The sequence below is a fragment of the Pistacia vera genome, unplaced genomic scaffold (genome assembly GCF_008641045.1).
Source record: "Pistacia vera cultivar Batoury unplaced genomic scaffold, PisVer_v2 Contig733, whole genome shotgun sequence".
In the NCBI taxonomy this organism is placed as follows: Eukaryota; Viridiplantae; Streptophyta; class Magnoliopsida; order Sapindales; family Anacardiaceae; genus Pistacia; species Pistacia vera.
In genome coordinates, this window is record NW_022196594.1 from 192,354 (window position 1) to 264,442 (window position 72,089).

Genomic DNA, 72,089 nt, shown 5'->3' on the forward strand with positions numbered 1-72,089 from the left:
TTTATACAGTTGCATATGAGAGTTGTCTCATTGTCATGTTACTGCAAGTCCTTGAGATATTTCATAGTCAACGTACAAAGGAGGTAGAAAACGTGGGAATAAAATCCATTAATAAAATTAAAGACACAATTGACAGAAATAGGTGAAACATAAGTAATATCTAAAGTACAGCCTTGCACATTAATAAGCAGTGCACAATGCTCCCCCTCATAACAATTACACATAAAAATCCACAACTATTTCTAGCTTCCGCAGGTACTGTGGTCTGTTTAAACAATAAAGAAGAGCCAACTACCAAGTAATGAATGGGACTGGGATCTTCAGACCCTCTCGTTCATCACAAAATTACAAACTTAGATCTAATTCCATCATTGGAATTAGAAGTCCCAACAACTTCCACCTAGTTTTCCATTAATTGAAATTTGACTGATCTTCCCAAAAAGCCCTGCAATTCAGACTATCAAAGGACGTATCTGATCACAGTAAAGAACCCATCAATGTTTCAGGAAAGTTCACATCCATTCTCAGGAAAGAGATTCCCTTCCAAGAATCTGGAGACAAAAAGAAAAAAAAGGGTTAACAGTGATACACAAGATTCCATTGTCCAATTGAAAAAGGCAATCCAAAACTAAGTAACCAAAATTGAATCTAACTTCACATAGCATAAAATGGCAACAGAAACTGCTTCCACTGCAGAGATAATGCCTTCTCATCCCGGCAAGACACTTTGTTATATCAGGTTTAACATGGGAATTGCAAGAATCATACAGCAGTAACAACACATCCAGAATTAGCATTGTAACAAGAAAAAGCACTTGATTCAGAGATTTCCTACAATTTGAATAATGAACCCTTTCAATTTGTATTGTCCATTCTACCCTTTTTGTATTATTTTACGGACACCAAAGAAAACAAAGAAAGAATAATACTGAAACATTGCCCAAAACAGATAGTATGATACATACTAATAGGAACCCACTCCAATAACTCAACAATTGGACTAGACCATAGGTCTTTATAGGCTTGGTAGAGCTCTCCTTGGAAAACCGGCTTGCTAAGGAGGGTGTCCAAGCTTTTATAACTCACATGCCACCCTTTTCCCTTTCAATGTGGGATCCTAACATTCTATCACGCTTTCGCAACCGACGTCAACGTCGGCCTCTTTACCTTGTGTGACTACGCGGATCCCCTTTCCCTCGAGCCTCCATGCCCTTTCTCGAGGTAGCAGCCTGGGCCCAAGGTTAGCCTGCCACGGGTCAGCTTGCCACACGTGCGCTACCACATAGGCGCAAGATCATGTTCTGATACCAATTGATAAGAACCCACTCTAATAACTCAACAATTTGGGTTGGGCCATGGGTCTTTCATGGGCTTGGGTAGAACAAATATGCAAATTGGTGAAAAATCAGCAAGTGGACCCTATATAAGAGCTTTGTGCATGAGTTATTACATGATATGCAAAGATACTAATGAAGTAAGTAGGAGACTCGTTCAAGATTTTATGACTTGAAAAAAAAAAAACATCTCAGGCCCAACAACCCCATGATAATATGAAATAGAAAGGCAAAAATATGATGTACAGGTTTTCGACAAAACCATCCAAAACATTCTTCAATCAAAACGTAACATAATTTCATCATCTGAAGCAATATCCTAATCATCAACAAGATTTCCCCCCTTTATGCATATTCAATAACTAGGAGTACAAATACCATGAAAACTGAATCATTGCTACCTTAGATGTAAAACAAAACAATCATATAATTAAAATTTGCTTCCATTTGACTAATATAGTGTATTACTATTGAAAATTTTTGTTAAGGGAAAATTATTAATAACAAGCTTGATACACATTTCACTTCCTATTGCACTTCAAAATACACACACAAGCAACAACAGTTGATATAATATGTTAGAAAATAATTATACAAACATATATATTTAGAGGAGTCTTCTTGTGCTTAGGTTTTTGAGACTGAAACCATGCCCATGTCTACGGACCCACAAAAAGTAGTAGCATGGAATGACTCTTAATTTCCACAGCTTATCAAGATAAGATTGTAATTTGTAAAAATATAACGCAAGTTTCCCTTAAAAAATTCAAACCATACAAATCCTGCTTTCTACATATTGTCACGGACAACATATATACTGCGTATGGCAATATATTAGAACAGCGAAACTGATCTGAAATATGGATCCCACTTTAAGCCTTAAAAACTCCAAAATTTAATTGTGAACATAACCTAGGATCCCAAAGTTAGATTTTGGACGACCATCTTCTAAAGCAACATTCAAGCTCGCTTTCAATCGGCTTACTAACTAAAACATATTAAGTATGTAAACAACATCACAAAGTATGTAAGTTTCTAGTACCCCATGAATAACAAGTTCAATAAAATTCCAACTAATGGGATATTGATAAGGATGAATGATAATATAATAATCAATAAATGCATCTGCAAGATGAAAATGTTAGCAACATTCAAAGATAAGCCAAGGAAAAGTAGTCTAGACTAAGACTATTCATAAATGCGCAACAGAGATCAATACTTTAACAAATACAAAATAAAACGACACATGAATGCCTAAAGATACAAAACCTACAAATTTATAAAGATCGTGTAGCATCTAATAAACCATTATCAATCACACACGAAAGCCCATATTATTCAACAACGAAGTAAAAGGTGAAATCTCAACAATAAAACATTAATGAAAAACGATATACAAATAAATAATATAATCCAAATGCAACACAAGCCAACCAAAAAAAAAAAAAAAAATACCATGGTTCAGTATAACTACGTCGATTCCCACTCGATGTGGGTCGATTCAGCAAACCCAGATCCGACTCGCCACCTCTCCTCGTCCTCTCATATCCACCTGACTTGGGCCGCCCATCATCAACATACCGACCTGGAGATCCAAAATGCTTTTGACCCGACTCCCTCGCCCGCACAACCTCCGGCGTGGGCCTCTCCTCCTTGCCCGCAAAACCCGGCCTAAGATGCGGTGGCACAAACTTGTTCGGTTTGGGTGATACAATAACCGAACTAGCTTCCTTCTCCTTCTCCGGAACAAGAACAGGCGTGAAAGACTCTGAACCCGTACCGGTTCGTCCTAGAGGTCGCAGCGAAATGGGGTCAGAACCTGAATCCGTCCGTGGTGGATCAGGAATTTGAGAAGGCGAAGTCTGTAGTTGTTGGTGCGACGAAGGAGGTGAAGGCAACAATGAGGTCACGGGTTTGGGAGTGGGTTTGGTAAGAACAAGCATGCGGCCATGGCTTCTGGAGGAAGGTAACAGAGCTTTGTTACAAGTGTTTGAAGAAGCGATCGAAGAATAAGAAGAGGAAGAGGAAGGTTGTCTAGTTGAGTTGGTGGCGGAGGTGGCGGGAGAGAGATTTTTTTCGAGAACGTGATTGAAGTTGATGGAGGTGTACTTGTTGGTTCTTGCCATCCACCACAACTCCAGGAACGAAGAGATTGAGATTGAGATTTTAGATGTGTTTGCATCAAGGAAACGGTGGGCGGTGGCTTTTGATTTTGGGGGAAATACAAAACAGCAGCAAAGGCTATAGGCAAAAGGCAAAACGATGGGCGAAGTTTCAGAATCGCAAAATTGGATGGTGGGGTCGGTTCCATGTGCCTACGTGGAGAGATCTCAACGGAGGGTTCACAACGACAAAAATTTTCTGCTTCTTTTAAGATCTTCCTTACATTTGTTATTATCATTCATTTTAATTGATTAATTAATATATTAAAAACAAATTCGACACACCCCACAACTTCAAATCTTTGAGTTAGATTTGGATACCTTATATCTTAAAACACTATATAAATTCATGATGTCTCTTTCTAATACAAAATTAAAACTTTAGATCAATAAAAAATAATGTAAATAAAATAAATGATAACTTCTCATTTACTACTCCTTACCGTATTAATTTAAATATATAATTAAAAGTTTATAATTTTAATATTAAAACTGAAGGTTTACTTTACTTTGGATTCAATAATATGTGAATGTCAGCTTCTATTATTTTTGACAGTGATATAGTATAGACAATGTTAAGTTCCATCTAAAATGATACATACGTAAATATATATTATCTTATAAATTTTGAGATTTCCAACAAAAAGTAAAACCTCCCAAAAGGATTGCTGAGTCATAACGTAAAGGCTTATGTAATGTAAAGTGTGTTTATGGCCCAAGAAGTATGGGCCCATCAACCCAAGAGCTGATTTTGACCAACATACTGGACTGGGCTGTGTGCCTTTTAAGACCTTCAGAACAAGCTTAAATATTGTATCAAATCCCTCGTTAGAATCATTTATCATAGCGTTAATTAAAAAATGATGAACGTTGTAGAAGGGGCGGATGATTTGATAGAGCAACAATAACAGATGACTTCATCTGGCCGTTAATTAGTCAATTTTATGATCAAAACTTGAATATGAAAACTCAGTGTCGGTGCTAAGAAAATTAAAGAAATAGAGGAATAAAATGTACAAAATGGGGCCCACAGAAGCATGATTGGTATTTGGTATTTCTTTTATAATTGATACTTGTAGGTGTTATCCAATTCATTCCAACATGACATGTCATGCCAGCCTGCCAAACTCACACTACTAGTACATTATTCCTTTTGTTCATCATTCAAAACTCTAATTAAATTATAACACAATGGCCTTGTAATGAAAACAAGGGGAAATGTCTACTGTTACATCTCTAATTAATTGAAGCAGGAAATTATTAATTGAAATATGTCTTTTATTCACATTTGGCAATTAGCTAATAATATTGGGTTACCTTTTGCTTAACAAAAATTACCAACACTCTAAAAAATTAGAAATTGGGCAATACGTTACTTCAAATGTTTATTTAATCCACGTTATATGGCATTATTCAATTCTAGTATTGCCAGATGAGGACGGCTAGCCACCAGTATAAAAAAAAAAAAAATGGATTATTCAAGGAAGAAAAAACCATAGAAATAAACTTGCTAACTTCGTTTTCTTTTTTCTTGAAGTAAGCTCTTGCATTAATCATATATATTATTAAAAAAAGTTTTGTCTTGACTTAAGACTATAGACTATAGCCAGCTCATTCCAGCAACGAAGTCTCACCCCCACATCTTAACTTATCCCATAAAATCCCACTCCATTCTCCACTGCACACAACAATCATCAACACTTCCTTCACTTCACCATGGCATTCTCTGCTCCTCTCCTAACCCTAACACCTCTCATTCTCCTCCTTCTCTCTCCTCTAATCCAAGCTCAATCTGCCCCCGCCCCCGCCCCCGCTGGCCCCATCAACATCACTGGTATTCTCGACAAAGGTGGCCAATTCACCACTTTCATTAAACTCTTAACCTCAACCCAAGCTGCAAACCAAATTGAAAATCAAATAAACAACTCCAACCAAGGCATGACCGTCTTCGCCCCTACCGATAACGCCTTCAACAACCTCAAAGCCGGTAGCCTCAACCAACTCAATGACCAGGAACAAGTACAGCTTGTTCAATATCATATACTACCGGTATTTTACAAGTTGAACGATCTTTTATTGGTAAGCAACCCGGTTAGGACTCAGGCCTCTAGCTCAGACGGTGGATCCTGGGGGCTAAACTTCACCGGGCGGGCGAACCAAGTGAATGTGTCAACTGGGCTTGTTGAGACACAGGTTAACAATGCTTTAAGGCAAGAGTCTCCATTGGCCGTTTACCAAGTGGACCAGGTTTTGTTGCCTAATGCACTGTTTGGAGTTAAGCCTCCATCTGCAGCTCCAGTCCCGTCTTCAAAAACACCTTCAAGCAGCTCAAACACGACGAGGGCAGCAGCCGATGGACCTACATCTGAAGACAATAGTGGTTCTAGCGGGAGAATTAATATGGGATTAGGGTTGGTTGCTGGTCTGGCATTATTTTGCGTGGGTGTTGTATCCTGAGCATAAGTGAGAGACTGAAGATAAGGCTTTGAAATTGTTGCCGACGTTTTAATATTTTCATTCGTTATTTATTTTTTTTTTTAAAGATTATGGGCTGTAGCTACCTATGTTATTATTTGTATTTCTGTTTTGTTTTAAATTGTATGATTTTTATAATATGAGTTTCATAATTCATATTATGTATTTTCAGCGCCTTGGATCATCTCTTGCTATAATATGAATACGATCCAAATATAGTTGATTATTAACTTATTTAGGAAATATAAAACCCTCTCGAATGCATCTCGTTCTCGTGTCAAGTAATTAGATTATAGATGGAGAAATAATTTTTTTTCTAGGCTATACCGTAACCTTAATTTATTTTCTTTTTCAAATTTATCATATTATAAAAAAAAAATTGTCTTATTTCCGATCATCAACCTCATTGATATGGAGTTAAAAATTAAAATCGTGGGGCCAAAAACACAATATTCATCCCATTATCATTTCTTTTTCTAGTTTCTTCATAATTTTGGCCCCGATAAAGAATCTCAGGAGTAGTTGCAACTGCTCACGTGCTAGATAGATCAGAATTATTAGTAACACTGTCAATCCTCATTCGTATTATTCATTATTTGTGTTATAGAAAACTAATTCCGTGCTCTTTATTAATTTTGTTGATGTTTGATTTTGACATCAACGACTCGCACGTGCAAAGTACTAAAAGAGTTTTAGAAATTACACGTGATGGATTCAATCGATTTGAATATGGTGTTGAGATTATATATGTTTGCAAAAACAAAAATAATAGATAGACAAGAAGCATTTTTATAGTGGTTCAGATGCTTAAAGCGAATCCTACATCCACTGTTATTTGATTATTCCCTGACTATTTCCATGATATTGCCTATAAGGCGTATAAAAATGAAGAAATATTTTGTTTACAGAGAAAAATAAGCTCCCAAATGCCTAACTCTCATATGCCCGACCTTCTCTTTTACGGAGAGAGGTGCTTATTTATACACCTTTGAGATTAATATAATGAGTGCTTTTGCAAGTTGCCTTGACACATGGAGAGCTCTCGGTCATCCTTATTTTAAAATGTGATAGGGTTGGTATAAAATATCTTTGAGGCGATATGGGCTTAACAGCTAGCACACTTTGTCTTTTAGGCACTTGTTGAGCTGACATCGGTGTGACCTTTAAGCACAACAGAAACCCCCCCCCCCCCCCCCCCCCCCCCCCTCTCCCCTGTTTTTAGAGTGCGTAATCACGCTTCAAAAACTCATGTCTTAGATCTGAATAGCTGTCGCACTATAGGCTATAGTCTCAAACTGAAGAGCTCAAATTATGTCTGGCGCGATCGGGTACTAAGAGCTAGGACTACGATTTGAGTGCTGCGACCTGAGCGCTTGGAGCGATCCGAAGCTATGCGCGATCTGATAATTGACATGAAATGTCCAATAAATGAATTCCTGGAGAGAGCTGACGTCAAAAGCCTAAATTCACGACTTAGAGGCCTTAAACGGAGAAGCCAACTTAAAACAACCATAACTTTTGATTCGGAAGGATTTTTGGAGCCCATAAGATATCCACAAAAAGCTCATTCCGAGCTCTATGTCATCATAACGGGAAAACCTAGCTGGGACCATTTTCGGGGCCAAAATCCATCGTTTCGACATGTTTTTGTGCTATTTTCAGTTTTCTAGGCATTTTTTCTAACGCTTGCAGCTGGTCGCAATCCAAGAACTAAGAACTGATCGTGATCTGAGAGCTGAGAACTGACCTGAGGCTATTTGCAATCTCATAACTAAGAGCTGACGATTTGAGAGCTAGAAGCTGATTGCGATATGATAGGGGCTCGACCTGAGAGTCTGAGGCCTGCGATCTAAACGATTTGATGCACACGATCTTAAGCAAACGAGTGAGCTTATGAGCCCAATCAGAGAGTTTAAGGAGCTCGATCAGATAGCATAAAGAGCTCAATTTGAGATCATAAAGAGCTCGATCAGAGAGCATAAAGAGTTCGATTTGAGAACACAAGAAGTTCTATCAAAAAGCATGGAGCTTGATCTGAGAACATAAGAAGTTCAATTAGAAAGCACAGAGCTTGATCTGAGAACAGAAAAAGTTCTATCAGAAAGCTTGAAACTTGATATGAGAACAGAAGGAGTTCGATTAGAAAGCGCAAAGCTTGAACACAATGAGTTCGATCAGAAAGCGCGAAGCTTGATCTGAGAACTCGAGATCAGCGATCTAAGCACTCGAAAGTGCAATCTAGCCACTCAGAAGCGCGATCTAAATTATTTGAACGCGTGATCTCAATGATCTTGAACGCGCGATCTGGATGATATGAGCGTGCGATCTGCAATCTGGCCATGCGATACAAGAGCTCTAATGCGTGCAATCTAATCATGCCATCAGAGAGCTAGAGATCTGAGCGATCTGAGCGCGTGATCTTAACGATCTTGAACAAGCGACTTGCAATCTAGCCACGCGATCCGAGTACACTGATGCGTGTAATCTGATCACATCATCTGAGAGCTCTAATGTGTGCGATTTGCGATCTGGCCACGCGATCTGAAAGCTCTAATGCGTGCGATCCGATCACACCATCTGAGAGCTAGAGATCTGAGTGCGTGATCTCAGCGATCTTGAACACGAGATCTGAGCGTGTGATCTACGAACTGGCGACACGATCTGAGAGCCCTGATGTTTGCGATCTGATCACCATCTGATGGCTTTGATGTGTGCGATCTATGATCTGGTCGATCTGGCCACACCATCTGAGAGCTTTGATACGTGCGGTCAGAGCTCTGACCATACAATCTGAGAGCTCTGATGCATGCGATCTGCGATCTGACCAAGCCATCTAAGAGCTCTGATGCGTGCAATCTGTGATCTGGCCACGCGATCTGAGAGTTTTGATACGCGCGATCTACGATCTGACCACTCCATTTGAGAGCTCTAATGCGTGCGATCTATGATCTAACCACGCCATCTAAGAGCTAGAGATCTGAGTGCTCAAGGTACATGATCTCAATGATCTTGAACGCGCGATCTGCGATCTAGCCAAGCAATCTGAGAGCTCTGATGTGTGAGATCTAATCATGCCATCTAAGAGCTTTAATGCGTGTGATCTAATCATGCCATCTGAGAGTTAGAGATCTGAGCGTGTGATCTTAATGATCTTGAACGCGCGATCTGAGCGTGAAATCTGCGAACTGGTCACGCGATCCAAGAGCTCTGATGCCTGCGATCTGATCATGCCATCTAAGAGCTCTGATGAGTGCGATATGGATCTGGACACGCGATTTGAGAGCTCTAATACACGCGATCTAAGAAATCTGATGCTTGTGATCTGTGATCTAGCCACGCCATCTGAGAGCTCTGACCACGCGATCTAAGAGCTCTGATGCGTGTGATCTGACCACACCATCTGAGAGCTTTGATGCGTGCGATCTACGATCTGGCCGAGCGATCTGAGAGCTCTGATACATGCGATTTGAGAGCTCTGATGCGTGTGATCTACGATCTGACCACACCATCTGAGAGCTCTGATGCGTGCGATCTATGATCTGACACGCCATCTAAGAGTTAGAGATCTGAGTGATCTTAGCACATGATTTCAACGATCTTGAACGCGCGATCTGAGCATGAGATCTGCGATCTGGCCACACAATCCGAGAGCTCTGATGTGTGAGATTTGATCACGCTATCTAAGAGCTCTGTTGTGTGAGATTTGATCACGCCATCTAAGAGCTCTGATGCGTGCGATCTAATCACGCCATCTAAAAGCTAGAGATCTGAGCTATCTAAGCGCATGATCTCAGCGATCTTGAACTTACGATCTGAGCGTGTGATCTACGATCTGGTCACGCGATTCGAGAGCTCTGATGCGTGTAATCTGATCATGCCATCTGAGAGCTCTGATGCGTGCGATCTGTGGTCTGGCCACGCGATCCAATAGCTCTAATGTGTGCGATCTGATCATGCCATTTGAGAGCTAGAGATCTGAGCAATCTGAGCACGTGATCTTTTCGATCTTGAACGCGCGATCTGAGTGTGTGATCTGCGAACTGGCCACGCAATCCTAGAGCTCTGAAGCCTGCGATCTGATCATGCTATCAGAGAGCGTTGATGCGTGCGATCTGCGATATGGCCACGCTATCTGAGAGCTCTAATGCGTGCGATCTGTGATCTAACCACGCCATCTGAGAGCTCTGATGCATGTGAGTCTGAGAGCTCTGATGTGTGTGATATGCGATCTAACCACACCACCTGAGAGCTTTTATGCGTGCGATCTGCTATCTAGCCACGCGATCCGAGAACTTTGATGCGTGCGATCTGATCACGCCATCTGAGAGCTTTGATGTGTGCGATCTGCGATCTGGCCACGCGATCTGAGAGTTCTATTGCGTGCGATCTGCGATTTGGCCATGCTATCTAAGAGCTCTAATGTGTGGGATCTGCGATCTGATAGCTCTGATGCGTGCGATCTGACCTTGCCATCTGAGAGGCCTGATGTGTACGATCTGGCCACGCGATCTGAGAGCTCTTATGTGTGCGATCTGCGATTTGGTCACATGATATAAGAGCTCTAATGCGTGCAATCTGCGATCTGACCACGTCATCTAAGAGCTCTAATGCGTGCAATCTGTAATGTAACCACGCCATCTGAGAGCTCTGATGTGTGCGATCTGTGATCTGGCCACGGAATTTGAAGCTAAAGATCAGCGATCTTAAGCTGAAAATTTGAGAGCTCTAATGCGTGCGATTTGCGATCTAGCCGCGTGATTTCAGATCTCTGATACATGCGATCTACGATTTGGCCACACAATCGGAAAGCTTTGATGCGTGCGATCTGTGGTCTGGCCACACGATCAGGGAGCTTGGATGCAGGTTCGAGACCTGTATGGGCCACCAAACTATTGATGCTTGATTGTAATACTAACGACTCGCACGTGCAAAGTGCTAAGAGAGTTTTAAAAATTACACATGATAGATTCATGAGATTTAAATATGGTGCTGAGATTATATATGTTTGCAGAAACATAAATAATAGATAGACAAGAGTGATTTTTATAGTAGTTCGGATGCTTAAAGCGAATCCTACATCCATTGTTATTTTATTATTCCCTGACTATTTCCATGATATTGCCTGTAAGATATACAAAGATGGAGAAATACTTTGTTTATAGAGAAAAATAAGCTCTCATGTGCCTAACTCTCGTATGCCTAGCCTCTTTTTTTATGAAGAGAGGTGCCCATTTATACACCTTTGAGGTTAATGTAATGAGTGCTTTTGCAAGTTGCCTTGACACATGGAGAGCTTTCATTTATTCTTATCTGAAAATGAGATAAAGTTGGTATAAAATATCTTTGAGGCGGTATGGGCTTGATAGGTAGTACACTTTGTCTTTTAGGCACTTATTAAGCTGACATCAGTGTGACTTTTTAGGTACAACAAATTTAATCAAGTGAAAACCAATAAATAACAATTTTATGAAGCTGAATTGCTCCAACACAAATACAACAACAATTTAATCGCAAAGTGAAGCATTATACATATACGCTAATGCGTAAATATCACACCTCTCCATTAAAGTTAGTTGGACTGGATCTTCTTTCTTCGAAATGTTAATATTTGATATAAGATAAGAATTACTATCACAAGCTCACAGCTCTCCATTGAAACATGCATTAATTTTTAAAAGAGTAAACCATGTTCCCGCCCAAGGTTTTAGTGAATCTACAAGTTCCCACCCCTAGTTTCATAAATTTCAGATTCTCACCCTTAAATTAATAATTTTGTTTTTAATATACTGGTGATAGAGTAAAGTGGTCATTTGTGTTGGATTAAATTTGAAATATAAATAAAAATTTCAAAATAATCCTCCACATCTCAAATTTCTCTCACAAGCACCCTCTCTCAACTCACCACCATTGTTGTCGCTGTTGCTGATGGTATTTTGTGGATCCCTATCAGATTTCTCACCCAAATCAACAAAATTCATCACCCTTAACCAAACAATCAGACTTCCTCATAGAACCAAACAATCAATCAACAAATCAAAAGAAAAAACCTAGAAAAAAACAATCAAACGAAATGAATCGTCGTTGTGTAGCCGGTGAACAGCGGGATACCGTGGTCGGGGATGATGAGAGTTTTGGAGAGGGGATGCCGGTGAGCCAAGGGTGGTGGTGGGAGGGGTTAAGGCCGTCGAAATCAAACGAAATTTGGCTTGGGACAATCACTTGTTGTACGAAAGAAAACTGGCAGTGGCCAGCGAATGGCGGATGAGTTCGTAGGGGAAGAGGGTGAGGTTCTGGTGGTGGATGGACAACGGTGTTGTGGGTGGTGTTGGGGAAGGTTGCAGGCTCCAAAAAAGGGCCAAATCGACTGAAAAGGAAGTCGCGCATGGCGTGGAAATGGTTGCGGGAATGGCCAAAATCCAGTCAAATGGACAGTCGGCTTGAGGCTTGTGAGGATGGGCTAAGGGTGGTGACTCCAGTCGTTTCCGGTGAGAATACTGGTTGGAATCTGCTCTAAACTATGCCAAGGGTGTTATTGAAATACATTTGAAAATAATATGGGTTATTTTCTAATTCTACTAATGTGGGGGTTAAAAAGTAATTTATTAATTTATTAGTCAAGGGTAGTTTGGTAATAGCATTCACTATACTGTATCAGAGCCCAAAATTCACTAAAAGTACTGATTTAAGAATGAAAATCTGGAATTTATGAAACCAGGGGTGAGAACTTGTAGATTCGTGAAACCTTAGGTGGGACATGTCATTTACTCTATTTAAAAAGTGATATTAATAGCAAAATCTCATAATTTCCAATCAATTCATTCAATATTTCCTTTTTTTGGAGGACAAATTCTCACATTTAAATTATGTCTTAGATGTACTAATACCCCACCCCATTCGCTCAGAAATCTTGGTTCAAATTCTCCGATACTGGGTAAAAGATGCCTCTTCTTTACATTTATTATGGTTCTTTCTGCACGAGTATTTTAATTTGAATTGGAATAGTCTTAGTAATTCAAAGAAATCTATTTCCATTTTTTCAAAAAGTAATTCAAGATTATTCTTGTTCCTATATAATTCTCATGTATGTGAATATGAATCCATCTTCTTTTTTCTCCGTAACCAATCTTCTCATTTACGATCAACATCTTTTGGAGTCCTTCTTGAGCGTTGAATCACTAAGGCTGACTTTCGTCCCTGCTTGACAGGTGGGTCTTGCAGTCAAGCTCCCTTATGCCTTTGCACTCGAGGGCCAATCTCCGTCCGGCTTGAGGAAACCTTTGCACGCCTCCGTTACCTTTTGGGAGGCCTACGCCCCATAAGTGCAAGAGTTTTAACCTTCCATGGATATGTTCACAGCGTCACTCTTCACACTAGAACATCTACTTAGAAGTTCTCATTAGTTCCTAATTCTTTATAGTGTGACATAAATGTGAAATTAATTTCCTTTGTTTTAGGCATCGAGCAAACTCTATTCTGAAACGACCAAACAGGGGTTGCAATCTGCAAGAGTACCGGACACAAAGCATCCTATTTTTTTCAATTATCACTAATAATATTATGTGGTTGGTAATCAGCAGTATACAATTACTGTAAAAATTAACGATGAAGTTAAAATTTCCGCATCACTTGTGAATATTGAACGTAATTTCGTCCGAATATTCTTTTAACTAAAAATTAATGAACAATATTATTGAACAGTGTTGCGGGCTGAGCCTTAATCCAAAAGGCATGTCTATCGTCGCAGGATTGAATGGAAGAGAATGTGAAGGATCTCACATTTTCAAGAACCCCCTTCCTGTCTAATGTAAGATTTTTGGAGTGGAGCACCCTGGCTACCTCTCTTTTGGGCGTCGGGTTGAGGATACGTTGGTTTGATACCACTTGTAACAGGGGTTCCGAACCCTTTATAAGCTCGATGTGGGATTTTTGGAGTGAAGCGCCATGCCTACCTCTCCCTCGGCGCTCAGGCGCGTCACTTTATAGCCTTCTTAAAATTTGCAAAAGATACAAATGACTTTTTGTGCAAAATTTTCATTCTTGTTTTAATGGGCATGATAATAGCAGAGAATGACGTGCTGACGTCGCCTTGCTATAGATGTAACGTGTTTTAATTTCNCCACCAAAACTATGATTTCACGTTCAGTTTTTGCTGCTTCTAAGAAACTTCATCAATCAATCTTTCGTAAACCAACTCTTCATCTTCTTCCTTCTTCTTTTTCTTCTTTCTCTTCAACACCCCATCAAGATTCTCACAATCTCTACAAACTCAACCACAAAGACTGGTTATCACCAAACGAAGTCTTGAAAATTTTCTCCAATCTCAAAGAACCCACCTCCATAATCTCAGTCCTAAACCAGTACTCTCAGAGAAAAGACTATAAACCCAATGAAGCTCTTTTCACTCTCGTCATCAACCACCTCGCTCAAGCCAAAAGCTTTGATGCCATTGAACACATTATGCAAAGAATCAAAGTTGAACGCAGCTGTCGTTTATCCGATGAGTTTTTCTATAATGTCGTCAAGATTTATGGGAATCAAGCTGGGAGAATTAAGAAAGCTATTGACACCCTATTTGACATGCCAAATGGTTATAAGTGTTGGCCGAGTGTTAAAACTTTTAATTTTGTGCTGAATTTGCTTGTTGCAAACAAACTGTTTGATGAAATTCATGAGATTTATTTGAGTGCAAATAGGCTTGGTATTGAGATTGATGAATGTTGTCTTAATATTCTTGTTAAAGGGTTGTGTGAAAATGGGAATTTGGAGGCCGCGTTTTATGTGCTTGATGAATTTCCTAAGCAGAATTGTAGGCCGAATGTGAGGACATTTTCGACTTTGATGCATGGTTTATGTGAGAAGGGGAAGCTTGAGGAGGCATTTGGGTTGCTTGAAAGGATGGAAAGAGAGGGAATTGATGCGGATACGATCACGTTTAACATATTGATTTCGGGGCTTAGGAAGCAAGGCAAGGTTGAGGAGGGGATGAAGCTTTTGGAGAGAATGAAGGTTAAGGGGTGTTATCCAAATGCAGGCTCTTATCAAGAGGTTTTGTATGGATTGCTTGATAAGGAGAGGTTTATGGAGGCGAAAGAAATTTTGGGTCGAATGATTTGTGCGCATATGAGTCCTAGTTTTGTTTCATACAAGAAGCTGATTCATGGACTTTGCAGTGAGAAGTTAGTGGAGGATGTGGATTTGGTTTTGAAGCAGATGGTGCAACAAGGTTTTGTTCCGAGAATGGGGATGTGGAGGGCGATTGTTCGATGTGTGTTGTCAGGGAATAATGCTAATATTTGTCTAGATGAAATTGTTGATAGCTAGGTGATTGAGTTGAGTAGATATTTATGGTTCTTGTTTTCTGTGGTCCTTGAAAGTGGACAGGAAATGATGTTGGTGGAAAATCAATGGTATGCTGAAACAGGTTTGAAACTCGTCAACTGGATTGGACTGAATGGAGGAAGCTGAAGATGCTTCAGCCTGTATTATTATCTTCAAGTTGACACTTTTAGCCTGGAACTGACATCACACATTTAAACTGATAATTGTGATCCTTTAACCGTTTATTCATCAAACAAAGATTTCAAGCAGAGCTTCTGGCCTTGACTACCCATTTCACATTTTAGGCATAGCTGGTGTATTTGGCGGCTTCTTATCCAGTACTATGCATGGTTCCTTGATAACCTCTAGTTGGATCAGGGAAACCACAGAAAACGAATCCGCTAATGAAGGTTAATGATTCAGTCAAGAGGAAGAAACTTATAATATCGTAGCTGGTCATGGTTATTTTGGCTGATTGATCTTTCAATACTGTAATGTGCATATGTATTCCTAGTTCTTAATCTCGTTATTGCTAAATCAATTTGAGGGATCAGTTGCCCTTGGATCTTTATCCTGGTCTCTTGTAACCCCTGGCAATGGTGGTGATATCAAAAGTCTACCTATATGTTCAAGCCATATTGTTGTTTAGGATCTAAAACGATTCTCGCATAAACAATTGTTTCTTTAAATCCTGCTACACGCGCATTCATTCAATAAACAGTTGTTTGATTTAATATTTTTATGCACAATGTCCCTTTTATGCAAAATGTCCGCGGAAACTAAAGAGATAAAGCAAAATTAGTCCAAAATTCGTCCTGTAATTGTATTCTGTAAACTGCTATACAGAAATGCTGACATGAAATACAAGCATACCCACAAGAACACATTACACCTGAAGCTGCAGCAGGACTTTCCAAAGCTAGTACCGACCATCCTATTTGGATGCTATACAGAGTAAGAAAATCAACAAATGAACAGAATAGAGCAAAATTTTAATGTTCACCCTGTTATTTACTCGGCATTTGACAACACTAACAACTATGAGATAATATTTTCAGCTGAGCGAGATTTTTTATTTTCTGTGTGTTTCATATCCTCCTCAGAAAGCTTTGGAGTTACAGACACGATGAGTTCATTACCACTCCCATCCAATTTGCTTATCTCGTTATCCCATTTCTTCTCATCAGCCTCAACACTCATTTTCTCCCTTTGGTCCTCAGCATCCATCTCAGGATCACTTGAACCAGTCTGAACAATACGCTCCTTGGTATTACAAGACTCATCATCGTTTCCCCACTCAGGTATTTTTTCAACTATGGAGGGTGATTGAAAAGAATCATCATGAGAAGAGTCAGATTCCGGATAAATTTCTCGTTCAGTCCCTGTAGTTGAATCACCTGGAGATTTTCTAGACCCTTTTCGGGAAAGTACATGCTTTATGTTGCGTGCTCGCTTCTCTGCCTGTTTCAGAATGCTCTTTGCCGTAACTTTCATATGCTTCCTTTCAGGGCTTTCTTGATTACTTGTCTTTTCAGGGCTTTCTGGATTACTTCCATCTGAATTAATACATACTTCTTTCAGAACGCTACCAGAAATGGGCCCTGGAAGGTCTTCTACAATGAACTTCACACCAACATCCCTAGAATTGGCTGCTTTAAGGTTAGCATGTGGAGATGTAACAGGCTCTGAAATGCTGCCTGAATAATCCCCCCTTTTAGGACTCCTTTGAAACATAGAACCAATCTTTCGTAAGCCCCGCCGAACTGAATTTATAGGATTTTTACCCTCAGAAATTTCATCAGTACTGCTGCTGTCATTGTTCAAGGATCCAAATGCTGCTGAATTGTTGCTGTGAGAGGAATCATTATGCACTCTCTCGATCTGGGTATCAATGCGCCTGCTCTTCCCTTTTCTAGGCTCCCAAGTCTGTGCTACTTCACTTCCTGGGTGATGAACCCATATCCCACACTCCTCTTGCCCCTCAATGTTTATAGGTTCAAAATTATCAGCCATCTTTGGTGACTTATCTGACGTTACAGATGAAAAGGAACCTCCACGAGTCTCATTGGCAAAGGAGTTCTGTATGTCTTCCTTGCTTCTTAGCTCCTCTTCATCTTGAACTCCTTCCTTGTTTAATGTTTCCTCATCCCAAGGATGTTGCCCAGGATTCTCCCCCTGCTAAAATTTATGCCAGAAATTCATGTCAAACTTACTGCACATTTCAGCGATCCATGTAAGTATTCCACCATAAGGTAGTGCAACATCTTATTTTCAGTAGTAGTTCAGTCAAACCTTATAGGAAAATACCTTTGCACTCTCTTCAGTTACTGTTATTGCGAGATGCAGCCTGCCCATTTTAATGTTCTTAAGAGGTATCCACATGTCGTGTCTCTGACCATCCCTAAGATCACTGATATTTATGGTACAGTCACTGCAGCAGATAGCAGAAGAATCAATCATTTAAAACATTTGAATTCTAATTTTCCGTGGTTTAGAGTGAATGACTACATCAGAAGCGTGAAAACAAAGCCAAAACAGAAAACTAGGATAGCAGCATAACATCGACAGCCAAAATGGAAAACCAGGATAGGAGCATGGAAAACCAGGATAGGAGCATAACATCAACGGCCAAAACATAAAACAAGAATCAAATCACAGAATCAATATCAACATCCATTTCTAAGGTGAATCAAATAGAAGATAATGATAACTGTTGCCAGGAACCTGAAAGTTATTAAATGATTGAAACCAAAACCGTAAGAGTACAGGCATGCCAAAGTACAATAAATTTGCATCGCTAAGTTTTGGGACAAACTAAAATCTCAAAGAACACTTCCGGGTATGCATCAATTGTTCCGACTGGGACAACAACTCTTCCTTTCATTCCTATACATGTATTAGAGTATAATCCGTGCTTTGCCATCTAGGAGAAGGGTTTTCTAGGAGCAGTTGCTCCAACAGAAAAAGAAGATGAGTAACTATTAATAGTGTTATTCTGAGGTGCAAACATGAGAAGCAGTTGGCACTTACAGCATGAGGATTACTCATATTAGCTATTCACTTTGTTAAGATGGTATGTTTTATTAATACACAAAAACCTGGAAATATAACTGCATTGCACTTTTTCCAACAATGGATGCAACTGTTGTGAGGAGGCATGACAACTAGGAAGTTTAGAGAATTACCCAAGGGTATCATCCACAAAATGGTCTTTGTCACGAACTTCAATAGATAGCACATTAGGTGAATCCCATGAACATATGGGGACCTTAAATTCCTCTTGCCATTTTGGAGTCAAAGTTTTCTTTTGTGTCTTAGTCCTGAATCTGTACTGTCCAAGTTGCCCCTTCACATAGGGATCAGCCAAACCTGAAAAATTCATTCCAATCATTAACAAATCACGACGATTTGAATACTATGTGATGGGAAATGACTCATAAAATATTAAAGCCCAACCATTTAAATCTGATGGTTTCATGTCAGATGCTTCAACAACTTCAATAATTGCATGTGCAACAGGTTCCTTCACATCAACAGAGAACCAATTATCTGAAAAGCATATAATTAACAAAGAGGTAAAGTTTAGCTTATCGGTGAGAAAATAGAGGAGTGAAGTACTAAAAAAGTTGAACAACTGGCAACAAATTCTACAACAGATTGTCAAATGTGTTCCAATGCAAAAAGAACCTAAAACAAACTGTCAATATCCACATGTTTCTTCAAATACGGAAAGATGACTTAAATCAGGAACTAAGTTGATGAGAATCATGTGGCAATTGCAAGTCACTGCGAATAATTTTAACACAGCAAACTGTGATTCAACGTCACAGGTACTCTATTTTTACGTCTTCTATTGAGAAGACACTAGATTTGGACACCTATCAAGATTTCCCTCTAAATCTTTTGTTTATATACCCTTTTCAAAAGCCAACATAAAAGTTAATATGAACATGCTGTAATTGTTAATTTCCTTTACCTCACTTACTCTCCTAATGATTTTTGAGGACAAGTGCTACATCCATGTTTTTGTTCCCTTGTCCTTCCCAAATACCATAGTTATGCATTACTATTTTAAATTCACTTTAGCACTGGTATATTATTATGCCTATCTACAGTTAGAAGCCTGATTGCTCTCTATGGTCTCCTTTTTTGATCCTTACTTCTGTTGTTGTTCTTTCTTGCCCTAAAAAGGAGATGAGAGTGAACCAATGGGTCTTTTGCAGAATGCATGAATCTTGTCATGCACTCTCACTACACAATCCCTTTATTTTTTTATTATTTTTTTATTTTAGAAGAAACATAAGCAATCCCTTTATTAAACCTTCTCACAATGCAAGTACCTCACTCTACCGAAGCATTATCCATATTAAACTTCAAATAATGAAGGAATATGTCCCAATAGAAAATAATGGACCAAAAGAAATGTTATCAACTAATGACCACTCCTAAAAATAGCACAAACCCTATAAGAAGATTTCTGCGGTAAATTAATTACCTGGCTGTGGTGAGGTAAACTTCTCCATATCTACAACCAGCATATTGGGCTGCAAAAAGATAAATTATAAGATCTGAATTCAATCCAGATAGAAATGTTTCTGGTTTTGGGACCTATAGCTGCATCCCAAAATAAAATGTTGATTTTTAGATTAAAGAAAAAAAGATGACAACTTAATGAGTGCAAAAGGAAAGTAACCTCAACAAGTGTCTGCTCAAATGCGACGGATAGAAGCTTGTCCTAATCAAAGAGAAGACAATACAAACAAGATTAAAAGAGGAAGAGAGAAATTTATGAACCAAAACAGATAAATTCATTCTACAAAAAGTGAATTAAACTTACTAGCCATCCAGCAATTCCTGGAAGCTCTGTAACATCAAGCCCGTGAGTGAAGATAGGTTTTACAGTCATCTGAAAATATGGAGGCTCAGAAAAGCATAACCTCAAACGGCCAAGGAAAGGCCACTGACGAAGAAACTTCACCCCAATCAAAACCTACAAGAGGATAGTCGTATCACTTAAAGTCAGAACAATTCCATAGTTCTTCAGTTAAAAGTAACAAAATCCAATATCAACTGACCAATATTTATTTTAGAGAGGAATGAATGCCATTCAATTAACATAAAAATCTGTACCTTCCCTTCAACGTGCATGCCTGTCACATGCAACTTTGCCCACATTCCAAATCCTAGTCTTTTTCTCAATTTCACAGCAATTATTGCGCTCATATCATCTGCTGTGAGAAAGTTCATACCCAACTCTAATACCTGCCAATATCACACAGTAAACTCTCCCTGAGGTTGTTAAAAGAATAAACTGAAGGACCGCCACAGAAAAAAACATGCTCCAAGATGTCTAGGGTAGTATTTATTTTAACATACCAAGTGGTCATCATCATTAGAATGGCGAAGAACCCTCATTTCTGTAAACATAGGTGGGTTTCTGCCCAGGTATAGGTGCTGAACCACAGCTTCCTTCTGCCCACGTAAGATATGTTATTAGCAGTATACTCATATTTTGGATCTAAACTTAATCTACCTAGAAAAGTTACAAATTTCCACATACGTTCATACATGCAGACAACCACACCTAGTACTGGACATGGTATTACCAAAATTTGGTAATCATACAGCTACTTCGTATCCTTCAATAAAACTGAAATATGCAATAAAGAATTCTTTACTTTTGCCATTTTTACACTAGTATTGTGCCAACCATTCCACCATCACAGAACATCCTTACACAGTGACCATAACAAAGCAGTTTGTATTAATCGAATCAACAGCTAAAAGAATAACTAAAAAAGAATTTGATACGGTCAATTCAGAAAGAGATGAGATTCGTACGGCGGTCCAGGGTTTGTACTTATCCAGAAACCAAGGTATAATTGGGAGCAAAATCTTCTGCGAAGCAATCTGTTCCAAGCATATAGGCCATATATTTGCAACAGCATGATTCAGCCATCTCACCGTTTCAGAATCCGAAAGCACCTGAAAGTAAAGAGAAAGCAATAAACCAGTAAAGCATCAGAGCATCCAAGTTAAAGTCTTTTTTCCAGGAATCAGAAAAAGAACAAGAATAAACCCATTTTTGTTTTAAAATATGTATGGTATGCAGCGAAGAGAATCGCAAAAGTGCAAAGCAAATCTACCTTTACTCTGTCCAATTAAAAGAGAAACTTTATCCTTAGTTACAACATCTTCTTCTTTTTCAGAATATCAAAGAAAACAAGACCCCCTTTCTATAGAATTCAATCAAAATATTTAACTTTGTTAAAGTTTCTTCTCCACTTTCCCCTTCTCAAAAATCTCTTCAACCCAGATACTCAAATAAATCAAAATGCCCCTTAAACACAACTAAAAAGTCAAATGTAACAACATGGACCCAGATGCTTACTAAATTAAAAAATTAAAACCAAAAAGAAATAAGAAAGAAAATTTGATTACCCTTCTCTGATAAGATTGCTTCCTCTCCTCAAACTGTAATTTTCTCCTCAATCTCTCAACATATTGCTCATGAACCTTTCACAACACAAAGGAAACAAAACAATTACTTCACCATAAACTTAACATGTTAAAACCCAAATTAATCAAACGAAATCAATAAACTTACCAAGTAAAGATAAATTAAAGAAATAAAAAAAACTATAGGACCGCATCGATTGAACGAAGAAAGCAACCAAAGAAACAAGAAGACAATGCCCACATGATGCATTATCGAAACCTCCATTAAAGTATACATCTTTAGTTTCCAGAAAACTTAGATTTCTTCGTATAATGGAAACAAAATCATCAACTTTAGAGAATAATTATAACTTCCTCAAACCGAACTCAACTTAAACTGAAGGGGTTTTATTTGTATTTCTGTTTCTGACACTTTGACAGTTACAAATTTTGACATGGGTTTGTTTGTTTTGTCTTCCTGTTGTTTTAAAACGGAGATAAGTGAAAGAAGCAGAGGCGGAAGGAGGAGAGTTATTAAGAGATTTATCAGGTTAATTACCCACCCTCCCTAGGTAGTTGTCTGAAAACGGTACCGTAGAGAAGAAGTTAACGATTATTTTAATTAATTAACTAATTGAAAAGACAATGTTAGAATGATCAACAGGTAGGAAAATTGACTGTCTTTTAGTGACACGTGTCAATACGTGTCCAGTCAGTGTGGCGTTGTGGGCCCTTGTTATGTTTTGGTAAGTTGGTTCACAATGTTGCCTAAGAGAGAAGGGATATCTTTTGCCTGGTTTTACAAAAATGATTTATCTTAAAAATAAAATAATTTCAATATATTATATATATAAAATAGTTATATTCAAATATTTTTAAAAGGAATATGTTAAGATAACGTGTTACAATTTATATAAAAGTGAAAAGAAATAGTTTTTACAAAATTATTACAATATCTGAAATACATCTGAAGAAATTTATTTTAATACAATATAGAAATTAAAAAAAAAAAAATTCATAACCGAGATTAATACGAAATATTATTGTATATAAAATTTTAAATTTTCAAGCACCCGTCCCTATTAGGTAGTAGTTACCAGTACGACCCCTTGGATCTGGATTTAGTCCTATGTATTTGGAAGCAAGGACACTGACAGAAATCTCTTTTAAAGGAATGCAATATTTACCTTACCCCCACTAAATAATTTTATACGGTTTTACAATCTGAATGCTCAAGTAGTGGAGAAATATCGGAAAAGCGTATTCAATGGAATAGAAAATGATGATGGTCACATGCATGCATGTTGGCCACTTGGCAAAGTTGGTTTAGGTAATGTTATCACGTAAATTAAGGAATTTAAATATATTCTTAATTATATAGGAGGATAATGTTAATGTATGGACATCCAGCCGACAAAAAGGAAAAGTAAGTAAGTATGTATGTGCATGTCCAGTAATGTGAGATTATTGAAATGGTAATTTATGTAAAATCCTTCCAAAGATGCCAGATAATATCCATCTCATTTATGTAAAGGCTAAAGACTAGGTAGCGTGACATTTATGTAAGTTACGTGTATTATATTATGTGGGCAAACTGCCACATTAACCAATTAATGAATAGATTTGACGTTGCCAATTCATGCATGAAAGGCCTACCGCATAATTAATTATTTATTTATATTAAATTAGTGAAAGGGCTAGTTGTATGTCAAATGTCAATATCAGAAAGGGAGAACGATATTTTCCCACACACAAAGTATGAGGAAAGGATACTTTCTTATTCATCAAGTTTTAAAATGATACTTTTTCACCTTTTGTTATGTTTTATTATATTTTTTATTAATATTTTATTAAAAAAATAAAAATATTTTTAAATATTTTATTTTATAATTTTTTTATTAACTAAAAAGTCAAATATTAAAAATTAAAAAAAGAAAAAATAGTTAACCTCACTTAAAAAATTAAAAATAATACTATAAAATTGTATAAAGTTAAATAATCTTAATATTTATTTATAATATCATCAATATCATATCACTATTATTTATAATATTTTTCATTTTTACTAATTAATATAAAAAAATCAATATTCCTAATTAATTAAATAAACAAAGAAAAAAATATATTTTTATACTTGGACTAATAAATAATCGAATAAAAACTTTGAATTAACTAAATTTTAATTTATAATAAACTAATTAAGAAATAAAATATTTAAGGATATTTTCGTTTTTTTAATCAAATATCAACAGAAAATAGTGATAAAATACTAATAGAACCTAACAAAGGGTGAGAAAGTGTTATTTTAAAACTTGATGGGTGGGAAAGCACCGTTTCATCAAACCTTGGGTGGGAATATGTTGTTCTCCCTATCAGAAAGGTAAGTAAAGGAAGGTGACGGACGATGAGTTTGCACAGAGAAAGCTTATCCAACTGGGACTTAATTATTATTTTATTATGCAGTAATTAGTGGAGTTGTTGGATATATCTGCAATTTTATGTTTTCCGCGTTTTCACTTTTTCCTTCGCTATTTTATATATACATGTCTTTTGACCTGATAATATCATCATCTTCTTCTTCTTTTTCAAATTAGATTTGAATTTTATTAGTCAAATATGTCAACAACTTCGAAATAAGATGGTTGAAGAAACACTACTTTTACTAATTCGGAGGTTCCCTTTGACTCCCCCAAATGATATTTCTTGCAAGTTTGAGAGTTTGTTAATACTATCATTAGACCATTTATTTAAAAACAAAATTGAATGTTAAAGCCATTTATACTAATTATTCTACACCAAATGATTTTATACTATTATTACACCTTTTGTTTAAAAATAATATAAACTAATCGTGGTATAAAGTGATTAGATGAATTTTCTCCTAACTTAATAAATATAGATGAATGATATAAAAATAAAAGATTTATAAAAAGTTACATACTTAGTTTTGACATATAGCACCACTGTTTACTTAATTACTAAGTTTTTGTTAAGTGGTTAATTAACCAACATTGATTATATAATATAATAATACTAATACTAACAAACCCAAAATCAGGTTTTGCAATAAAATATAATTTATAGGGATTACACAATACGTGTATACCCATTATTCAGTGAAAATTACAATTGGGCCCCCTGGCCATATCGCTTTGTGAAAGCAATGCTCTTAAATTACAAGCAATTAAAAAACGATAAAAGTAAGGAAATTTCGTTGAGTCGGGTGAGATGTCATTATCCAATAAATTTCTTTTTCTCTGTCACTTCAGTGGCTATAACAATGTCCGCAACTATTCCGCGTCGGCACGGCAGCCAACGACCCACTCACTACAGTCTAGGCCACACATCATTGATTATTATATGTTGATATTATGAATTTTTTTTTAAAATTTTATATTAATTATTACATTGGTAATGTTACTAGTAGTTAGTATCAGATGATTTGCTAATAAATTGATTTTATTTAACTGTGCTCACAAATTTATAAGCTTTATAGTGAATTTCCTAAAAGCGAACATCACATACTCGTTGGGTAAAAATTGACCCATAACCAAAAGGTGTCTTGGAGGCCCAAAACAATATTCAAGCCCTTAAGATTTGCCCAAATTCTCAATTCTAAATGCTCAAACTCTCATGATGAATGCTTTTGGGCCACACTTGAGTTTATTCTCACTTATCTATCTTTAATTAAATATAATAATTATTTGATAGAGAAATTCTATAGTATTAACATGATACCAAAGGACAATGCATGCATATAATAACTATCAACCATTATTAATCTAAAGACAAAGAAGTGACATAATTTTATCTGAGGGTGATAAAACCTCCCATGCATTCTACTTTACATGCATGTATTAACTTGTGATATCATATCAACAATACCATCGTGGTATTATAGACTTTCTCATATATATATATATATATATATATATNCATTAGTGCATTAGGGAGCATGAGATAGCTCTACACCTTTGTTTATACACTTGAGAAGTAGCTTGAGATTTAGTATAGAATGTGAGTATAAGTTCTTTAAGAGTTAAGAGAATAGAGTAGGTTGTGCGATGGGGAACCCGTGAGTAATGGGTAGAGTATTCCCGCATGTACGCTGCATTGAGAGAGCGGCATGAGTATCAGATAGAGAAGTGGTGTAGCCCGTGAGAGTGCATGCTGATGAGGGCTATACTCGAGTACCCGAGAGAGAGATTATACACTCACATGGCCAAGGGTTCCAATTCCATGCATAACCGAGTCCGATCGGCTAGAATGAGTAGAGGTCACGTAGAGTGGGAGCGAGTCCCGACCGTGCCCCCGGTAAGATGGGGTCGTGACTTACTAAAGAGGTAATAGAAAAGAGTTCTAAGAGAAAGAGAAAGAGAAAGAGAAAAAGAGAGAAGTACCCAAAGAGAAATTGAACGAGGAGTTGTAAGGAAAGAATTAGAGAGAGAGAGTTACGGGGCTAGCATGAGTAGAGGATTTACTTACTGCGCATTATTTTAGTGCTCACCCCGTTGTTTTCCTATGTTTTGCAGGACCTAGGTGAGGACACTGTCGGATGGATGTCGGCGTTCGAGAAGGAGTGGTTACACTGTCCCTTATGTTTTTGATGACTTTTGTATATGTTATACATTTTGTCTAAAATGTATATGTTTGTAAAGAATATATATATATATATATGTTTAATAAAAGAAAATTTTGGGCCCAATTTCTTTATATTATTTCATATGTATTTTATTATGAGAATTTGAGTAGTAGTGGCTATTACACAACCCGACGCTTAGCTTGCGGGGGGGGTGTTGAGGATACTTTGCCTCAATCTAAGGCATAATATTTGTAACCGTTTTGACCCATGATTCTAGCCTTGATTCTACCATATTGTTTCCATCATTTCCATTGTAATTGATATGTAAATATTCTAGATTGATTCTAGATTGATTTATAAATATTCTGTACATCTATATAAATAGAAATACTCACCACTTCAAGCAGTGTGGTGAATTCTCTTCAAACTGTCTCAATTCAAAATCCAATCTTAATCTCCATGATCGAGAAGAAGAAGAAGAGGGTTTGCAAATGGATAGACCTGTACCTTGATGCGCTTTATCATGAACATAGGCTGCGTGGTCTTGCGCAAGATCTTACTTTCTCATTCGTTACAACTTCTTACAGCAAATCGAGAGTTTAAGGAGGCTGGCTAGAAGATCTTAGTTTTGACATATATTTGGTAATAAACTTTTAAAGGAGAGGTTAATACTTTGAATTTTATGCATTTTAGTTTTGAATCGGTAATATATATATTTTTGTAAATATTTTGTTGAAATTTTTAACATATTTAGCTACCAGTGCTTGAGAAATCAAGTAATATATATGTGTATATAAGTATATCAGTGGCACTTCTTTAAACCCTAAATTTTGATGCATGCTTAAATTGTTAATTGTAAATGGAGTGATTTTGATTATGGGTTTGATGTTTCAATTGACATGATGGTCGACTAATTATTCCAATTAAGTTATTATAAATTAGACAGAGAGAGATTTCCAGCAATATATAGAGGCCTATTGAGAGAGTTTTAAGTTTTTTAAACAGAGTAATTACTTAACTGACTTCTGATGGTTTATTAATGAATATGAAATATTCTTTGGTATTTAATTATAATATAAAGCTGGTGAGAAGAAAAAAAAAATGATATACTTATTTGGTTTTGATTTTTGCAGAGGTAGAAAATTGAACTTAAAGAAGAATAACTTGAAAAGATAACATAATTTCCACAGGTCAGCTATTATTTATTCATCTTATTTGAATTTTTTATGTATTAAATCACGGGTTATATATACTACCTTCCAAGTGTATGGTTATCCAAAGGTTGACCTTTTCGTAATTCAAGGAGTACAGAGAGGTAATGTTACTATTGTAATAATTTCCTGCATAGTAATTGTTGATTTATTTTTTAATAAAGAAGATTTTATTAGTAAAACTGTTTTCATGACCGTGCCTTCCTCCTCAAATCATGAAGGTTACGAGAGCGTAATTTTAAACATGAAAAAAACAACGACAAATTTTTATTTTCTTATACAATAGTAGATTTTTTTGGGGATATATTTGATTTTTTAGAGAGTATAAATAAGAGACAAACTTCTCTTCTTAAATAACAAATTTTAGTAAAACAAAAAGTTCTTTCCGTGTTTATTATTGATTGTCAAGTATTAATAAGATAGTGTGAAGTTCTATTTTATTAAGTTGTGTAAATTGTAAGAAGAGTACAAAGATAGTTTGGGCTCTTGTATCCATAAGACGTGTGCCAGGGAGTTTGTTGTATCGAAAATTCAACCGCAAAGACATGAAGTCGTCTTAAAAGAGCGACATCTGTAACGTGTCTCATCCTAATCTGTCTTTGGTGGTATTGTTTCGATAACTTTTTTGGGTTCAAGCTGTTTTGGTAAATTTGTATCACTCCATAGTTTCTTCTATTAAACTAACATTAATTATACAAAATTTATTTTGAACAAGTTCATTTAAAAATTCAATGGAACTGATGCATGTATATCTGTCAAACGCGTACATATCACATCAGTGTGTGACCCCAACGTTTTAGATGACTGAAATGGTGCATCCATGATCCACTGTGGAAGACTTTCTCAGGTTTGTGCATGAGAATTAGCCTAATATTTTGGTAGATGGCATATTGTGACATCAAAAGTAGACCCAAAATGCACCTGCTAAAGGGATAACCAGATCCAGGTATAATGCAAATCTAACTAATTAGCTAGTGATGTTTTTCTGTTGTCTTTTGCAGATTCTTTTACCTTTTAGACAATAAAATTAGAAACAATAATTTAATAATACCAATCTCTAACAACTCCCATTGGACCTTTTCGCACTTAAGTCAACTTGAGAGCGATTCATTGTCTCTTCATCTTGTTACATGCGTAAACTCAGGAAATGGCGCCCTCTGTATTTAACAAAATTTAATCACCGAAAACACAACTTGTTCATTTTTTTATCTCCTAATTATTAACAGCTATTACCTTCTCACATTCCACTAAATACATAAGCTCATACTATTCTCTTCATCTGTATATAAATTCATCTACAGATGTTATAAGCATGCACATTCAGATAATCATAAATATAAAGCTTGTAGAGAAATGAGTCGAATGTTGTTCAATTTTCAAGTTATTTTAACTTTGATTATAGTTTTGTTTACAGCAAATGTTACTTCGCAGCTTCAAGTTGGGTTTTATAAAAATTCATGTAGATTTGCTGAGTTTATTGTTAAAGATGAAGTTAGAAAAGGATTCTTTAGGGATAGGGGCGTGGCTGCTGGTCTCGTGAGAATGCATTTTCATGACTGCTTTGTTAGGGTAAGTAAATTTAATTGAGTTATCAATAATTTTAATATTTTCATAATACTAATTTATCATCAATCAATGGATTTGTGATATGTTTTTATAGGGTTGCGATGCATCTGTGCTCTTGGATTCCACTCCCTCAAACCAAGCAGAGAAAGATTCTGTTGCCAATAACCCTAGTCTACGAGGATTCGAAGTTATTGATAATGCGAAGGCGCGACTGGAAGCTCAATGTAAAGGAGTTGTTTCTTGTGCTGATATACTTGCATTTGCTGCGAGAGACAGTGTGGAGCTGGTAAGCAGAAGACGCCGTTGATTAGCCTCTCTAATAAGGATTTTGTTTGGTTAATAGAATGAACATCAGTTTACTTTTATGCAGGCTGGAGGGATTGGCTATGATGTTCCTGCTGGAAGAAGAGATGGCAGAGTTTCTTTAGCCTCCGAGTCATTAACCAATTTACCTCCACCTTCGTTCACTGTAAATCAACTAACTCAAAGATTCGCAAACAAGGGCTTCACACAAGAAGAAATGGTTACACTCTCAGGTAATAGCACTACAAGAAAAATTTGTTTTTTGACCATCTTTCTGCTGACGTAAATATTCATTTTTGGGGGCTGAATCTCCTCTAAAGTACGTTTTTCAAGCATTTGAAGCCGTTGGATATCATCGATAATTCTCTTGTTGGAAATTATATTCTCATGATAAAAAATAATACTATTTTCGAGATGCATTATCCTCAAAAATTTGATTAGAAATATATTTCAAAAGATGAATAAAATATTTATGAGAGAAAAAACCAATCGAAACCTCTCATAATATTACAATTTCTGAGAGATTTAAGCCCTCAGAAATATATTTAAAACAGATAATTTTTGTTGCTAGAGTCTATTTGTCGTTGAAAAATTATAAAATTTGTCAAAAATATTAAATTATCTTTTCAGCTTGCTGCAACACAACTCTGGAGTCAGAGTAGGCTTACCCTATAAAATAGTTTATTACTCACAAAGCACATTGAACCATGCATATATGCAGGAGCACACACCATCGGACGCTCTCATTGCCCTTCATTCAGTGACAGATTATACAATTTCAATGGAACAAACAGTCAGGATCCAAGTTTGAACTCCATGTACGCTGCTCAGTTGAAGAGACAGTGCCCACAAGGCAGCACAGATCCAAATTTGGTTGTTCCAATCAACCCTTCGAGTCCAAACGCAATGGATTCGGGATACTATGTCGATATTCTAAACAAACGAGGGTTGTTCACATCAGACCAAACTTTGCTCACGAACCCAGAAACAGCAAGGCAAGTGAATCAAAATGCGATGACGCCCCTCCTTTGGAAGAATAAATTCGCGGCTGCAATGGTGAAAATGGGCAAAGTTGATGTTTTAACAGGCAGTGCAGGAGAAATTCGAGCAAACTGTAGGGTTGTTAATTAATTAAGATTGTGTATGTGTACAATTTGGATACATATGGTTGAAAACTATATATATGCGTTAAATTAACTATATGATTAGTATTTTTGGATGGTTTAATAAGGTTTTTAAGCCACCCTCCAGCTCAAGTTTTTGAAGCATCAATAATACAAAATTTTCTGGTTTTACAAGTGTTTGATTTCCAGAGTAAAAGAGATGTAGATTCTTTTTATTTTGGAAGCCCTTTAAATTAATTCTTAGTGAAACAATTATCGTTATGGACATGGATTAATTTAAACCTGACGACTAATTTGACTGTGAATTCTTAATTAAAAAATCAATTAGGATCTTGATAATATTTTGATATTCTAGATATATATATTTATAATTAGAGTCGCCAAAACATATAATCTAATTTGAGATACTTAATTAGAGTCGCCTTAATAAGTGATTAAATTGGTGGCCTATTAATCTCTTCTGCCGAATTTGAGTGCGAAAATGCTTAATTAGTATTGTAGCATAATTCTTGTGGAAGTTTGGAAGGGATAGTTTTAGGAAACCCCGTCTGTTTGATGAATTTTAGGAGCACCCAGTAGTTTGAGAAATAGGAAGAAAACCCCATTTTTGACGGTCCATCTAGTTAAATTGTAAAAAAATATTGTCAAATATCAACAATGACCATTTTACCCCTTAGAATCTATGAAGAATGTTAATATACCAAATTACCAATTAGTCATTGTCCAATAAGGTGAATAGACTAAACCACCCATCATCTTCTTCAACCTGAAATCATTTTCTTTCTCATTTTTTCTGACTTTCCAAACAGAATATAAACACTATTTTTTTCCGTTGTTTCCCCCATTTCTTTCCCACTCATCCACATTAATTAACAATGGAAAAAAAAAAAAAGAAAAATTAGAAAACATTCATGACAACTACTCACAGATTCTTCATTTAACAAAACATAAAAGCACATCTCCAAAATCCAAGTATACTTCCAAAAGACTTGTAAATATCTCAATTAGCTAATTGGTGATCTAAGGAGAGCAGCTCGTGAAATCATGGTCTGTAGCTAAATACTTGTGTTCACCGTCAGACCATCCTTTACTATTGATGAGAGTGTCCATATTTGTGTCAGCATAAATCATCCTAGAACTCCGCTTCCACACGCGACACTTGTGCCAGTTATGCTATACTGGACAATTACGAATCCACTTTCTTCACTCTCGTTTTCTTTGTTGTGTGTTGCATTGACTCCAAAACCATTTGAAACTGATCTTATAGTGGTGTTCTACATCAATATCACAATTTTAAGATTTCATTCGCTCCAAAAAAGTATCAATTAAATTTCTCTTGGATTAATAAGCATTTAACTATAAGAATTATGGTTAACTAGATCCTTTTTATTTTATTTTATAATAGTATATGTTCTTATTTTTATAATTTATGCTTTATACGCTACCTATTCACATAATTCAGAGTGTAATAATAATAATAATAATAAGAGATGTGGAAATACCAAGCAGTAGGGGTGTTTAAAAGAACTGGTTGGAACCGGAATCGACGGGTATTCTGGGTTTAGTTCCGGTTCCTACCCAAAACCAATCATCAATGGGTAGGTTTCGGTTTCAAATTTTTGGAACCGTTACTGTGCGGTTCCAGTTCTGGTTCCGATTCCTATAGTTAGGAACCAGAACCAGAACCAGAAACCAGGAACCGAAACTAATACAAAATAAAATTAAAGATTAGAGGGGTTAATAAAAGCTTTTGTAGAAAAAATAATGTGATTACATTTATATTTATATTTCATAACATTTAAAGTAAGTTAGTTTGACTTTTGAGAATCTATCTTTACAAAGTAATGGAGTTTGTAGTTTGTAATTTATAATTTGTAATTTTATTTTTGTTAACAAGTGCCAAGTGGGGTGGTATTTGTAAGTTTTAAGGGTTTTTTTGCTATTTTAAAAACTTTTGGGGGGTCATTGTAATTTTATAGGGTACCCAGAACCGGAACCGAAACCGTTGTTACAGGTTCTGGTTCTGGGTACCTAGGAACCGAAACCATCGGTTCCGGTTTTGGTTCCAAATTTCAAGGAACCGTTGGTTCCGGCTCCGGTTCCGGTTCCTTCAAAAAGTGCAGGGTACCCGGAACCGAACACCCCTACCAAGCAAGGGTGGATCCAGCCTAGTTGGCCCATCCTCAATTCTTTTTTTTTTTTAAATAGTAATATATACAATTTCTAAATTTTGACATACCCTAACAAAAAAATTGATGGACAAAAATATTAATGTATAATTAGTTTTTATTTTGGCATTCCCTAACAGAAATTTCTGGATCTGCTACTGGTACCAAGTATAGGGATTACCCATTCTTAAAAAAGAAATCTTACGGTCCCTTGGATATAATGATTCTTGAAGATACATTTGTCTCTATCATCATACAATGTGTCTTGATAATTACCAATAAACTTGCAAGTATGGACTGTTACTTTATCTCCTACTGCTCTCATACCAACCACTTGTGCACCATGTCTTTTTTTATATGGCATTAGAGCCGAATTCTATGAGAAAATATCAAGAAAAAAGAGAAATAATTAAATTAAAGATAAGCACAATATAGAATGATGAAGCTAGTTAATGATGAACTCTCAAATGCAACACATACACTTTAACTTATTATTTGCTCTGTGTCAATTATAATTATAAAAGTGGTAATGTGTCTCTCGATGAGATTAAAAAATAAATAAATAAAAGATAAAAGATAAAGTTTAAAAATAGAGGTGTGAATTAGGCCCAGACCCAAAAAGCCTAGCCCAAAAATAGATCAGGCCCAAGAGAGGAGGGCTCTAGCCCAAGGTCCCAGGCCCAAGCCTGAGCCCAAACCCCTCCCCAATTTCCTTTTAACGCTTGTAAAATATCCAAAACCCCTTATTTAATATGAAATTAACAATAAATGAAAGGGTTTAAATAAAATTTTACAAAAAATAAAAAATAAAAAATCGGGTAGTAGCAATCAAATATGGGTGGGGTGGTGTTCCCTATATCTAAACTATAAACAAAAATGCTACAGACATTGAATGCTAGTACCGAAATTTTGCACTGATCTATTTGGCATCTGACTCGGACGTGGCCACGTAGGACACATGTATTCAGTGAATGAATGGTCGTCTAACAATTATGGACGATCGTTCATCATAAATGGATGAGAGTCCAGGAAATATCAATGGACTCCCGTCTATATATTATGGATGGGAGTCCCATTACTATGGATGACCGTTCATCTCAAATAATTTTTTTTTTTTTAAATTTACAATTTATTTTTCATTTATAAAAAACTATCGCTTGTTTAAGTCAAAATTTTTAGATGAAATATTCATTTTTAAAGCATAAAACTTTTAGATGAAATAAAGGGAAAAAAAAAATTTCATTTTTAAAGTAAAAAGCATGGACGCCAGTCCATCTAATGAGGATGGCTGTCCATATACAATGGACGACCATCCAAATGAGATGGACTGGTGTCCATACTCAAATAATTTTTTTTTTAAAATTTACAATTTTTTTTTCATTTATAAAAAAAAAAATGCAAAGCAAGAGAGATAAATAAAAAATACCCACAATGTAGAATTTTTTAAAGAATTTTTTTTATTAAACTAGAATTTCGGTATGGACAGACGACTGTCTATTGTATATGGACAGCCGTCTATCTTACATGGACGACTGTCTATTGTATATGGACATCTATACATTATTAGTTTTTAAACTTTTCTGGACGGGAGTCCATCTTATATGGACGCCCGTCCATAGTATATGGACACCCGTTGATAAGAGCTTGAAAGTATATATTTTGTTAGTGATTTAATTGGATTATTTGTGGAAAAATGTGTTTAATTTGTGGAATTTGAATTAATTATTTCATAAATACCTTTTATGGGATCACGTGTGTATTTTGACTATTTTCAGGTTTAAACCGATATTTGAAGGAAAAAGAATGATGTCGATGGAATTCGTGACAAGTAGGAACAAACGTGCAAGAATCAGAGTTGAAACGAGAAAGTTGTGACGCTTTGAAGATACAACGTAAAACCTGAAAATCCTTCAAGATGAGCATGCTTCGATTTTTCTATCATAACTTGAGCTGTAGAAATCGGAATTCGATGATTCTTGTGGCGTTAGAATGCTTATTCAGAGAGCTACAAAGTTTATGTTGATGACTTTACAAATTCTAAAAATCATGGGCTCGTGGATGGAAAGAACGATCGTCGCAATGACCATTTCTGATTGCCGCAACGATGGGTCACGAGCCTATTTGGGTTATTACATTCTCCTAGTCTGAATCTGAATGGGTTAAGGATTTAATTCTTTCCTAAGTAACCTCCAAACCCTAGCACTATAAATAAGGGCCTTTAAGTAGTTTTTAGGGGGATGAGAGAAGGAGAAATGACGACTACTATTTTGGAGATCAGAATGTAACACCCCACGTGAGGTATGTAGTTAAGATTTGATGAATGGCTTGAATGTTTATGGATTTATCCTTATTTGAGTTTGTATGTTGTTAATATTGTTTGGTTTATCCTTGGATGAAAAGGTGTCTTGGGTTGGTTGAGTGATTTCCCTAAAAATTTGTAAGACTTGGCGAAATATTAAGGTTACAGTCTTCGCCGGGGCAAAGAAGAATCTTCGCTGCGGCGATGAGGAGGTGCTACAATCCCATGTAGCTGCTGTGAGCTTTCGCCGGGGCGAAGAAAATATCTTTGCCGCGGCGAAGACTCGGTTGAATGTTCCCCTTGAGTTTTTGAGAATTCTTCCTTTTGAGACTCAATGACCATTCTACCCCTTTTTAGCAGGAAAAGTGGAGAGTGAAATGTAAGGAAATTGCATGGAGAATAGTTTGATTGGGGTTGTGTTTGCAAAGAATGAAAGGTCTTAGATAGAATTTCAAAGAAAGAGTAAGGGTATTTTGGGAAAGAGTGGAGAAAATATGAGATATTAAGGGTTTAGCTTTAGAAACCCTTTCATTTGCTTCTTCACCACCGCCTCTTTCATTCCTTATTTCTCTTAATTTTTCATTCAAGTTTCCAAAGATCTTTGAAGAGCTTTTGACTAGAAATTGTTACAAGTTGATCCTAAGCACAAGAAGGTGAGAATCCTTACTCTAGAAGTAATTTTTATTTTTGAAAGAGTAGGATCCTTATTGAGTTTTGTATTGAAGGTTTAAGAGAAAGTATCAAGCCATCAAGAGTAGAGAGGTTAAGTGGATTCTACTTGTGTCCAAGGTAAGTAAATTCACCTAAGTTGTGATTTACTTGATTGAATGATGTGTAGAGATTTTTAGATATGTGCTTGATGCTTGAATTTCTATGTTTGAATGAGTTGATGAATTCAAGGTTGTTATGAAAGAATTTCCACCATGAGAAGGGTGGATTGTTGTGTTAAGTTGGTAGAAGTGTAGATAGAATTAGAAGAATTTGAGAGGAAATTTGAAGTGTGTTTTCCTTGCAGGTTGTATGATGTTTTAAAGGAGTTGAAATCCTACTTTTGGATGGTTAAGAAAGAAGTAGAACTATAGTTAGAGTAGGGTTTATGTATGCACACATATTGTTTGATGAAATGCCTAAGAGAAGCATGAGTAGAAGTAGAGAACCTTACTTTATGCAACATAGCATATTTGCATTTCATGAGTGCATATAAGAAAGATTCTAGGCATTAGCCATCCATATACATATGTTTATATGTGTAATCATCAAAGAAAGAAATATGAGTAATAAGAAAGAAGCATTCTAAGAATAGAGATAAAGAAAAGAATAAATTCTCTTAGAATAAAGAGAAAGAAAGAATTAGCACTAGAGAATAAAATGAATAAAAAGTGCTAAAGAAGAGAAAAGATAATAGGTTGTGCGATGGGGAGCCCGTGAGTGTAGAAATTTCCCACATGTAAACCATCGTGAGAGAGCGGTCTCCGCCTTGAGAGAGCGGAATGAGAATGAGAAAAAGAATTTGTATAGCCATGAGAATACATGCGGATGAGAGCTATACACGAGAGAGAGTATACTCACATGGTCAAGGGTTCCGAATCCATACATTGACCAAGACCGATCGGCAATAAGAATAATAAAGAATAAGAATTAAAAAGAATAAGAATAAGAATGAGAAAGACAAGAAAAGAAAGAAAATGCATTGCCTTGCATTAGTGCATATGAATCTCATCCATACATGTTATCATGATATCTCTCATAGCTGATGAGAATAGAGAGAAAGAAAGAAAAGAACAGTAGAAACAGAGAAAGAACAAGAGAGATTGAATAAGAGAAAGTGACAAGAGTAAGGAGAGAAAGAAAGAAAAGAACAGTAGAAACAGAGAAAGAACAAGAGAGATTGAATAAGAGAAAGTGGCAAGAGTAAGGAAAGAATTGAAAAGTGATACACGGGGATAGCGGAGTAGAGGATTTACTTACTGAGCATCTTTGTGCTCACCCTGTTGTTTTCTATGTTTTTGTAGGACATAAGTGAGGACATGGTCGGATGGACGTCGGTAAGCGGGGAGACTTGACTACACTGTCCACTATTTTGAGAGTCTTTTTGTACAAATGATACTGTACTATGTAAAGAATGTATATATTAAGTAAAGAAAATTTTTGGGCCCAACTATTTTGATAAGTATACTTGTGTTTTCATAATATATTATATGAATATGATAGTAGAAAGAAGTCATTACATTTTTGGTATTAGAGCAGTGATTTTGGGATGGGACAGTGTGTCATTCTCACCACCATGACGTTCCTTAGCCCACCACTGTAAGTTCAATTCGTTCCTTACTAGCGTGTTATTGAAGTTGATGTGAGAATGGTTGTTTTGTAGATGAGACGTAGAACCTGATAAAGGGGTCAGAGTTCAAGGGGTAGAGGGGAATCCTCTAATCCGCCAGACCCTACGCCCCCTCCCTTGGATGAAGCTAGAGTTTGGGGGTGTAATCCCTGTGCAGGTACCACCGACTCCTAATGTCAGAAAAGAAAGGTCGGTACCTGCCCCAGTGTAGAATCGGATTGAGCTGATTTATAGACTTTCGAGCCAACACCAGCCGTCGGAATTTAAAGGTACAACGGATCCTTTAGTGGCTGAGGAGTGGTTTAAGTCCGTTGAGCGTGTGACAACCTTGTTTCCTATGACAGACCGGGAGAAGATCTGGTATGCAAGTTTTCTGTTTCGGGGAGATGCCCGAATCGTGTGGAAATTAATGGAAGAGACTCATGATATTACAACTATGACTTGGGGAGACTTTAGAAGAGTGTTTGAGGCCGAGTATCGAACGGTTGACTGGGTTCATGAGAAGATGCAAGAGTTTTTTAATTTGAAGCAAGGATGGAGTACAGTAAAAGAGTATTCAGTTAGATTCAACTCCCTTGCGAGGTTTGCACCCGGGATTGTGAGTACTCCCGAGTTGAGAAGAGAGAAGTTTGTTCACGGTTTGAAGCCAAAAATAGCCCGTGATGTTATGGCAGGAGCTGAGCCCCCTCATACCTATAGTGAAGCATTAGAGTGGGCTTTGAGAGCAGAGATTTATGTGAACAAGCTGAAATCAAAAGGGCCATCCATGATAGTACAGAATGAACCGTCCCCTGCTCCACAGAAAGAAAGAGTTGAGGTTGTGAGAAATAGAGACATGAGAATCATAAAGAGATTCCAACCAAAGAAAAATAGGGGTGATTGGCAAAGTAAGCAGCCTAGGACTACTGGAGTCACTTCATGCCCTAAGTGTGGGAAGAATCATTTGGGGGAGTGTCTAAAAGAGTTCGGTCTGAATGTTTGCTATAGGTGTCGTCAGCCAAGGCGCCTAATGAAGGATTGTAAAGCTCCTCCACCAGTAGCACAGGCTTCTAGAGGTACGAATGCTAGGGTGTTTATAGTGGCACAGAGTGACATGGAGGCCAATCCATCAGCTGTAACTGGTCAGTTATTATTTCATGCAGTTCCTCTTTATGCTTTAATTGATTCTGGAGCAACTCATTCTTTTATATCTCATGGGATGATAGAAAGATTAGGTCTGAACTCTGTTGTGGTAGACCAACCCATTAGGATAGAGTTACCTGATGGAGTTAGTGTTTTGACCCATGAGATGCTTCCAGGAAAGTCCGTAGTGATTCATGGAAGAGAGTTGTTAGTTGATTTAATAGTGTTTGATATGCCTGATTTCGATGTGATTTTGGGTATGGATTTCCTAGGGAAGTATTGATAATCATATTTTGCATTATGATTTTGCATTGAATTTTGATAGGATTTAGGATTCTTTTCATACAATTTGGGCCATAATTGCTACCTAATTCTATTAATTTGTCTTTGCAGGCCTAAACGATGATTTTTAGCATAAATAATAGTTTTGAGCATAAATTGCGTAACTTGAGCTTGGAAACTCATAATGACCTGATTTTAGAAGCTATCAATTTGGTCCATAATTGCTACCTAATTCTATTAATTTGTCTTTGCAGGCCTAAACGATGATTTTTAGCATAAATGACAGTTTTGAGCGTAAATTGTGTAACTTGTGGTTGGAAACTCGGAATGACCTGAATTTAGAAGATTTGGAAAGCTAAGAAGAAGAGCTATAACTTTCATGTTTTGGGTTTTTCCTAATTCTTACTGGACAAGGGTGAAAACTTGGCTTGAAGTTGTGAAAAGTACGCTGGGAACTGAAGAAAAACGTCTTTGGACATGCTTCAGTATTTCTGCCATAACTTGATCTTTAGACCTCGGATTGTTCTGATTCTTGAACGACCAGAAATAAAATTGAAAGGGATACAATTCATATGTTTAACACTGTTCCAGATTCAGACTCTATCAGGCTCAAATTTGGCCCGAAATTATTCACCGCGGCGAGGAAAAAGCTTCACCGCGGCGAAACCTGCATCAGATGTAAAAATAAAACGATGTGTTTTGACTTGCTAGGGCTTCATCCTTAAGTGAGAGAGGTATAAATGAGAGTGAAAAGGAAGAGAAAAGAAGTCTTGGTTTGTCACTTGGGAGGCAGCTCATGGAAGGAGAAGATTATTGAAGATTTGAGCTTCAAATTAGAGAAGATTTCTCCATCTTTTGCTTGTTTTTCAATGATGAATCCTGATTCAGTTGGTTTTTGTTATTTTATTTCGTTTTTGAGTATGAACTGAGTTTTTTAGCTAGGGTTTGATGTAACCTTGATACAATGATTCAAATTTATATGGATTGAATTACTTTGAGTTTTAATTTCATGATTGAGTGTTTATCTCTTTGCTTAATGACTTTTGGATGCTTGATCACCATTCAAATGTGTGTTGTTCACAATGAGACTGAGAAGTGATTTGTGATTGTGCCTCTTGGGATAAATACCGTAGATTAAGCAAACACTAGAGATAGGTTTAGCGATCTATGAAATCTAGATAGAATTCCATAAAGCTTAAAATCCTTTAAACTATTAATCTTCATTTTGTTGGGTGCAGAAGCTTAATAGGGTTAAGTAGGGAAATGTAGCCTGAGAAGGTATGTTTTACAACTTAGGGAATTCGATTTTCAATCAAGGAATTAGAACTTGGGTGATAGAGTCTATGATTTGGGTTAGCGTATCTAGGTGAAATCAACACCCTAGCATTATTTTTTAGCATTGTTTAATTAGTTAAGTTGTTGGGTTTTGCTTTAATTTCATTATCATTCATTTATATTTTGTTAATTTGTATTTAGTTTGTTAATTTTCCATCAATCCAATTTATTGTTTCTTCAATTAGGACTTAAACTAGAGAAATCGGTACTTAGTAACACTATCCTCGTGGGAACAATACTCACTCATCACTTTATTACTTTGTGCGACTAGTGCGCTTGCTATTTATGCATGTTGTAGTTACAACGCATCAAGTATGGAGTAGAAATTGACTGTCGGAAGAAGAAAGCAAGATTTAATCTTGATAGTGGAGATAAATTTAGTTTCGAAGAGGGCCATCAGTTAAGTATGTTGATCAATAGCATGAAAGTTAGAAAGATGTTAAGAAAGGGGTGTGCTGGGTATATTGCTCATGTGGTGCAGAGTAGTGATGTTCCGCAACCAATGATTCAGAAGGTGCCAGTATTTTGAGAATTTTTGGATGTATTTTCGGAAGATTCACCGGGTTTACCTCCGGACAGAGAAGTAGAGTTTAGTATTGAATTGGCACCTGGAACAACACCGATGTCGAAAGCCCCTTACCAAATGGCCCCAACCGAGCTTCAGGAATTGAAGAAGCAACTCCAAGAGCTTTTAGATAAAGGTTTTATCCAACCAAGCCATTCTCCCTAGGGAGCTCCAATTCTTTTTGTGAAGAAGAAAGATGGATCATTACGGATGTGTATAGATTACAGAGAATTGAATAAGGTGACAGTGAAGAATAAGTACCCGCTACCTCGTATAGATGATTTGTTTGATCAGTTGAATGGAGTGGCAGTGTTCTCAAAAATTGATTTGAGATTGGGGTACCATCAAGCGAGAGTGGCTGAGCAAGATATAGCTAAGACCGCTTTTCGTACAAGGTATGGGCATTATGAGTTTGTAGTGATGCCGTTTGGCTTGACTAATGCCCCAACAGTTTTTATGGACTTAATGAACCGGGTATTCCATGATTGTTTGGATCAATTCATAGTGGTTTTCATAGATAATATCCTGGTTTACTTTAAGTCGAGAGAAGAGCATGAGGAGCATTTGAGAATAGTGTTGCAACGATTGAGAGAAAAGAAACTATATGCTAAATTTTCTAAGTGTGAGTTTTAGCTTGATCAAGTAATATTTCTGGGCCATACTGTATCTGAAGAAGGAATTTTAGTGGATTCGAGTAAAGTGCAGGCAATCCTTGAATGGCAGAGGCCGAAAATAGTGAAAGAGGTGAGAAGTTTCTTGGGACTAGAAGGCTACTACCGGTGATTTGTAGCAGGGTTTGCTCAGTTGGCTAAACCGTTGACAGCTCTTACCAAACAGAGAACTCCTTTTATATGGTCAGCTGCTTGTGAAAAGAGTTTTCAAGAGTTGAAGGAAAAGTTGACATCAGCTCCTGTTTTAGTGTTGCCACAAGAGGGTGTAGATTACGAAATTTTTACAGATGCCTCCCTGTAGGGACTTGGTGCTGTGTTGATGCAGTTAGGTAGGGTGATAGCTTATGCTTCTCGTCAATTGAAAGAGTACGAGACAAGGTACCTTACGCATGATTTAGAGTTGACAGCGGTAGTCTTTGCATTGAAAATTCGGAGGCATTACCTTTATGATGCAAAGAGTAATATCTACACCGACCATAAGAGTTTGAAGTATTTCTTTACTCAGAGGGAGCTAAATATGAGACAGAGAAGGTGGTTAGAGCTGGTTAAAGATTATGAGTGTGAGATTAAATATCAGCCGGGGAAAGCTAATGTAGTAGCTGATGCGTTGAGCAAAAAAGCTTATTTATCTCGACTCACAAGACAGAGAGAGTTAATAGATGAGTTGTGTAAAGAACAGATTGAAGTGATTCAAGGAGGGATTGCCAGGTTAGAGATTCAATCTACCTTACTAGAAGAAATCAAAGAAAAGCAAGTGGTTGATGAGTGGTGTCAGAAGATATTGTAGAGAGTGCATGAGAATGAGAGACTAGAGTTTCATCTGGTAGATGGTGTTCTCCGTTTCAGGAATCGGTTGTGTATTCCTCAAGATAATAAGTTAAGAGAGAGAATTCTTATGGAGGCTCATGACACACCTTACACTGCTCATCTTGGAGCAACCAAGATGTATCAAGACTTAAAGAAAGGCTATTGGTGGCCAGGTATGAAGAAAGATATTGCGGAGTTTGTAGCTAAGTGCTTGATTTGTCAGCAGGTGAAAGCAGAACACCAAAGACCATCAGGGTTGCTTCAGCCACTTAGTATTCCAGAGTGAAAATGGGAGAGCATTTCGATCGATTTTATCACAGGTCTCCCCAAAGTACAGAGAGGGTATAATGCTATATGGGTGATTATGGATAGGTTAACCAAGTCAGCCCATTTCCTTCCAGTAAAGGAGAGTACCTCTACGGATCAGTTGGCTCAGATTTACATTAAAGAGATAGTCAGGTTGCATGAGGTGCCTAAGACAATAGTGTCAGATTGAGATTCCAGGTTTGTTTCAGCTTTCTAGATGAGTTTACAGAAGAATTTGGGTACCCGTTTAGCATTCAGTACTGCCTATCATCCTCAGACGGATGGCCAAAGAGAGAGAACAAACCAGGTGCTTGAGGATATGTTGAGAGCTTGCTGTATGGGTTATAAAGCATCCTGGCATGAAATGTTACCCTTAGTGGAGTTTGCCTACAACAACAGTTATCAGTCTACAATTAAGATGGCACCTTACGAGGCCTTGTATGGTAGACGATGTAGGTCTCCACTACATTGGGATGAGATCGGCGAAAAGGATGAGTTGAGTACCGCTATTGGGCCAGAGATGACTCAGAAATTGATTGAAGATATAAAGCTGATCGGAAAGAGAATGAAACAAGCCTAAGATAGATAGAAAAGTTATACCGATTTGAAGAGAAAAAAAGTTGAGTTTGAAGTGGGTAATAAGGTTTTCTTGAAAGTTTCCCCCTATAAGCGGGTGATACGGTTTGGAAGTAAAGGAAAGCTAGCACCGAGATACATTGGTCCATTTGAAGTGTTGCAACGAGTGGGGAAAGTAGCCTACAAATTGGCACTACCACCTAGCATGGACAAGGTGCATGATGTTTTCCATATCTCGATGTTATGGAAGTATGTAAGTGATCCCTCCCATGTATTGAGCGCAGAGGATGTAATTGTGGAAGAGAATCTTGTGTACGAGGAGCATCCAGTTCAGATTTTGGACCGGAGGATTAAAGATCTCCGAAATAAGAGCATTCCATTAGTAAAAGTCCTTTGGAGAAATCACAAGGTTGAAGAGGCCACATGGGAGGTAGAGCAAGACATGCAGAATCATTACCTGGAGTTGTTTGTGTGAATTTCGGGGACGAAATTCTTTTAAGGGGGGAGANTTTTTTTTTTTTTTGATAAGTAAGTAATCATATTAAAAAAAGAGAAGAATGTACAAAGGCCTAATAAAAGGCGACTAGCCTGTTTTGGGACATGCCCCAAAAATAGGAAACAAAAGAAACAAGCCTACAAACAGCCATCCGCTCTAGGGGTTTATCTAAAACCACAAAGGGAGATAAACACCAAGAAGAAAGGAAAGAGAACACCAAAAAATCCCACCTACCATAGGACACCACCATCCTTCAATTCTCACAAGCTTTCATTCAATTTTCCAACGATTTTTGGAGAGCTTTTGACTAGAAGTTGATACAAGTTGATCCTAAGCACTTAAAGGTAAGAATCCTTACTCTAGATGTGAATTTTTATTAGTGTAAGAGTAGGATCCTTACTAAGTTGGTGTTTAAGGTTTAAGAGAAAGCATCAAGCCATCAAGAGTAGAGAGCTTAAGTGGATTCTACTTGAGTATAAGGTAAGTAAATCCACCTAAGTTGTGATTTGCATGATTGAATGATGTATAGAGTGATTAATGCTTGAGTTTTTATGTTTGAAATGAGTTGATGGATTTATGAATGAGTTCAATGTTGATTTATTGAGAGATTTCCACCATGAGAAGGGTGGATTGTGTTGATAAAATTTTGTAGAAGTATGGATAGAATTAGAAGAATTTGAAAGGAATATTTGAAGTGTGTTTTCTTTGCAGGATGTGTGATAATTTGAAGGAGTTGAACTCCAATTTTGGATGGTTAAGAAAGAAGTAGAACTATAGTTAGAGTAGGGTTTATGTATGCACACATATTGTTTGATGAAATGCCTAAGAGAAGCATGAGTAGAAGTAGAGAACCTTACTTTATGCAACATAGCATATTTGCATTTCATGAGTGCATATAAGAAAGATTCTAGGCATGAGCCATCCATATACATATGTTTATATGTGTAATCATCAAAGAAAGAAATATGAGTAATAAGGAAGAAACATTATAAGAATAGAGATAAAGAAAAGAACAAATTCTCTTAGAATAAAGAGAAAGAAAGAATTAGCACTAGAGAATAAAATGAATAAAAAGTGCTAAAGAAGAGAAAAGATAATAGGTTGTGCGATGGGGAGCCCGTGAGTGTAGAAATTTCCCACATTTAAACCATCGTGAGAGAGCGGTCTCCGCCTTGAGAGAGCGGAATGAGAATGAGAAAAAGAATTTGTATAGCCATGAGAATACATGCGGATGAGAGCTATACACGAGAGAGAGTACACTCATATGGTCAAGGGTTCTGAATCCATGCATCAACCAAGACCGATCGGCAATAAGAATAATAAAGAATAAGAATGAGAAAGAGAAGAAAAGAAAGAAAATGCATTGCCTTGCATTAGTGCATATGAATCTCATCCGTACATGTTATCATGATATCTCTCATAGCTGATGAGAATAGAGAGAAAGAAAGAAAAGAACAGTAGAAACAGAGAAAGAACAAGAGAGATTGAATAAGAGAAAGTGACAAGAGTAAGGAAAGAATTGAAAAGTGATACACGCGGATAGCAGAGTAGAGGATTTACTTACTGAGCATCTTTGTGCTCACCCCGTTGTTTTCTATGTTTTTGCAGGACATAGGTGAGGACGTGGTTGGATAGACGTCGGTAAGCGGGGAGACTTGACTACACTGTCCACTATTTTGAGAGTCTTTTTGTACAAATGATACTGTACTATGTAAAGAATGTATATATTAAGTAAAGAAAAATTTTGGGCCTAACTATTTTGATAAGTATACTTGTGTTTTCATTAATATATTATTGAATATGATAGTAGAAAGAAATCGTTACAGTTTCCTTGCTATTTGTCATGTTTCTAATTCCTATTCTTTTCTAGCATATATCTAATTTATGTTCCTTTCTCGTATATCTCTAATTTCTTTTCTATTCTTGTAGGCTTCTATTTTCTTTTCTTCTCCACTCTCATGGGCTTCTATTTTCTTCTCTTGGCTAGTGAGACACGCAATGATAGAATAAACTCTTTAACCTATGCATAAATGCATAAAATGCAATGCACATAAAATGTCTGATGCATATGCAAATGATCATGTTTGTATTCTTTCTGAAAATTCTTTTCAAATTCTTTCTAAAATTCTTCTCTTTTTCTTTCTGAAATTCTTTTCTTTTCTTTCTAAAATTCTTTTCTTTTCTTTCTGAAATTCTTTTCTTTTCTTTTTGAAATTCTTTTCTTTTTTCTTAAATTCTTTTCTTTTTTCTATTAGCCAATCGGACTAGGCCGAGGCATGGATTTGGAACTCTGGCTGTGTGAGCGTATTTTGAAATTCTTTCTGGGTACAGTCCTCATCCACTTGTACTTCTAGTGGATTGTACAATTCTGTTTTCTATTCTAAGGCCGCTCACTGATGGCGGTGTGCATGTGGGAAACTTCTGCATCTCTGTCGCCACTAACTAACACAGCGAACCCTCTAAAAACATGCTCTATAAATCTGAAAAATAACTAGCTTGACATTTTCCAATAATTTTAAAATTTCTGAAATATATGCTATGCTATGCTATGTCATGCATTTTTGTCTATCCAAAATACGTGTCTAACTCTGGCATGTATTCTATTAATTCTAAGGCTTTTATTTCTATACTTTTCTAGAAAGCCCAAAGTTCTATTCTAATAACATGCTTAACTTAAACATTTTCTATTTTATTCTTTATTTCTGAATTCTATGCATCATGTGTACGTACGCGATTCTATAATTTCTACATAATTATGTAATTCTTCAATTCTATCATGCTACGTAAAATATACACGTGCATAATTACATTATCTCTGACAAATTCTACTATTCTATAATTCTATTAGTGAGATATTAAAACGGCACAATTCAACTAGGGAATGAATTCCACATTTTGGGCAATCTAATTTCTTCTATAAAAATCTATGCCATAACTTACGTATTAAGCCTACTAACTTGCCTAATTATGCTACTAGATTTTCTCAAATATATATATATATATTCTAATGTTACAAACATGCCTTGTACAATTTTCTAAATACAAATTTCAATGCCATAAATTTGCATTCTCTTAACATGACCATCAACATTGTTATACATGCCCTTCTTTCTTCTTTTCTTTTGGCTACATTCTATACATTAATCTATATTGCCATATTAATCATTGTAAATACAATCTAACATATGGCACAACATATATACTTTGGCTAAATTCTAATTTCTTTCTAACATTCTTAACTAAACTTTTGGCCAATACAAAATATTCTCAAGATCTTCTAGCAGAATTCTATAGCTTGTAATATATAATAAGGCATGAAAACTATACTCAAACCAATCAATTTCTAAAATAGTCATGTATTTAATACATAAGTCAAACCTCTATTTCTTTTATGTTTCTTTTGATATCTATACTTGGGAAAGCTTTTCTATTCTTTATACAATAAAATCACTTATTACATATTGTTTGTAACTAATCTCAAAACAAGAAACAACAATATATTCATTTGGCCAAGCCATTATTTGGATGATATTTCTAATTTTAAGCATACAAGCTTGACAACTTATTGTGGCATATTGTAATATTATAATATAATCACCCATCTTTTACTATCATCAGTACTACACTATTGCAACAATTTAATATGCAATTCTTGCCATCGCTTTTCTAAAGTTATAGGTTTCAAAACTCATAATTCAATGACTAAATACAATATATCATTCAAACTAATGCTAAAAGTTCAAGCAACTTGAACCATGCACTAAAGGCCATTCATTTCATTAAACTAACATAACCAAGTGTTATTCTAAATTTTGGCATAACAAAATGCACTCTTAAACACTTAAACTTATACTTGGTCAAGTCTAATACAACCTGTTAACATCAATTGTTTCCTTTCTCAAACAATGTCTTCAACGATATTCAACAAATTTATGCATGCATTTCTTTTTGAATTTTAATCAAACAATTTACATGCACATACAAGTACTTGGTTGGCCACACTTCCACATCTCTCCAAATACCTCAAAATTGGAACAAAACTCACCAAAAACTCAACTCCTAATTTGGCCGAAATCATCATTCCAACATTCCATCAATACTTCTTCCATATTTCATTTATAATTCGCCAAATCATCACATACACATGAACTACTCTTCATGGCTGAACTTTTACACATCATTCAAGCATTTAAATGGCCAACAATTCTCACCATACATCATATACAACCATACAATAATCAACAATTACGATTATGGCTCAAAACAAGGCTTGAGTTTGATTCACTTACCTTTTTCTTGCAAGAATCTATTTCTTTGCTTCCTTTGCTTCCTTTCTCCATTAATTCATGCTTAGAAAGCCATAAAATGAACATATATTCACTTAGGCATGAATTCTCATGTAGTTCTCTTGGAAGACTTTGAAGAAATGGAGGAGAAATGGGGGAAGAAGGCGGCTAGCCTTTTTGGTGTGTAGATGGTTAGGGTTTTGTCAATTGAAGTCTTATAATTAAATAAATATCTATATATTCCCATTTTGCCCTTGCACTTTTATGATATTTCAATTATGCCATACGTGCATTTACCGATATACCCTCACTTTCAATGGATTTAACACATGTTCTTGGTCATTTTCACTTCCCATCATAAACTCTAATTATGAGTGAAAAAACCATTTTACCCTTATTCTTTAATTTCTTCCTATTACTTTACAAACACGTATTTATCTCAGTATCACATCACGTGTATTTTCCATAACCTTTCTACCACTCTATTCTCATGGCTAGCACACTTAATACATTATATTTATCATACTCACTTTTCACTTGAAAACGTGATTCTATGTGAAATGACCATTTTGCCCTTATTGAAACTTTTATGGAATTCCTCTATAAAACTAGTTAAATATATTCACTATGACTATAAAATAATCCCTACCATATTTTTGAATGTGGGTATTACATTGAGTCAAGAGTGCAAAGAATTATAATTTGAATTTCTTGACTTTTGTTCTTGCACGCACGATCGTGCAGTCTGGTTGTGCGAGTGCCACTTAAGAAGGTAGATTTGTTATCGACCAAATGGAATGATGTTGTGCGCTAATGCATGACAACTTTTCCTTAAAGAATAGTCGTTCCTTACTCATGCACGGTCGTGCCTAAGTAGAAATTTGCTTATGCACTGTTGAATCACTTGTTGTGCCTGTTTTGAATTGGTTATGATTTCAGTCATACCTTAACATGTTATGGTTAGTGATCAATCAACTTTTTGGTTAGTTTTGACATATCAAAACATACAAGAGGTCAACAAACTATGCTATAAATCATCACAAAATACCTCTCATCACTTACACTAGTAAATTATTCTAACAGTTTTTTTAACACCCACCTCAAGGTACCTAATTTTACCCTAGTTGGATTTTTTTGAAGTTACCTTAGACAAATGTGAAGAAAATTCCTTAAAACTTCATTAGGGGTAAAATGGTCTTTTCACTCATAAGTAGTTGAAAAAGTGGGGAGTGAAAGGAAGCAAAATAATGTGAAGAAGATAATAAAAATGAGGGTATTATGGTAATTGACTAAGGTATATAGATGGAATTTCATAGAAAGTGCAAGGGTAAAATGGGAATACATGAATATAATATTAGATATAAGGTTTCATTGAAGAAACCCTAGCCATTTCTTCAGCCCTTGTACACGCCACCCTCACCCCATTTTCTCTCAATTTTCTTCACTAAATTTCAGAGGGAAATCATAGGATTTGGCTTGGACTTTTATAGATTTTCAATCCTAAAGCCTCCAAAGGTAAGATTCTAGCACAAGGAGTGTGATTAAACTTTAAATTTTTAAATTCTTATGGTTTTTATATGATGTAGGTCCAAGAGGAAGAGACTTTTAGCAAAAGGAGGTGATATCACACATTCAAGGTACTAAACCTAATTTTAGCCTTGATTTGAGCAAGACTTGTGTGGAATGATTCTTGCATGTTTTTATGTGATTGTATGTGAGAATTGTTGGCTGTTTTTTATGTTGAATGATGTGTAATTTCTAGCCATGAGAAGTAGTGTATGAGTATGTGGTGATTTGGTGAAGTTATGGAAGAATTAGTGTTGAAATTTTGAAGCGTTGAGATTTGTTGAAATCGGCCAGGTTTAAGACTATAATTAGTGAGTTTTTGCTCAAATTTTGGTGGATTTAGAGAGGTGTGGAAGTGTAGCCAACATGGTAGTTGCATGTGCATATGAAGTGTTTGATGAAAATCCAAAGAGAAAATGCATGCATGAGTTGGCTAAACCCCATTGAAGAAAGGGTTAGAGAAAGGCAAGAATTGAAGTGGAAAGATTATGTTGAGCTTAACCAAGTGTAAATTTTAGTATTCAAGGGTGCATTTTGTTATGCCAAATTTTAGAATATCAATTGGTCATGTTAATTCCATGAGAGAAATGGCCCTTAGTGTTTGGTTCTAGTTACTTGAACCTTTATTACTTTTTGAATAGCACTTGAAAGTGTTAGAAAGGAATTGCAAGGTAAAGTGTTATTTTGATATGGAAATTGTGATAGTAGAGAATGGTAGAATATGTCATGACATATCATTATGCCATAATGAGTTTTCAAGTTTGTATATGTGAACTTGAAAAGAATATCAAAGAATGGGCTTGATCATGCATATATTGTGCATATGATTTATATATAGCCTTGATTTGGTAAATGAGGATATTAAAGAATATGTTATCAAAGAATGAGAAAAAGAAAGAAAAGATAATGACTTGTAGTTTTCTTTTAAGCTAACATGCAAGTATGTATATTTTCTCATTTACTAAAGAATGCAAGTGTAGAATTTCCATAGCTTGGAAATTTATTTGAAAATGTGTATAGTATCTCTTTCTATTCTCTTTCTACAGCATGTTATGTTATAAGGTTGTTGCAATGGGGAACAAATGAGTGACAGAGATACCCACATGCACGCCGCCATCAATGAGCGGCATCAGCAGAGAGATACAGTATTTGTATAGTCCGTCAGTAATGTATGTGGATGAAGATTGTACCCAGCAAAGCATACCTACATGTAGGCCCCATCAGTGAGCGGCCTTAGCAGAGAGATACATCATTGGTACAATCCGTCAGCAGTGCATGTAGATGAGGACTGTACCTAGTATACACTTACATGGCCAAGGTTCCAAATCCATGCCTCAACCTAGTCCGATCGGCGAACCAGAATAGAAGAAAGAAAAGAAAGAAAAACAGAGAAGAAAAGAAAGAGATACAACATAAGAGACAAAAACATAAAAGAAAAGAAAGTTCTTTTCTCAGGAAAGTTTGTTATTCTGCATATGTGTTATGCTACTTGCATGATTCAACATTTCTTATGTGCTCGACGATGTACAACTTTATTCATTGTCTTTGCATGTTGGTAAGTAGCAAATCAGAATATCAGAAAAGAATGCAGAATATCAGAAAAGAATGAAGAATATTAGCAAGGATTAAAGTGAGAAAAAGAAAATCAGAACATGAGTAACGGAGGAAAAACAGTAGTACAGTTTGGCTTACTTACTGAGCAATTAGTGCTCACTCCGTTATTTTACTATTTTGTAGGTACTTGATGATTTACGATCGGGTGGGACGTCAAGAAGCGGAGGAGTTTGGCGGCACTGTCCAAGACTACCTTGTACTTATTAAAGTATATCAGTTATTTTGTGTACATATTTATATGAAGTAAAATTAGAATTTTTGGATTTTTACATTATATACCTCTATGTATATATGTTTACAAAAGTTATTTAGTGGATTTTGTCATATATTTCTCAAAGAATTATTAGCTAGAGAGTATATTACAGTTTCGAGGCATTATGGTAATTTAATTAACGATATTTTCTTAAATTAATCCCCAGTTAACTTAACTGTCCCCAATTTAAATTAACTAAACACTAGTTAGTCTTAACCCTATTATTGTTAAGTAAAACTAATAATATTAATTAAACTACAATTTACTAGTAAAAAAAAAAAATCCATCTTCAATAAAAGTGAGGGCATAATAATATTTTTATAGCAATTTTAAATTTTAAGGTAATGGAAGCTAATAGTAGTGATGAAGGGTATTTTGTGATAATTTCTGTCATTTTTACCATAAAGCAAGTTTTAGAAAAACCTTAGAGGTATATTTTGAAATATTACATTTAAACTTTCAATACAAATATCCCATTAATAAAAAAATGATTATCACACAACCACCAACCACCAAAAATAAACCCATCAAACCTTGCTCAAGGCCTCAATCCTAGCCATTGCCACCATCACCATCACCAATCAAGTTTTTGAAACACCGAGCCCCCAAAAAAAAAAAAAAAAAAAATTAGCTTTAGTTCTCATTGGAGTCCCTACCATCAACTCAGTGATGGAGCCACTAAGGCTCAGAGATAGGTTTTGAGAGATTGAAGACGAACGAAATGAGAATCTCAAAGCCATGTATGAAGAGTGTTTTTGTGGGTTCTTTTTTCCGAAGTAAGGTCATTGCAAATTGCAAATGGCATTAAAGATAAACGTTTTGACAAATTTCTCAAACAACCTTTAAGGTTTGCAAATTTGCAAACTTATGTCAAGTATCAATCTTTCCTTTACAAACCACCTTCATGATTTTGAAAATTGTTCATTTAGCACCTTGAAGGTTAAAAATGTAAATCCACCTTTAGGTGGCTTTTGGTGCTTTTGTACTAAATCCAAAACTATCCAATTGATTAAACAAAATGTCTCCCAAACCAACCAAATTATATAAGTATTCAATTGGAATTTTTTTCCTTTTTTTTTTTAAAAATAAATCTTGCTATTGAAGTTTGGATTTAATTTATAAAGATTTTTTTTTTTTCTCTTTGTTCTTCAAAATTTTAAATATACCAAAATCGATATTTCACATAGTTGAATGTAGTATATTAAAAATACTAGGTGTTGTCACAAAAATTTGCAACAACCAAAGAGATATGATTGACCGTAATGGGATCAGAATAGATGTATGCTGTTAGTAAATGACCCAGTTACGCAGCGGAAAACAAAAACATAAACTCTATGGATCGTTCCTTAGAACCAAGATCCGGGTACAAAAATCAAAGTTTATATAAAATAATCAAATCTGCAGAAAAATTAGTTCAAGGTTTAAGAAACCATACCCACGTTTGGAGGCTCCACCAATATTGTCTCTGAATGTGTTTGCTACCGATCCAAGTGTAGGATCGAACCGTAGAGGTCCACACGAAGACAATCAACAAGAACCAAGGAAGGATTTGCTAGATCCTCCTTGGCCTTAAGAAATCAAGAAGAAAACAAAAGAAGTATTTGATTTTCAATCAAACAGCAAAAGTGGCGTGGGAGAGTTTTGGGGCTGAAGGTTTTTCTCTTTTTAATCAAAATGAAATAATAAAAACAACACTCATCATTTTCAACTAAAACCTTTTCTTTTATAGCGTTATTTTAGTTGCACTATTCCCATATGGAATGGGTTTGGGCTCCAACCCAAACCCCCCCAAATTTGCCAAACACTCCCAATTAGATATTTTAATTTAATTCATCATTATCTCAATTAAAATCAATTAATATATATTTAATATATATATTAACATTTAACAATAATGATAATATATTTAAATATGTGCGAACACACATTTAAACGTAATTTCACTTATTTAATTTTTCTAACAAATTAAATAAAGGCTACGACCTCAACAAATTTAATTGCACTGTGAAATTACCAAAATACCCTTTCGCCTTAAAAGACGAAAACGCCCTTCTTTCTTCTTGCATCTTAAATTGTCTTCTATGTGTGTGACCCTTAGGCTCCTCATCATATCGGCAGTGTATAGTATTGCGATTAACACCAATTAATCGTCTCACTAATACACAGACCAAGATTGGCCCCTAGCAAGGCATCATGGCCACCCGATAGATTCGGATTCAGCAAAGTAGCTACCTGTCAACGATATGGTTACCGTGCAATTCGATCCTTTCATCATACGTTATCTCGACGAGACGAAGGCATAGAAATAGTGTCAACCTTCGGTTACTCTCGATATTATTTATTCAGTTTCTGGACCAATGACCCGTATTATAAACTGGATAGAGCAACAACTCAATCCCACTGTGGCCACAGTTTTAGTGTCATTGCCATATACTGAATTGCGCCGTGAGATAACTTTCTCCCGTACCCGGGAGTGATGAATCCTCTGTCAATCCACCATAGTCTTGATACACTCCTTGATGCAGCCAATCACCACCGTATTGACAGCTCTGAAAAGAACTGCGTTAGGCTAGTGTCAAACTACACCAATCGGTGCACAAGGCGCTCCGGTGATCTCAAGTCTAAGGATCACATGCACCACCATTCGTTAGAGGATTTGTTCCATAGACACTGGGGTTACCATCCATATGGAATCCTCTGGTGGGTCAGTCCAGTGAACTTGCTGTGGTGTAATCGCCTACAACAAGCACCCATGTGTTGCACCAGGTTGTCACCAAACAACCTTGACAAGTGAGATCAGTCACTGCCTTTCGACAGGGTCGTTCAACACTATGATAGCCTTACCGTATTATCTGTGCCCTTACTTCAGAATAATACTGGGGCTACGGACGTTTCTAGAATGGCCACCTTATGTGCTCATAGGGTTCTCACTATCAAGATTTGAAACACTTGATACCCTCGTCACGGTTCTACCATTCTAAGGACATATATCAATACATATTGCAATAATGATGATTTACGCGATATAGAATAAAATGCCTTTTATTGATTAATGAACATTATTACAAAGAGTCAATTCTACAATAATTGATTGGCTCTAGGGCATCTACTCTAACATATGCATGATTAATTAAAACTAGGGATGAAAGGAAAATAAGACTAAAAATAAATTGAATTTGTACAAAGTTTTAAAAGTGGTTCAGCGAGCTATTTCTCAAACCTACATCCATTGTATTTATTGCTTTCTCTCTTTAATAAAAAATGTTAACCCCTTTTAGATTATTTTCTTGGGGTATTTATAAAAACGTTTTACAAGGGCAAAAGAGATAAATTCAGGATAGCGATCAGTATGCATCTTGTGATTTCTACAATCGCACTCTAAATTAGTGCTAATGAAGATACTGGAGATATCTTATCCTAGATATTAGGAGACAACTTATCGTCCAATATGTTAGACAACTGTTTAAGCATGTCGCTGTGGGCTTTAATTTGGCCGAGCTATCTCTTCATACGAGCTTTAGATTTAGGTGAGCTGCAACCACAGGAGCTGTAATCATGTGAGCTAATGAGATATTTGAGCTTACGATAAAATCACACACAACATCAGCCCCCCAATGTTCTGAGGTCGTGTCGAGCTATGAAAACTATATTCTTGAGATTTGCTGCTAACACTCGAATATTCCACTCAACGATTTCAAATTTGTATTTGAGATAAATGGCATTAAGGTAATCTGCCAAGCTAGCCTGCATGCATTAAATGATGTTGTACGTGGCACTTGCTTTTGTAGTGCGTTTCATAATGACAGTTGGCCACACGTGAAGTTGAAGCGACATACGCCAACAGTCACGATTTTCTAAAATGGTGGTCATGCGCCCTTCATAGATCAGCAACATGTGTCCTGATTGAACGAACAAGATTGCTCGACGTATGGAGGGCTGAGGTTTTGTCGTGAAATGGATGGATTAGATCATCTCCCTCCCAATTTTTAACACTATAAGACGGGTTGCACAATCCGACTTCCAAAACTTTTCAATCGTTGACTGCTCAACTTCTTCTTCGTTCTTTCTATCAAAAGCATCTCTGGCTTCTTCACGGCGATTTTTTGGCGGAACTCTTCATTTCTCGTTCACCAATAAGTTCTCCAACCTTACTGTTTTTTTTTTCCTTTAATTTGAATACTTCGTTTTGTTGTTGGGAGGGTTTTTAGTCTAAACCCATTAAATTAGGTTTTAGGAACATTAGATGAGTGATGGCTGGAGTCCGTCGTCAGGATTCTAAGTTGGTTGTAGTCACAGAGTGTTTGCTCACAAGCTCTTTGGATGCCTGAACCAAATGCAAGTGTGGTTAGGTCACTCATAGTCGAAATAGATAGGAGCACTTGTTTCTTCATGTTTCAGGAATCAAGAAATGAGCTAAACAATATGTTGACCAGTGACCGTAGCATTGATAGACTCTTCAAGGAGGGCTCCCCGGTAGTTTCAACTAAGTCTGGGGAGAGAGTTCAGGAAGAACTCGCTATTGAAGTGCTTGAAAGGAGCCAATAAGTAGGGCCGAAATCTGATGGAGTACAAGCAAAGAGCCTATTGAAGTGAAACCTTTACGAATGATTAGGCCTAAGAAAGATCCCACCTCTATGATCACTATCGAGGACATTGATCGCATTAAGACAAAGTATGCGATTGACAATGCTCTTTGTTTGCCACACAATTACTCGCAGAAGGATCCCCTTACTGGTTGGATGGCGATCAGTGAAACCCTTTTGAGGTGTGGTATGTCTATTGCACCTCATCCTTTCATCACCAACGTTTTGGAATGCTTCAACGTCACCCCCCTACAGTTGACGGCGAACTCGTACATAATCATTGTAGGAATGTATATAGCCTTTAGAATAAGTGGATTAGACGACCTATTTGTTGAGAAGCTCGTTCATCTGTATGGCCTGAAAAAACATCAGGACGACACCTCCTACCTCTTGATGTGCAAATTTAATACTCGCAAGTGCAGGAATCACTAATAGCTAACGATAAGTATACTCCCAAGCTTGATCTCTTGCGGAATTATAGTGGTCTAAATACTTAATTTATTTTCTTCAACTAAACTAAACAATTAATTAAATCCTAAACACTCTAACTAAAAGATTAATGAGACTAATCTAAAATAAGACTATAAATTAATTAAAATTAACGAATACAATCTGTTGAATGTGAATTAAATTAATGAGAATGATAGTAAGGATTTAGTTAACTTCTCAATCATGTATTGGAATATTTGGCAAATAAAACAATTAAATCCTAAGTTCAGATTGTTGATTTTTCCACTAAGCCATAAAGAATTCCAATGATCATGTTTATTCTTTGTTTATAATTAACTAATTAACTTCTATGATCAAGTTGTTAACTAATTAATCGTAATCTGCACAAGGAAATCACACAACCATCCAAATCAAAACAATGATCATGTATTCAATTTGAACTCTTGTTTAATAGAGCTTAATTAAGGTGAGATGTTCAATAGAACCCTAATTCACAATTTTAATTATAAAAAGTAGTCAGTCAATCAACAAATTATAATTAAGATCATGAAGAACAATTAAACAAGAAACAATCTAAAACTTTCATTAAAAAAAGATCACCAAATACCCAATACAATCATGATAGTCAAACTAAACTCCCACAATTCATTTAGCTACTCATAATCAAACTCAAACTAATGAATTCAATGAATGAAAAACTAATCATATTGCAAAATAAGATGTAACTGAAAAGAAATCACCTAGGAATTGAAGTTGATTGATCATCTTCCTTCTCTCCCATGTTGAAAACTCAAAATTTTCTCAAACTAAAGACACACTCTCAAAAACATAAAATAGCATCCAAAACTCCACACAAGTCTGGTCTCTTGTGTTAAAAGTATGTATTTCTAGCCTAGGGTTTCTAAGGGTATGATTGGGAATAAAAAAAATGATAAATCGGGTAAAACTAACAAAAATTTGTGCACTTAAGGGTTCTGGATGCTCGTTGCGGCTACCAAAATGGTCACTGCGGCAACCGTCATTTGGCTTCACATTTGAGTTCCCAAAACATGCTAGCCGTAGTGACAATTTTTGTCACCGTGACTATTGTCCTCCAACGCATCTGATATATTCAGAATTAGACAAAGTCATCAACACAATAATTGTAGCTCTCTGAATCAGCTTTCCAACGCCTTAAGAATCATCCAAGTCAAAATTCTACAACTCAAGTTATGATCAAAATACTGAAGCATGTTCACAATTCAAGAAAATTCCAGGATTCAAATCTCATCTTCAAAGCACCATAACTTCCTCGTTTCAACTCTGATTCTCAACCCATTTTGCACGATTTCTGCCAAATGCATTCCAAAATCTCATGTACCTTCAAAATGATAAAAACCACCTCAAAGTAACATATTCTTAAGTTAAAACACACAAATAATAGCCAAAAACATAACAAAATACTAAGACAAATATTGGTTTATCAAATTCCCCCAAACTTAGATCTCGCTAGTCCTTAAGAAAAACAACAATGAAGAAAGAAAGAAAAAAACTCAACTAAAACTTCAAATCTTAAATTACACTGTAATTAGAAACTAAATACATTCATACAATTGTATTCAAAATCTTAGCACAACAAAGTGTATTATGCTAATACAATACACACCACACTACCATATTTCAAGCTCAAAATATATCTGTCTTGATCTTGCCCAAACTTAACATCAAGAATAGGAATTCGATTCAACTCTAGATCTCACAAGATTCACTCATTATGTCGCACTGATCCTAGACTTACGCACTCATCAAGCATATGCAAGTAGAAGTTATATAGACAAAGAATAGCAAATATATTCTTGCACACAAACATGGGTATAATCAATAAATGATCATATGTTCACAAAATAGGTCTCATGAAAAGAACCAAGTACAAGGAATAGACATACATTCCTTATCTCCAAGCAAGATAAAAGATCAGCCAGGTCTTTATTACGTCTGTAACATAAGGCTCGGTTGGGGTTAAGAAAGAAAGGTATGGAAAAACTAGAGCTTGAAACATACCAAAGCTTCCTCTTCTTTGTAATTGAAAGGCAAGCTCTCCTCCTTGAATTTATTTTGGTGACCAAGATGCTATACTATTTTTTTTTTTTAAATAAGAAATAGCAAACATTTGCTCGGTACTCACCATATTTTTTATACGGAGTTCAGCCTTCTTAACTTGTCTCATCACTTTGGCGTTCTCAAGCTATAGGGTATGACTTAAAATTGGGTTGAATGGGTAAGGCTTGATGTAGGTGACGAAAGAAAAGGCTAAGTGTTTGGCTTCAAAAGTGGTAATTGGCACACATAAAAGGGTGTGGATTAAGGCTTTTAATAGGGGGAAAAACATGCATAGCCTAACATCATCTCTCAAGGTCCTTTCGATCCTTTCGACTCAGAGCTACCCAGTATAAATGCCTAATGACCATCCTAATGTAAGTACAAATTTGAAAAATTGTTTAAAAGGTTCAAGAAAACTAACTCTCTCAATCAAAACGCTTATGGCTCAAAGAACTCACAAGGTAGTCTCCACTATTCATTTCTTAATCGTCAATTCTAAGTTCATCTAAACTTCAATATCAAGAGCATGGTCTATGGAACATGAGCATGCATCAATTTACACATCAAACTTTTGAAAATGCTAACAAAATAAACACAAATTGCATAAAAGATCTAGTTACCAACCAAAAATCAAATTTTTAAAAACAAAATTTGTGCCCCAAACCTAAACTAAACAGTGTAATACCCACATTCAGAAATATGGTAGGGATTATTTTATAGTCATAGTGAATATATTTAACTAGTTTTATAGAGGAATTCTATAAAAGTTTCAATAGGGGCAAAATGGTCATTTCACATAGAATAACGTGTTCAAGTAAAAAGTGAGTATGATAAATATAATGTATTAAGTGTGTAGCCATGAGAATAGAGTGGTAGAAAGGTTATGGACAATACACGTGATATGATGCCGATATAAATATGTGTTTATAAAGTAATATAAAGAAATTAAAGAATAAGGGTAAAATGGTCTTTTCACTCACAACTAGATGAAAAAGTGGGGAGTGAAAATGACCAAGAACAAGTGTTAAATCCATTGAAAGTGAGGGTATATCAGTAAATGCACGTATGGCATAATTGGAATTATCATAAAAGTGCAAGGGCAAAATGGGAATAAAAATATATTTATTTAGTTATAAGGTTTCAATAAACTAAACCCTAGCCACTCCATCCCTTGTACACACCACCCCTCATCTAATTTCTCTCAAATTTCTTCACCAAATTTCAAAGAGAATTCATAGGAATTGGCTTAAATTTTTTTAGATTTTCAATCTTAAAGCATCCAAAGGTAAGATTCTAGCACAAAGGGCGCAAAAGTGTGTGATTGAACTTTAAAGTTTTAAATTCTTATGGTTTTATATGATTTAGGTCTGAGAGGAAGAGAATTTTAGCAAAGGGAGGTTATATCATTAGTGTTGCACAAATTCAAGGTAGGTAAATCCAAGTTTAGTTTTGATTTGAGCAATAATTGTGTAGATTGATTTTTGTATGTTTGTATCTGATTGTATGGTGAGAATTATTGGCTGTTTTAATGTTGAATGATGTGTAAAATTCCAGCCATGAGAAGTAGTTCATGTGTATGTGGTGATTTGGTGGAATTATGGATGAAATATGGAAGAATTGTTGATGAAATTTTGAAGTGTTGAATCTGGCCAGATTTGAAGTTAAATTTAGTGAGTTTTTGCTCCAATTTTGGTGGATTTGGAGAGATGTGGAAGTGTGGCCAACTAAGTATTTGCATGTGCATGTGAATTGTTTGATAAAAATTCAAAGAGAAATGCATGCATGAGTTCGTTAAATCTTATTGAAGAAATTGTTAGAGAAAGGAAAGAATTGGAGTTGAAAGGTATGTTAGGCTTAACCAAGTGTAAATTTTAGTATTCAAGAGTGCATTTGTTATGCCAAAATTTAGAATATCACTTGGTCATGTTAGTTCAATGAGATAAATGGCTTTTAGTGCATGGTTCAAGTTACTTGAACCTTTAGTATTTCTTCAATAGCACATTTTATTTAGTTATTGAATTATAAATTGTGAAACTTATGACTTTGGGAAAGTGTTAGAAGGGATTTACATGTTAAATTGTTACTTTGATATGGCATTATTGACAGTAGAGAATGGTAGATTATATCATGACATATCAATATGCCATAATGAATTCTCAAGTTTGTGTACTTGAATTTAGAAAGATCATCCAAATAAATGAGTATATTGTTGTTTCTTGTTTTGAGATTAATTACAAACAATATGTAATAAGTGATTTTATTGTATAAAGAATAGAAAAGCTTTCCCAAGTATATATATCAAAAGAAACATCAAAGAAATAGAAGTTTGGTTTATGTATTAAATACATGACCATTTTAGAAATTGATTGGTATGAGTATAGTTTTCATGCCTTATTATATATTACAAGCTATAGAATTGTGCTAGAAGATCTTGAGAATAGGTTGCATTGGCCAAAAGTTTAGTTAAGAATGTTAGAAAGAAATTAGAATTTAGCCAAAGTATATATGTTGTGCCATATGTTAGATTGAATTTAGAATGATTAATATGACAATATAGATTAATGTATAGAATGTAGCCAAAAGAAAAAAAGAAAGAAGGGCATGTATAACAATTGAAGCTGATGGTCATGTAAGAGAATGCAAATTTATGGCATTAAGATTTGTATTTAGAAATTTGTACAAGGCATGTTTGTTACATTAGAAAAATATTAGAGAGTTGTTTAATGACATGGTTATGTGACATAAAAGTTTGAGAAAATCTAGTAGCATAATTGGGCAAGTTAGTAGACTTAATACCTAAGTTGTGGCATAGATTTTTATAGAAGAAATTAGATTGCCCAAAATGTAGAATTCAATTCCTTAGTTGAATTGTGCCGTTTTAATATCTCACTAATAGAACTATAGAAAAGTAGAATTTGTGAGAGCTAATGTACTTATGTACGTGTATACTTTACATAGCATGATAGAATTGACGAATTACAGAATTGTGTAGAAAATATAGATTCGCGTACGTACACACGATGCATAGAATTCAGAAATAATGAATAAAATAGAAAATGTTTAAGTTAAGCATGTTATTAGAATAGAACTTTGGGCTTTCTAGAAAAGTATAGAAATAAAAGCCTTATAATTAATAGAGTACATGCCAGAGCCAGACACGTATTTTGGGATCATGCATAGACAGCATATAAATGCATGACACAGCATAGCATATATTTTAGAAATTTTATAATTATTGGAAAATGTCTAGCTAGGTATTTTGCAGATTTACAAAGCATGTTTTCAGAGGGCTATTGCGATGAGGAACTTGTGACCATTTGCTGCGTTAGCTAGTGGTGACAGAGATGCAGAAGTTTCCCATATGCACGCCGCCATCAGTGAGCGGCCTCAGAATAGAAAACAAAATTGTATAGTCCGTTAGAAGTGCATGTAGATGAGAACTGTACCCAGAAAGAATTTCAGAATATGCTCACACGGCCAGGGCTCCAAATCCATGCCTCAACCTAATTCGATCGGCAAACCAGAATAGAAAATAGAAAGAATTTTAAAAAGAAAGGAAAAGAATTAGAAAAGAATTTTCAGAAAGAATACAAACATGATCATTTGCATATGCATCAGACATTTTATGTGCATTGCATCTTATGCATAGATTAAACAGTTTATTTATTATTGTGTGTCTGACAAGCCAAGAAAAGAAATTAGAAGCCAATGAGAAAGCCAAGAAAAGGAAATAGAAACCCGTGAGAATAGAGAAGAAAAGAAAAATAGAAGCGTACGAGAAAGCCAAGAAAAGAAAATAGAAATCCATGAGAATAAAGAAGAAAAGAAAATGGAAGCCTACGAGAATAGAAAAAGAAATTAGAGATATACAAGAAAAGAACATAAATTAGATACATTCTAGAAAAGAACATAAATTAGAAACATGACAAATAGCAAGAAAACTTAGTGATTTGTTGAGTAGAGAAAGAAACAGAAAGTTATAATACAGCAGAGAAGAGAAATAAAATGATAAAGAATAGCACAGCCCTAGAAGGATTTAGAAAGATTTGAGGAAAATAGAAGACTACTAAGTAGTACGCTTGAGAATAAAGAGAGAAAGCAAGCAGAAATTTAGAAACATTACAGTGAAAATGGGGACAGCAGAGTAACAGCCAAGTTAGATTTGGCTTACTTACTGAGCATTTATAGCTCACCCCGTTGCTTTCTTTATTTTGCAAGTATTAGATTGCAGTGGATGGGAGACATCAAGCTGGCGAGAGGATTACACACACTATTTCAATGAAGAATTTTATATGTGAGAAATAATTTTTGTGTAATAGTATGTTATAACTAGATTAAGGATAAAAATTTTAGACGAACATTTTTTTTAAGCTAGCAATTCTCTAGATTTTCTCTATAAGATACTCAGTGAATGCTTGCCTAGTGAGATATTGCAAACAGTGTCCTCAATGTTTGCAAAGAAAGCATGTGTTTAAAAAAGCATTTGAAGGGAACAAATAAATAAAAAGAAAAACTAAAACCTAAAAACACAAATAAAAAGAAAGAAAAAACTACCAAATATATGTGGGTTGCCTCCCACCAAGCACTTTTTTTAATGTCTTGGCAAGATGTTTCTCCTTGCGTGTTCAAGGATCGTGCACATCAATACACTCAACAGTCCCCTTTCCCTAGACTCCTTCCAAATACGGCTTCACAATGATGCCCATTGACTTTGAATGTCTCATGAGTCCTTGGATTTAACAATTTGACCACTCCATGGGGAAAAACTTGAACTATTGGAAACGGTCCACTTCATTTTGACTTCAACTTCCCTGGAAAAAATTTGAAATGAATGGGGTTTGGGTTTTCCCTCCTCTTATGCTACCTTCCTTCCTTCGAGGGTGTCGGACCATAGCCTTATGGTGCTTGATTGTGGGCTGCCCTTCCAAGGTAGGAAAACCCGCTTTAAATTGTTTAATTGTTGGGTTAAGCATGAAGCCTTTCTCCCTTTGGTTGATAATGTTTGGAAAATGGAAGCGGATGGAAATCTTATGTTTAGGCTCATCTCAAAACTCAAAGCTCTAAAAGTAGGTCTTCGGGAGTTAAATGTGAAGGAATTTTGGAACATTTCTAAGAGAGTAAAGAAGGCAAGGGATGATCTTACTTTGTGCCAAAAGAAGTTGCAAGAGGATCCCTTTTTTGAACTCGTCATTCAAGAGGTGAGAGAAAAGGCAGCAAAATTACTTAAGCTTTCCAAGGCCGAGGAGTCTCTAGCCAAACAAAAGTCTAGGGTGAAATGGCTCAAAGAAGGTGATTCTAATTTCACTTAATTTATTTAAATATATGCTAGCACATATTTAAACGTAATTTCACTTATTTAATTTTTCTAACAAATTAAATAAAAGGCTACAATCTCAGCAAATTTAATTGCACTGTAAAATTACCAAAATACCCTTTTGCCTAAAAAGACGAAAACGCTCTTCTTACTTCCTGAGTCTTAAATTATCTTCTATGTGTATGACCCACAGGCTCCTCATCATACCGGTAGTGCATAATATCGCGATTAACACCAATTATTCGTCTCACTAATACACAGACCAAGATTGGCCCCTAGCAAGACACCATGGCCACCCGATAGATTCGGATTCAGTAAATTAGCTACCTGTCAACGATAGGGTTACCGTACAATTTGATCCTTTCATCATCTGTTATCTCGACGAGACCGAGGCATAGAAATAGTGTCAACCTACGGCTACTCTTGATGTTGTGTATTCAGTTACTGGACCAATGACCTGTATTATAAACTGGATAGAGTAACAACTCAATCCCAATGTGGCTATAGTTTTAGTTTCATTGTCATTTACTAAATTGCGTCGTGAGATAACTTCTCCCGTACCCGGGAGTGATGAATCATCTGTCTATCCACCATAGTTTTGGTACACTCCTTGATGCAGCCAATCACCACCGTATTGACAACTCTGAAAAGAACTGCGTTAGGCTAGTGTCAAACTACACCAATCAGTGCACAAGGCGCTTCGGCGATCTCAAGTCTAAGGATCACATGCACCACCATTCGTTAGAGGATTTGTTCCATAGACACTAGGGTTACCATCCATATGGAATCCTCTGATGGGTTAGTCTAGTGAACTTGCTACTGTGTATTCGCCTATAGCAAGCACCCATGTGTTGCACTAGTTTGTCACTAAACAACCTTGATAATGAGATCAGTCACTGCCTTTCGACAGGGTCATTCAACACTATGATAGCCTTACCATATTATCTGTGCCCTTACTTCAGAATAATACTGGGGCTACGGACGTTTCTAGAATGGCCACCATATGTGCTCATAGGGTTCTCACTATCAAGATTTGAAACACTTGATACCCTCGTCATGGTTCTACCATTCTGAGGACATATATCAATACATATTGCAATAATAATGATTTACGTGATATAGAATAAAATGCATTTTTATTGATTAATGAACATTATTACAAAGAGTCAATTCTACAATAATTGATTGGCTCTAGGGCATCAACTCTAACAAATGGCATGCCTTACTGAAAACCAATTGATAGGAACTCATTCAAATGGGTGTTTTGTACGCTGTGCGATATGCCCAAAATGCATCATTTAGCTTTATTGCCCAATCCTTCTGTGAAGGTCGCACTACCTTTTCCAAAATTCCCCTAAGTTGTCTGTTGCTCACCTCCACTTGACTTGAGGTTTGAGGATGATAGGGAGTTGCTACTTTGTGGGTGATATTGTATTTCTTCAACAACCCATCAAAGAGTTTATTGCAGAAGTGACTTCCTCCATCACTAATGATTGCCCTTGGTGTCCCAAACCTGCTAAATATCACATCTTTCAAGAATTTTGCAACACATGTAGCATCATTAGTTCATGTAGGTATAGCCTCAACCCATTTGCACACATAATCAACAACAACTAATATATATTTAAAACCAAGCGATGATGGAAAAGGACCCATAAAAGCAATCCCTCATACATCAAAAAGCTCAACCACAAGATTATTGGTTAAAGGCATCTCATTCCTTTTGCTAATGCTACCACTCCTTTGACACTTATCACAATACAAACAAAAATTATGAGCATCTTTAAAGAGAGTATGCCAATAAAATAAAAACCTGATTGTAATACCTTGAGGGTCGTTTTCTTACCACCAAAATGACCCCCACAGTGAAGTTCATGGCAAAAGGTTAAAATGCTCTCATGCTTATCCTCGGGCACACATCTCTAGATGATTTGATCTTGACAAAGCTTAAACAAGTAAGGATTATCCCAAAAATAGTACTTGCAAGTGGATATAAATCTCTTCCTTTCTTGAAAAGTAAGGTTAGGCCGCAATACACCACAAGCTAAATAATTAATAATATCGGCATACCATGGCTCATGACTTACAACAAACAATTGTTCATTAGGAAAAGTTTCAACAATGTATCTTTCTTTATGTTCATGTGTGTTGAAGTGAGAACTTAACCTAGAGAGGTGATCTGCAACAACATTTTCACTACCCTTCTTATCACTTATCTTTAGATCAAATTCTTGCAAAAGCAAAACGCACCTAATCAATCTTGGCTTAGCATTCGGCTTAGTCAATAAATATCTCAATGTCGCATGATCTGAATGCACAATGACTTTAGTGTTAGTAAACGATCTAGTTACGCAGCGGAAAACAAAAACATAAACTCTATGGATCGTTCCTTAGAACCAAGATCCAGGTACAAAAATCACAGTTTATATAAAATAATCAAATCTGCAGAAAAATTAGTTCAAGGTTTAAGAAACCATACCCACGTTTGGAGGCTCCACCAATATTGTCTTTGAACGTGTTTGCTACCAATCCAAGTGTAGGATCGAACCGTAGAGGTCCACACGAAGACAATCAACAAGAACCAAGGAGGGATTTGCTAGATCCTCCTTGGCCTTAAGAAATCAAGAAGAAAACAAAAGAAGTATTTGATTTTCAATCAAACAGTAAAAGTGGTGTGGGAGAGTTTTGGGGCTGTATGTTTTTTCTCTTTTTAATCAAAATGAAATAATAAAAACAACACACATCATTTTCAACTAAAACCTTTTCTTTTATAGTGTTATTTTAGTTGCTTTATTCCCATATGGAATGGGCTTAGGCTCCAACCCAAACACCCCGAAATTTGCCAAACACTCCCAATTAGATACTTTAATTTAATTCATAATTATGCTACAATTTAAATCATTAATATATTATAATATATATATCTATATATATATATATATATATATATAATATATATAATATATAATAATATAATATATATATTAACATTTAACAATAATGATAATTTATTTAAATATATGCGAACACATATTTAAACGGAATTTCACTTATTTAATTTTTCTAACAAATTAAATAAAGGCTACGACCTCATCAAATTTAATTGCACTGTGAAATTACCAAAATACCTTTTCGTCCAAAAAGATGAAAACACCATTCTTTCTTCCTGAGTCTTAAATTATCTTCTATGTGTGTGACCCATAGGCTCTTCATCATACCGGCAATGTATAGTATCACGATTAACACCAATTAATCATCTCACTAATACACAGACCAAGATTGGCTCCTGGCAAGGCATCATGGCCACCCGATAGATTCAGATTCAACAAAGTAGCTACCTGTCAACGATATAGTTACCGTACAATTCGATCCTTTCATCATATGTTATCTCTACGAGACGAAGGCATAGAAATAATGTTAACCTTCGATTACTCTTGATATTATGTATTCAGTTTCTGGACCAATGACTCGTATTATAAACTGGATAGAGCAACAACTCAATCCCACTGTGGCCACAGTTTTAGTGTCATTGCCATATAATGAATTGTGCCATGAGATAACTTCTCCCATACCCGGGAGTGATGAATCCTCTGTCAATCCACCATAGTCTTGATACACTCCTCGATGCAGCCAATCACCACAGTATTGACAGCTCTGAATAGAACTGTGTTAGACTAGTGTCAAATTGTACCAATCGGTGCACAAGGCGCTCCGGTGATCTCTTCGTTAGAGGATTTGTTCCATAGACACTGGGGTTACCATCCATATGGAATCCTCTAGTGGGTCAGTCCAATGAACTTGCTACTGTGTATTTGCCTATAGCAAGCACCCATGTGTTGCACTAGGTTGTCACCAAACAACTTTGATAAGTGAGATCAGTCACTGCCTTTTGACAGGGTCGTTCAACAATATGATAGTCTTACCGTATTATCTGCGCCCTTACTTTAGAATAATACTGCCTTTTGATAAAACGGAATTCTTTTACGGCCTCATCAAAATGAATGTTCCAGCTCGTTGAAGCTTGCTTGAGTCCATAAATGGATCTCTGCAACTTGCATACCTTATTAGCTTGACTATCAAGAACGAAACCATCAGGTTGTGTCATATACACATCCTCCTTAAGGTTTCCGTTCAGGAAAGCAGTTTTGACATCCATTTGCCAAATCTCATAGTCATGATATGCAGTAATTGCAAGCATAATCCGGATGGATTTAATCATGGCTACCGATGAAAAGTTTTCTTCATAGTCAATGCCATGAATTTGTTTGAAACCTTTGGCAACCAGCCGTGCTTTATAAGTATGCACGTTGCCATCCATGTCAGTCTTCCTTTTGAAGACCCATTTACACCCTATGGGTTTTACCCCTTTAGGTGATTCCACCAAAGACCACACTTGGTTCTGGTACATGGAGTCCATCTCAGATTTCATGGCTTTAAGCCATTTAACGGAATCTGGATCAGATATAGCGTCTCGTAGGTTCTGGGTTCATCGTTTTGGTAGACTAGTACGTCACCATGCTGAGTCACGAGATAACCGTATCTCTCGGGCTCATGGCGTACTCTCCCAGATCTACACAGCTCCTGTGCTACCTGAGGTGGTTCACTTTGATCCACAAGTTGTGAAGTAACCTCCTCATGATGCTCAACCACTTCCTGTGGCACATCATCCCGTCNCAAATTGCCCTTAGGGAAGAAAATATCTAAAACTTAACCAACATTTTAATCGGCCTGTCGCTGCGGCGAAGAAACTTCTGTCGCCGCGGCGAAACTGTCCAGAGAGTTTCCCCGAGGTTTCAACACATCTTCGCCGCGGCGAAGATTATCCTTCGCCCCGGCGAAGCTTGGTACACTAAACTTCTTCTATTTTCAACCAATTTCAGGGCAAGCATTCAACACAACACTCAATCAAACAATAATACCAAAACCAACTCAAATAAGAGCGAAAGAGGAAACAATAACAACGTACCTCATGTGGGGCGTTACAAAAACCGATTTCCTCGAGCCTAGAGGAATAGGTGGGTCACCTAGAGGTCCTGTAATGAACATCTTGAGTCTTCAAGTATGGTTGCCTCGTCCTTTGCTTCGTCTTTAAGTACATTACAAAAACATCATTCTAAATTTACAATAAAAATAATTATACAAATTCTTTACATCAATAAATTTAGAAACCTCGACTTACATTCAAGGGGAATGAGATGAGAAGAGAATGTACATTGAGAAGAGCAGAAAGGCAGGACACGCAGGCCCTATTTAATAAATTTACAACCATACATACCCAAAAAAATTTAAAACATTCACCCTTAGGTCTAAGGCTCATGTACCGGGCACCATGCAATATACAAACAAGTACAAAGAATACATTTAAAAAACAATCAATTTTTGAAATTTGTGGGTTAATTATCGTTTACCGCCTAACAATTTACAGATCTAAATTTGGTCCAAAAGTTTTGAAACTTTATATTTTAGCCCCTACGCACTCGGAAGTGTGCTCGCTGTAGAGATGAGTTAGATCGCCACGGTGTGCGTTGGTTATGCTGACGTCCACGCTCTAAGGACCATCGATGCGGCGATGGGTTAGATCGCCGCGGGTAGCGCTGTTTTGTATAGCGCTCGTCCAAAGGACGATCGCCGCAGCAATGCTTTATATCGTCATGACGAGCGTTGGTTTCATCACCAGCGTGAGCGTGGATAACGCTCGCTGCAGCAATGGGTTATATCACCGCAGCGAGCGTACATAGATTTGTCGCTTCGGATATGTTCATACAGTAACAATCTACACCCCAAACGAAATTTCAATCAATCATACACACTGATTTCAACAAAAATCCATCAACCATTATTCCAAACTTGTAGATCATCAACAAATTAAAATTAATCGATTAATAGATTTCTTAAAGCATGCTTTTAAGGCAGATTATAGGCAGATTCTATAAGGCAACATAATATCATCAAATACATGTTATCAACCATCCACATAAAAACTGTAAAATTTGGTACCCTAGGCTCTAATACCACTGTTAGGAAATGATCCATATACGTGTTACAGTAGATGCCCTAGAGCCAATCAATTATTGTAGAATTGACTCTTTGTAATAATGTTCATTAATCAGTAATAAAAGACATTTTATTCTATATCGTGTAAATCATTATTATTGTAATATGTATTGATATATGTCCTTAGAATAGTAGAATCATGACAAGGGTATCAAGTGTTTCAAATCTTGATAGTGAGAACCCTATGAGCACATATGGTGGCCATTCTAGAAACGTCTGTAGCCCTAGTATTATTCTGAAGTAAGGACACAGATAATACGGTAAAGCAATCATAGTGTTAAACGACCCTGTCGAAAGGGAGTGACAGATCTCACTTGTCAAGGTTGTTTGGTGACAACCTGGTGCAACACATGGGTGCTTGCTGTAGGCGAATACATCGCAACAAGTTCATTGGACTGACCCACCATAGGATTCCATATGGATGGTAACCCTAGTGTCTATGGAACAAATCCTCTAACGAATGGTGGTGCATGTGATCTTTAGACTTGAGATCACTAGAGCGCCTTGTGCACCGATTGGTGTAGTTTGACACTAGCCTAACGCAGTTCTTTTTAAAGCTGTCAATACAGTGGTGATTGGCAGCATCAAGGAGTGTATCAAGGCTATGGTGGATTGATAGAGGATTCATCACTCTCGGGTACGGGAGAAGTTATCTCATGGCGCAATTCAGTATATGGAAATGATACTAAAACCGTGGCCATAGTGGGATTGAATTGTTGCTCTATCCGGTTTATAATACAGGTCATTGGTCTAGAAACTGAATACATAATATCGAGAGTAACCGAAGGTTGACACTATTTCTATGCCTTCGTCTGGTCAAGATAACGTATGATGAAAGGATCGAATTGTACGGTAACCATATCGTTGACAGATAGCTACTTTGTTGAATCTGAATCTATCAGGTGGTCATGATGCCTTGCTAGGGGCCAATCTTGGTCTATGTATTAGTGAGACGATTAATTGGTGTTAATCGCATTACTATACACTGCCGGTATGATGAGGAGCTTATGGGTCACACACATAGAAGATAATTTAAGAGCCAGGAAGAAAGAAGGGCGTTTTTGTCTTTTTTGGCAAAAGGGTATTTTGGTAATTTCACAGTGCAATTAAATTTGCTGAGGTCATAGACTTTATTTAATTTGTTAAAAAATTAAATAAGTGAAATTACGTTTAAATATGTGTTGCACATATTTAATTAAATCATCATTATTATTAAATGTTAATTAAATATTAATTGATTTTAATTGAGATAATGATGAAATAAATAAAATATCTACCTGGGAGTGTTTGGCAACATGGGGTGTTTGGGTTGGAGCCCAAGCCCATTCCATATGATAATAGGGCAACTAAGTTTGCCTATAAAAGAAAAAGTGTTTGTGTGATTTACATATGATTTTAATTTACCTTTTGAGAGAAAAGAAAACACACACACAACACAAAGAAAAACACTCTCCCACGCCATTTTGTTTGTGCCAAAATCAAAGTTTTCTTCTTGATTTCTTAAGGCCAAGGAGGATCTAGCAAATCCCTCCTTGGTTCCTTGTGATTATCTTCGTGTGGAATTCTTGGGTTCAATCATACACTTGGATCGATAGCAAACATGTTCAGAGACAATATTGGTGGAGCCTCCAACGTGGGTATGAATCTAAACTTTAGATTTTTTTTTTGCAGATTCTTGTTGTAATTTATAAACTGTAATTTTCTATGCCCTGATTTTGGGTTTTAAGGAATGATCCATGGTTGTAAAAATTTTTTTTTCGCTACGCAACCGGGTCGTTTCCTAACAATACGTAGCGGAAAAACAAAATCATAACACAAGGATCGTTCTAAAGAGCCAAGATCAAAGCTATAATTTTACAGTTTATGTTTATGTAGAAATCTGCTGAAATTAATCATGAGTTCAGAAAACATACACACGTTTGGAGGCACCTCTAAATTTGTCTATGAACGTTTTTGCTACCGACCCAAGTGTAGGATCGAACCGACGTAGTTCACACGAAGGCAATCACAAAGAACTAAAGAGGGATTTGCTAGATCCTCTTTAGGTTTAAGATCAAAGAAGAAAAATCAAATAGATTAATTTTAGACAAAAATGAATTCTGCCGTGGGAGAGGAAATATGGGGTTCTGTGTTTTTCCTTTTCAAAGAAAAGGTGAATAATGAATTAACTCACACATTTTACAAATAACCTTTTTCTTTTATATTGAAAACTTAGTTGCCCTATTCCCATATGGAATAGGCTTGGGCTCCAACCCAAACACCCCATGTTACCAAACACTCCCAATTAGATATTTATTTTATTTCATCATTATCTCAATTAAAAATCAATTAATATATATATTAACATTTAACAATAATGAAGATTTAGTTAAATATATGCGAACACATATTTAAACGTAATTTCACTTATTT

At 36.1% G+C, this 72,089-nt stretch overlaps 5 protein-coding genes across 7 annotated transcripts; 3 read left to right on the forward strand and 2 right to left on the reverse strand.

Annotated features, from left to right (window-relative positions):
- Positions 1–2,569: 2,569 nt before the first annotated feature.
- LOC116115218 lies at positions 2,570–3,466 on the reverse strand. Its single transcript, XM_031401376.1, has one exon. It carries the CDS (start codon positions 3,458–3,460, stop codon positions 2,699–2,701), a length of 762 nt encoding a protein of 253 aa, XP_031257236.1. The 5' UTR covers positions 3,461–3,466; the 3' UTR covers positions 2,570–2,698.
- Positions 3,467–5,212: 1,746 nt separating this feature from the next.
- Positions 5,213–5,987, forward strand: LOC116115219 (fasciclin-like arabinogalactan protein 13). The gene has a single exon (XM_031401378.1). The coding sequence runs from the start codon at positions 5,213–5,215 to the stop codon at positions 5,951–5,953; it is 741 nt and encodes a 246-aa protein (XP_031257238.1). The 3' UTR covers positions 5,954–5,987.
- An 8,109-nt stretch (positions 5,988–14,096) lies between these two features.
- On the forward strand, positions 14,097–15,986 carry LOC116115208 (pentatricopeptide repeat-containing protein At3g14580, mitochondrial-like). The gene has a single exon (XM_031401368.1). It carries the CDS (start codon positions 14,099–14,101, stop codon positions 15,290–15,292), a length of 1,194 nt encoding a protein of 397 aa, XP_031257228.1. The 5' UTR covers positions 14,097–14,098; the 3' UTR covers positions 15,293–15,986.
- A 101-nt stretch (positions 15,987–16,087) lies between these two features.
- On the reverse strand, positions 16,088–22,257 carry LOC116115207 (C2 domain-containing protein At1g53590-like). 3 transcript variants are annotated; one of them, XM_031401366.1, is made up of 12 exons: positions 21,897–22,257; positions 21,731–21,805; positions 21,131–21,274; positions 20,666–20,761; positions 20,420–20,551; positions 20,127–20,279; positions 19,983–20,024; positions 19,785–19,833; positions 18,746–18,838; positions 18,475–18,658; positions 17,597–17,720; positions 16,088–17,464 (listed from the first exon to the last, which is right to left on the reverse strand). In XM_031401366.1, the coding sequence occupies exons 1-12, from the start codon at positions 22,023–22,025 to the stop codon at positions 16,328–16,330; spliced, it is 2,358 nt and encodes a 785-aa protein (XP_031257226.1). In that variant the 5' UTR covers positions 22,026–22,257; the 3' UTR covers positions 16,088–16,327. The 3 variants fall into 3 exon arrangements, with proteins under 3 accessions (XP_031257226.1, XP_031257225.1, XP_031257227.1); XM_031401365.1 differs by having other exon boundaries at positions 16,088–17,467; positions 21,897–22,256; XM_031401367.1 differs by lacking the exons at positions 21,131–21,274; positions 21,731–21,805; positions 21,897–22,257 and adding an exon at positions 20,850–20,980 and having other exon boundaries at positions 16,088–17,467.
- Positions 22,258–28,826: 6,569 nt separating this feature from the next.
- Positions 28,827–30,661, forward strand: LOC116115217 (peroxidase 5-like). The gene is made up of 4 exons (XM_031401375.1): positions 28,827–29,089; positions 29,181–29,372; positions 29,457–29,622; positions 30,111–30,661. The coding sequence occupies exons 1-4, from the start codon at positions 28,874–28,876 to the stop codon at positions 30,518–30,520; spliced, it is 984 nt and encodes a 327-aa protein (XP_031257235.1). The 5' UTR covers positions 28,827–28,873; the 3' UTR covers positions 30,521–30,661.
- The last annotated feature ends 41,428 nt before the right edge of the window (positions 30,662–72,089 follow it).

Excerpts from the sequence above, each read along its gene's own strand:
- LOC116115208 (XM_031401368.1), top strand. The coding sequence starts at position 14,099 with ATGATTTCACGTTCAGTTTTTGCTGCTTCTAAGAAACTTCATCAATCA.
- LOC116115218 (XM_031401376.1), bottom strand. The coding sequence starts at position 3,460 with ATGGCAAGAACCAACAAGTACACCTCCATCAACTTCAATCACGTTCTC.
- LOC116115207 (XM_031401365.1), bottom strand. The coding sequence starts at position 22,025 with ATGTATACTTTAATGGAGGTTTCGATAATGCATCATGTGGGCATTGTC. Across the intron at positions 20,762-21,130 it reads AGTACAAACCCTGGACCGCC|AAGGAAGCTGTGGTTCAGCA; the intron begins GTACGAATCTCA and ends TTACGTGGGCAG. Across the intron at positions 18,839-19,784 it reads GTTTACCTCACCACAGCCAG|ATAATTGGTTCTCTGTTGAT; the intron begins GTAATTAATTTA and ends TATGCTTTTCAG.
- LOC116115219 (XM_031401378.1), top strand. The coding sequence starts at position 5,213 with ATGGCATTCTCTGCTCCTCTCCTAACCCTAACACCTCTCATTCTCCTC.
- LOC116115217 (XM_031401375.1), top strand. The coding sequence starts at position 28,874 with ATGAGTCGAATGTTGTTCAATTTTCAAGTTATTTTAACTTTGATTATA. Across the intron at positions 29,373-29,456 it reads CGAGAGACAGTGTGGAGCTG|GCTGGAGGGATTGGCTATGA; the intron begins GTAAGCAGAAGA and ends ACTTTTATGCAG. Across the intron at positions 29,623-30,110 it reads AGAAATGGTTACACTCTCAG|GAGCACACACCATCGGACGC; the intron begins GTAATAGCACTA and ends GCATATATGCAG.